The sequence below is a fragment of the Ischnura elegans genome, chromosome 7, assembly GCF_921293095.1.
Source record: "Ischnura elegans chromosome 7, ioIscEleg1.1, whole genome shotgun sequence".
Lineage (NCBI taxonomy): Eukaryota > Metazoa > Arthropoda > Insecta > Odonata > Coenagrionidae > Ischnura > Ischnura elegans.
The window spans coordinates 74,492,608-74,564,696 of NC_060252.1; the positions used below are offsets into that span (position 1 = coordinate 74,492,608).

The 72,089-nt window shown below is 36.9% G+C and overlaps 2 protein-coding genes across 3 annotated transcripts; both read left to right on the plus strand.

The window, feature by feature from the left end:
* The first annotated feature begins 511 nt into the window (after positions 1 to 511).
* Positions 512 to 20,024, plus strand: LOC124162805. 2 transcript variants are annotated; one of them, XM_046539462.1, is made up of 9 exons: positions 512 to 810; positions 4,206 to 4,709; positions 4,822 to 4,937; positions 5,015 to 5,168; positions 7,500 to 7,726; positions 11,716 to 11,932; positions 14,943 to 15,070; positions 16,241 to 16,428; positions 19,102 to 20,024. In XM_046539462.1, exons 1-9 carry the CDS (start codon positions 691 to 693, stop codon positions 19,146 to 19,148), a joined length of 1,701 nt encoding a protein of 566 aa, XP_046395418.1. In that variant the 5' UTR covers positions 512 to 690; the 3' UTR covers positions 19,149 to 20,024. The 2 variants fall into 2 exon arrangements, with proteins under 2 accessions (XP_046395418.1, XP_046395419.1); XM_046539463.1 differs by having other exon boundaries at positions 513 to 810; positions 7,503 to 7,726.
* A 4,946-nt stretch (positions 20,025 to 24,970) lies between these two features.
* Positions 24,971 to 41,312, plus strand: LOC124162489 (mitochondrial enolase superfamily member 1-like). Its single transcript, XM_046539043.1, has 10 exons — positions 24,971 to 25,433; positions 25,640 to 25,742; positions 25,868 to 25,983; positions 29,122 to 29,276; positions 29,735 to 29,853; positions 31,003 to 31,160; positions 33,126 to 33,260; positions 33,707 to 33,878; positions 38,042 to 38,223; positions 40,955 to 41,312. Exons 1-10 carry the CDS (start codon positions 25,359 to 25,361, stop codon positions 41,081 to 41,083), a joined length of 1,344 nt encoding a protein of 447 aa, XP_046394999.1. The 5' UTR covers positions 24,971 to 25,358; the 3' UTR covers positions 41,084 to 41,312.
* Positions 41,313 to 72,089: the final 30,777 nt, after the last annotated feature.

Here is a 72,089-nt window from a genome sequence, read left to right on the forward strand (position 1 = left end):
AATATTTCATTAAAATTTAGTTAAGGAACCCCGGCAGAGTTCAGGGTTTAAGGTTACTCTGTCTTCTAGTGAATAATCAATGCTATTGTCTCCCTTTCATTCTTTATGAAGGTATTGGCAGAATTCGCAATTTCTCAAATAGGAGATGAGGAGGAAATGTTTCTGTAAGAACTAAGCAACAATTTTTCAATATTTACAAAGTTTTTAACACCATAAATTTTTATGAAGAAACGATACACACTTATAAAATGTTACTTCTGAGTTGAATACTTAAAAAACTACTTGCGGTAAAAGTATCAGTAAAGAGGAGTGAGGATAGATTATTTTTTTGCAGGGCATTACCAGAATTTGCACGAAGGCACTCCATTTTTTACAAAAATATTCAGGATTCTTTTCATAATTTCCAAGTCCATGAATGTCACAATATGACTGATACACGAATTTCTATCATCACGGTTCTAAGGTTCTAATCAATTAAGTATTCCGTTTTCCCGCCTTCTTCGAAATAAATGAGCGTGTGTGGCGTAGTGAGGTTGTCGCGTGGTGTTCGGTGTCTGTTGTATTCGTTATGGTTGTGGATTCCGTGGTTCTAATAAGAATTGAATTGAGTGTGAAAAAGAAGCTGTGTGGGAGGAACAGCTGTAGTTGTTAAGAACATTGGTTGTTCATGAAAAAAGCTAAGTTTTCATCATGGCGTTTCACTATGCCAGATACTGTTTCGTACCTGGATGCAGGTCTGGCACTAGGTCCCTACGTACATACAACAGGAAAAATAAAATAAAGAATCCCTCGCTGTTTAGCGCTCCTAAGGTAATACATTTGTTTTTCTCTTAGGCATTTGATGAAATCACAACACATTTGGTATTCGTCCATGAACCTGCTATTAAACGACCTCGAACGTTGAGATTTGTGGTGCAGACTTAACGAAGCTGTGTTATAATTTTTTAGGAGCGCGATTACACTTTTCGCGCAGTGAGGTATTGAAAATGGGTTTTTCCTGCTGTGTTAAATGCAGAAGGTCCTCGAAAGGGTTTAACAAATTGTCATCTTAAAAGCTACTACTAGGGGAAGGATTATACATAGTTAACGTCCTTGAAATGACTGTTTTGAAGCTTCCTTGTTGGTCTGTCGAAAATTTTTGTACCAAGGCTGTTTTCAAGCCCGCCTTCAAAATTATTTTCATATTGTAAAGAGATGTCAAGCTGAAAAATTACGGGTCATTCCATGTCAAAACGACACTTATTAGACTAATTTTAAATCTCCATTTTATATTTTGATAAAATTTGGTATGCTAATAGTGAGTGCTGAGGCAGATAAATGCCTAATTTCAATTTTTTATCAAACTATTTAGGAAATATAGCTAGAAGAGTAAAATTGTCAAAAACAGGTCAAATAAAGGTGAATAGAACTTTTTCAAATCGCTCTCAGAGCTGTTCTGTTTGAGCTAGAGAGCTGAATAGAGGGTAACAGTGTACTTATCGAAATACCACGAGGATAATTGGCGTTTTGATGAAAGTATGTAGTGTCATCGAATAGGGTGCCTTTTTTGTGCTCTTTCCATTGATATATAACACCCCCTATGAAGGGGACAGCATAGATTTTAAATTGTTTTTGCAAAAAAAAAATTTTGAATATATATTTTTACAAAAATTATATAATTTAAAATGTGAAAAATCCATAAATACTTAGTACTGTTGTAAATCACATGGAAAAACATAATTGTGGGATGAAGATGTTTTCATCGATAAAACAAAAAAAAATTTCTGCTGCATGTTTTTCACTTTTAACCTTGTTTTGACCACATCTATGTTTTCAAAATCGGAATCCGAATATTCTACCAGTTGGTTAAAAAATATAGGAATAAACAATAACTCATATTTTATTTCTTCTTAAAATTTCTATTTGCTTTCTTCCCTGCATTGTCTCTCATTCGTAATTTCCAAATTTCTCACTTTCTTTCCTATATCTCTCTTCCCCTACTGAATTGTTCCAGTCTTCTACGACTGCTGGGTTTTTCCTCGCAGGCATTTCTTTAACTGTTTCCTTGAGCTGTCCATATGCCCTTTTTATTCCTCCATCTTGTGGTTGCTTGAGGGTACACCTGGGCCACCACCTGGTTGATGGTGTATGCCTCATTTTCAACCTCCAGAATCCTATCACCTAACTGCTGTAGGTATTTCACTCTCTTATTCACCTTTTTGTTAAATACCAAGGCTACCCCCATTGGCTTTACTCCCCGCAACTTTAACTACCCTGTTACTCATCACTCCAGTAGTCCCCACTATTCTTCCATGTAACTTCACTTAAGTAGGTCAAACATACCTTTTCTCCATTTCTATTTTCTATTTTACCTGCTCTCATCATTGTCATTACATTAATGTTCCTTCATTCATTACTGCCCTTGCGTTCTTCATCTTCTTGGTATTACCTTTATTTTTTTGTGTGAAGTGGCACAGAGTATGGTTTTCATGTGATAATGACCTGAAGGATCAAGCTGCTCTGAACCACACTTACCCTTAAGAGCCATGTCACCTTTTTCTGAAAATTGATTAAAGCATATATAAGAGCGTTAAAAAGATTAAATATTGAGTATGTACCCTAGTATGAAATTAACTTAAGGAGATTCACGATTTTATATTTCATCAACTCAACATTGGCACTACGTCATTATTGACTGTACACAGCTACACTACAGACTAGCAGCATACCTAAAGTGATCTTATGAGGAATGAGGTTGCAAATTTCATCTTTCTCTATCCTATATCTCATTCTTTTTTGCCAATTGGGTAGTCTCCTTCATCAAAGAAAAGGAAAGGTATTGATTGCGATACGTTACCCACCATTATTATATTCATGATATACAAATTATTTGGTTTTAAAGTTTCCAGTTTAGACGAGTGTTAATGGTCAATTTTAGCCTCATTTGAAAAAGGCCAGATTGGCGGCCATGCGATGCCACCCCATTTGACGTCACAGGGACCTAGATGCTAAAAGAGTAGTCAGGAGTTTTACATCATCTGAGATTATAAATGCATGCATGAGGCACAGAGGTCAGGGAAACATCTCTTAATAATCACTTATCAAAATTCCCTATGGCCAGAAAGTTTTCTTTGTTTGATAGGGTAATAATAATCCCTATTTAAGCCAAGCGCAACCTGCTAGCAGTCTGAATTGTAGCGGAGCTCACAGCCTTGCACCAAGGTGGCCTCACATGGTGGCAGCCAGAACCAAAATGGCGTCACACGGGCCTTTCCCAGCATTCATTCTTAGCTGTTGCGTTTTCGCACGCTTGAAATTTTTCACTTTTCATTTAATCGCAAAGATAGATATCGTCATTTAAAAATCTAAAAGTACTCCAGGAGTAATAATCTTTTGATTCAGGAAATAAAAAAAATAGGAAACCACCCTATTATGGTTAACTTGAAAAAATATTTTCCTAGTCATGACAGCATTTCCCCACAGTCACAGTTGAAAAAAAATAATGGAAATCCCTCTGAAAATTTGCCTTGACATAAATTCAAGTGAGAATCCCAAGAATGGACACCAAATATTTATTGGTTTATATGAAGTGAGTGACCTCTATGGCCTCAAGGTCAACTGGTAAGAGACAACAACAAGGAGTTTTTCCCATGGAGTAAGTGTTGGTTGTGTGTGTGAATACTCAATGGAAGCAGTCTTAGCTAGGCCCCTTACAATCTTTGCTAAGGTTCCTTCAGAGTTGAGTGAGCGATTGACTAGGGTTTCTGGTTGAGAGGTAGGGGTTGGTCACTGCTGAGAATCTTCCTGTTCCAGCATACCAACACAGCTGTGTTGGTACCTGCGACGTGGTTCCTACATAACTACCATTGGAGTTGTTCTCTCTTACGAGTATTTATCGGTTGTTCTAACGTTTACCTCAAATTTGAAAATCTTCATTGATCTCTCTTGGTTCCAGATTGAGGCCAATAATTTTAATGCACATTTTGGTGACTCAAACTTCTTCCAATGATAGCAACTACATTGCTGTAGAGGAAGAGTTCTCTGGTTTCCAGCCGGGTCTAAGGGTTTTTCAGCACCAACGTTTTGAAGGCTAAGTCTGCCATCATCTTCGATCTGGAAACCCGAGAACTCTTCCTCCAGTCTGTTCGCCGGAAAACCTTAGATCCTTCATTACATTACTGTATATTATTTACCCTTTATATTATAATGTCGTCTTTCATTTTTAGGACCCCAAACTTAAGCAGTTGTGGGACCTTGCCATTTGTAGAAAAGACCGTACTTTAAGCAGGAAAGATGTTGTGTGTGAAATACATTTTAAAGAGGATGAAATACAGAGGTATTATGAGACTTTACTTGCTAATGGTGAGATTCACAGGCTTGAAAGGACTCACCCTACATTGAAGAAGAATGCAATTCCATCAATTTTTCCATCACTAGAAAATCAGAGTGACAAGAGAAAGAGGGGTTGTCCTGTTGAAAGACTATCAGTTGTACTTGGCACCCAGGATTGTGATGTTGGTGTTATGGAGCCAAGACCTGAAAGTGAGGTGAAGACTGAGCTCTTTGACTTTCAAGTGCTCAAGGAAGAAGCCCCTAATATTGTACTCCCATCAGACATGTGGACTGTTGGTGTTCTGAAAGGGAATCAAGTGATATTTGCCAGTTGGAGTGAAGGTGAAACTTTTGAAGCGAGAAAAAGGGTTTTGGTCAATGCAGAATTACAAGTCAAGGTCAGTTATGGGTAAATTAACTGTATTTTCAGTGTCATTACCCAATTACAGTTTTTCTGATCAGTATTTGATGAAATGAATGTAGGAATTAATGGGATACTTTTGGTGCTAGATATTTTTTGGAAACGTTAATGCAGCACTGGACAACATGAAGGAAGTCCACAGCCTTGCAGAAGTGTCTGCATTTTTGATTGTGATTGACCAGTTAAAAATCTGTTCGAATAAGAGGTGGGTCTTGATCTCTCTTAATTTGCTTGTATGTTGTAAATATGAGTTATGTACTTACAACCATAATTTCTTTTTAGAACTTCAAATTGTTTGGGATACGCTATTCCAAGTGATGTGACTGAAGAAGAAACAGCTGCTGCCTTTTGTCGCTATTGCCAAAAAGCAGAGGTATATTCATTCGGTCTGAATAATGGTAACGAAGATTTTGACCCAGATGAAGTGCAGAACAAGGTACAGTGCAACCTCGATATAACGACACCCCACGGTGCTCCAATAAACACTCGTTATATCGAATTGTCGCTTTACCGGAGGTGGAGCAAATAATAGCCAATATGTATACCTGTTGCGAACACTTATACAGGAACAGGAGTGGTGCGGCGAGAGATTAATTTCTATCCGATAAACGTAAGCATAAATCCAGACAAAAGGCGATGTTTTTTTGAATCACTTAATTTCCTTACTCAAACTACGACTAACTATTCAAACAATTTATAAGCGCTACACTGAATAAAAATCATGCAAAGCATTGTTTTGTCAATCATTATGCCAATGCACAACCGAAGAAGCCATTTTTCTATGCACTTAATTAGCGCATTTATGTAATCATTCTAAAATTTTGGTATTTTCCATTGAAAATTCAAAAATTAACTGATAAAACTGTATCGCGGTTATTTAATGCCTCAAATGTTTCCATTGGTGTATGTTTATTGTTCCTGTCGGTTAAGCGACAATGGGTGAAATAACGTATCGCATTTGTTTCTGCAGTTTACCACATGAATATGAGCACTCCATTAACTTCATTTCTAACAGATCGCTAGCAATACAGAGATTAAGAAATCTTGGTTTAAGTTTTTTCCGGCGGTGAAACCCTCGCTATGGCGAGAGCCAACACCAAAAGGGCCTCGTTAAAACGAATTTTTTAACATGCTCATTATAGGATCGATTGACGGTGCATCGGCTATCTCTCGTAATAGCGGGGGTCTCGCTATAGCCCGTACTCGCTTTAACGAGGTTCCACTGTATTAAAAAAACTCCTAATTCCATTTAACTCTGTAATCATTTAACCAAGAAGGTACATTAGAAAATCTAGTAGTTGCATGTATTTAATTATTTGAGTTGTGATAATGTCAGGTGAACTATAATCTTAGTTATGGCTTCAGAAAAATTACTGCCGAGATATATTGTTTTTAAGAGAGATTACATTTATAGTTATATTCAACTTAACCCATTTACTGCCAGCCAATTTTGGGTGGTGCGTGCGAAGACTGCCAAGGCTTTTTTCTGGGATTTGCAAGATTTTAGATCTTAAATTATTTCAGCTACTAAATTTTATTATTTACCGTGAAACCATCTTTGTAAGCAGCAGAGATAAAGCAAACGTGTATAATTGAGACGGCAGCTGTTGAAAAGGCCACAATCACGAAATTAAATAAATCAAATAAGTTGGGCTGATAAATTGGCCTGACTTTGTAAGTGGCAGTTACTTTTACTTTAAACAGTAACATTTACTTTAAATAAGTGGCAGTTTTCACACAACAAGCGAGGGCCGATATATTGGCCCGATGGCAGTAAAAAGGTTAATCAAGAGTCATCAATCCTAACAATGGTTTCACACACCTCTACACTCAGGTCTCCCATCAGCCTGTCAACACCTACATAATTTTTCTGCTTAACAACATTCACGGCCTGCTCCATGAATTTTTTTCCTAGTCCACCTCTGTCATTCTTCTCACCCACCAATCCTTCAGTATTAATTTTCATTAGACCCTCAGGATGTGGTTGATTAAATCTTTCCATCTTCTTCCCAAGGTTTTCAAAAGACTTTTTTCTTACTTTTCTTAGAAATTCCGTATTACTCACATAATTTATCCATTCGACCTTCAGCGTTCTTCTGTGAAACCACATTTCGAAAGCATCCAACCTAGATTTATCTGATGCTGCCATCGTCCATGCCTCAGTACAATAAAGAAGCATGCTCCAAATGTAAGTCCCAATAAATTGCCTCCTGACTTTTCAGCTGTAACTAGACCCTCTTTTTGAGGAATGCCCTCTTGGGTTGTGCTACTTTAAGTATAGTACTATTAGTAGTACTAGTACTATTTCCTTCTTGCTTTATCTGTCGCTGATTCCTCATCTACCCAAGTGGCAGAACTCCTTTGTCTCCTCAAGTTTAATGTTTCCTAGTTTCAGGTTGGCCTTCACCTCTACTTATACTTTTGTTTTCTTGGCATTGATTTTCAGATTAAATATTTATATCATTCAATAAGTACATTTCCTTAAATGAATCCTGGTGTTGTGCATTTACTTTTTGGTGTCCCATTTACTTTCAAGTTAACTAGCCTACTGAAAAAAAAACACCTCGTTAAATCAAGCGTAGACCATTCACAGAGATCTCTTGGCCTTACTATATCCATATTTTTTTACATGCAAATCATGGTACATTGCTAGGTACTTCTTCCAATGTGATTTTCATCATATATCATTCTCACAATAATCAGCTTGTACATGAGATATTAAGTGAACTTCTAAAATGTTACTGTTTGGTTTCTATCTCATTTTGAGAAGAAGAGTATGGTGTTGGCGGATAAAGGAGTCTCTCCTGAAGGGAAGCCTCCTCCCAAGAGAGGAGTCAAGAAGAGGCTATGCGGGGAGACACATGCTGTGGACAGTTGTGAGATGGTTTTGGGGGAGGAGGAAGGCATGATGGAAGAGTTGTCTCCACCTCCGAAGATGTATTCCCTGACTTTGCCACTGCACCTCCTCAGTCACCCACCCGTGGACTTCATCAGGTGTGAATGCATCATTGGTTGGTACTCATACAAGCATCGACTCTTGGGCAAAATTTTCACTTCTGCACATCGATTTCAGGAGTTGAATCGGACAATGGTTGTGTAAAACTCCAGCTGGTTTTTTTTTCGTAACTCAGAAGTGCATTTTCAATGGTGGGTTACTTGTATAAATCCTCCCTTGTAGCAACTTCTTCATATCCCTAGTACGTTTGTCCCTTCCCTCAATGGCAATCTGTTTATAGGAAACATGACCTCTCATTGTTGGTGGCAAACAATGAGACAAGAGGTATCTGCAAGCAAGGTTAGAATTTTTAACCAATTGGCTTGTTCACCAATTTAATTTTTCTGAAAGTTGTAATAGATATTGAAAAATGAATAGTCCATTATTTTCCAGTTTTTCGATCCATTGCTTACTTCCCAAGCTATTTTCAACAAACAAATTTCTGGTATACCCTTTTGCGGATAAGTTAATGACATCATGTCTTACAGATCACTGCTTCAGGGCTACTTCTCCACAATGTAATAATAATAATAATAATTTATTCTCCGCAGACCATACAAATGTAGGTATCAGATTCGTCAGTATCACAGTATACATGGGTCATAAAGAAAATGATTCAATTTAACATTGTTTGTGATCATCACTAAAGAATTCATTTACAGTATAATAACATTTCATTATCAGATACTCTTTTAAGAGTTTTTTAAATACTTTTGTCGATTTTGTACACTTCACACTGTCAGGTAGTAAGTTATAGATTTTAGTACCCATAATCATTGGATTATTTGAAGATATCTTCTTTTTGTGAAAAGTTACATGAATATTGTATGCATTTCTTGTGCCATAGGGGTGAATTTCTTCATTAATATTAAATTTATGAATATTTTCTTTCACCAAAATTGCTACACAATATATATTCATAGATGCAATAGTTAAAAGTCTTAGTTCTCTCATTAGTGGTTTACATGAAGTCCTTTGTGAAACACCCATTATACATCTAATAACTTTTTTTTTAACTAAAAAAATTTTTGGAGTAGGCTAGAGGAGGACCCCTATGGACTATTCCATAAGAAGCTGTAGTGTAAAAATTTGAGAAATAAACAGTTTTCAAAACATCTTGAGATACAGTGTTATAAAGAAACCTAATTTGATAGAGAACAGAATTTAGAGTAGAGCACAACTCTGAAACATGTATTCTCCAGCTTCCATTATTTTGCACATACAAGCCTAGAAATTTCACTTCCCTGGCAAGTGAGATAATGTTATCTTTAAGAGTTAATTCTGGCATATTATTTATACCAATATGGTTGATCAGCAGAACTTGTGTTTTACTGGCATTAAGTTTTAGTTTATTGTTTTGACACCATTTGCAAATCCTCTCTAGCAGCTGCTGAGTCTCTTTAAATAGCCCCTCAATAGATTTACCAGCGACTACAAAGCTATGTAGTGTCATCTGCAAATATGTAACACTGTTTTCACATTACATGAATTTGTTATTTTGGGCAAATCATTTACATAGAGTAAGAAGAGGATGGGCCCTAAAATAGATCCCTGAGGAACGCCTGCAATAATTTCATAAGGATCAGACAAGCATTTCCCAGTTTTTGTAGTTATTTCAACTTTTTGTACTCTATCAGACAAGTATGAGGATATGATGTAGTGGGCTTTGAGTGGTTCATTCTTGTTTACATCCTTGTGAGTGAAACCTCACATCAGTGATAAATTCTCTCGGAATGAATAAATTAATCAGAAATCTCATGATGTCACTGATTCATGAATATTCAAGGGCAACTTTTGAGTTTTTTTATTTTAAATTTGCGAGCTAGTGTCTGAATGGAGAAAATAGTTTTTCTGTGGTAACCTATCTTTCCCTTCCGTCTGCGGAATTCTTTTGATGCATTGTGATTTCGGATCTTAATGAATGATCACTTTACAGTGTGAGGTTTACTGTTTTTCCATTGATTCAAGTGTAATGGTGGAGTAGAAATTGTGATCACTGACATTCTTCGTTCATGTTTCTTTCGCTTTCTTCACTTTTCAGCTTATTTTGCTCTTTAACCTTCTGTAATGAAGTTGGCTGTCATCATTTTTCCCAGTTTTATGTCTGTATCTCTTTTCATATCAATAATCGATGCCTTCTCTGCATAAGCGCTCAACATTCACCCACCTAATCAAATCCACTCCTCTAGGAGCCCACAATACAAATGCGCTCATAAATGCTCACTTCCAATTCTACAAGCTTCGTAGGTGAGTATTTGTGCTTCGGCTATAGGGTAGTTTCCTTCATCAAAGAAAACGAAAGGCATTGATTGCGATTCATTACCCACCATTAGTGTATTCATAATATACAAATTATTTCGTTTTAGAAATACCGGTTTAGACGAATGGCAATGGTCCATTTTTATCCTCATTTGAAAAGGGCCAGATTGGCGCCCATGCGATGCCACTCCACGTGACGTCACAGGGACCTAGTTTCTATAGGAGAAGATAGGAGTTATACATTGTCAGAGGTTACCAATGCATGCATGAGGCGCAGAGCTTAGGAAATCATGTCTCAATAATCACTTATTAAAACTGGCTAAGGTCGGAAAGTTTTCTTCGTTTGATAAGGTATTAATAATCCTTATCTAAGCCAAGCGCTACCAGCCAGCAGGGTACTCAGCTACCCGCTAGCAGCCTGCATCGTATCAGCGCTAAGCCTCGTCTCAAGATCACCTCACAGGGCGGCAGCGGGAATCAGAAATACGTCGTACGGAGAGATTTCCCGGCATTCATACTTACGCGTCGCGTTTTCGTGCGCTTGAAAATGTTCACTTTTCATTTAATCGCGAAAAATAGATATCGTCATTTAAAAATCTAAAAGCATGAAATACGTACTCCAGGAGTAATAATCTTCCGATATAGGCAATAAAAAATAATAGGAAACCACCCAATTGCCAGCTGAGCATATGCATATTGTTGGGCTCCTTGAAGAACGGATTTAATATTGTGTCTGATTGTTGAGCACTTGTGCAGTGGAGGTATCGTAGTGTCTAAATGTTCCATCTCAATCCATTTCCTCTTCCTGTAGTCCATTTATAATATTTTGCCTGTTCTCTTCCACTGATGTCTTCGTTGCATCATCTCATATTTAGTTCTCCGCTGGTTCTTGATATGTCAATTGATGATGGGTCTCTTTGTTGCTTTCTTTAGATTTTAAAATTTTAGGTGGCATTTCATTTTCACTCAATTTTAGCTTTTGTCTCAGGGTAGCTTTTGCAGTCTTTTATTTGGTTTCTGAAATTTGATTTACTGGAATGGAGTGAATTTGCTAATACAGCGATGTGAGGGGCAAGGGGAAATCACCAAATTAATAACACAAGGGTCGCAGCTACTTCACTCTTCTTCAGATGCCATCACTTTTAGACGTCAAAGTAGTGCTATTTTGAGCAATCAACTTGCTACATGGTGGTTCATTTTGAAAACAAAATCCGTGAACTAAGTACAAATGACAAACAAGTCTTTCAGTAATTGGCTATTTTATAGGAAATAATGATTTGATTCATGGCTCAACAAATAGCTTAAAACTTTAGCTAAAAATGCACTTAGAAGACCCTTAAGTGCTAAAACAGTCAGGGTTTACCAAATAAAAATTGTGTGAAGTTTTGCAATCTTTAGATGCTCTAGTATAAACCATATTTGAGTGTATGGAATGAAATTTGAATGCTAAACTTTTCATTCCTCCTCCTGACGGCATTCCCTTTCGGAGAAATGAAGAATTCGAAGTTCATTCCATGCTGCAGCACTCCCGGAAATTGTTTATACTAGTGCAAAAATTGTGTGGAATTCACAAAATGTAATCCACTTATTTATGGCTAAAATTAAGGTTCTTCATGATTAGCTCTTCAGTAGTTAGTTAGCATTGTTGAAGATACATGAATTAATTGTTGATGGAATGACTCTTAAGTGGCTGTGTTTCAATATTGGGGCTTTTTTTCTACCGGCCTAGTTCTACTCCATCTGAGGAAAATGAAGGATCGGAGGATACTGCCTTACCATTGAATATTAAGGAGCTGTTGAACGTTGCACATCATATCCCAATGCCAAGTGATGCGTGGACACGGGGTGTTGTGAAGGGCAAGCGATTAATATTTGCCAGCTGGAAAGAAGGAAAAGTGATGGAGGCTGAGAAAAGAGTGGTTGTGGATGAGGACATGAGTGTCAAGGTGGGTATATCCCTAAATGGTTTGTTTTTTATTAATTTGTTCTGGCATTTGTTGTGTATATTCATCATTAGTGAAATGAAAGCTTATTATGAATCGTGGAATTTTTATTGCTATCCTTAATTCATTACTTTCAAGGAATTCTTGATGAAATTGCAGATGTACATAAGTTTGAGCAGATCAGGGTAGATCTATGTATGCATTAAAAACTTTTCTAAATGAAAGGGATTTGTTCTGAAAAACTGATTCAAAATGAGGCCCAAATAATTTTAGACCTATAGGTGGAGGTCAGTGAAAGTGGTTTTATTTTTTGCTAAAATTCATTTTAAAACCATGTGATTTTGGTTTTATAGAAAATCTTGGCGGTGTTATTACAATGCTACAATTTTCACACGTTTATAGGCGTTTTATAATTTTATGGTACACCTTTCATGAATACTTATACTTTTAATAATCATTTTACATAACATTTAACACAATTTCGATTGTACAACATTTATGATAAAACTAAATGAAAGAATTGTTTCAACTTATAGTGGTTCAAGTATGTAGTCTTGGTGAATATAAACGGCAAATTCCCACTACCTCATATGTGTATACTTCAAGAGCCATTCCATAATTTTTGGATTGTCAAGTTTCTCTACACTAAATAAAGCCTTTGAAAATGCTTCTGTAGTAGCAACAACAAGCTCCTCTTTTGCTTTCTTTGACTGAGTGACTGTTTGTTCAAATGATAACTGTCGTTTTGCAGGTCCCCTTTCTTTCACACATTTATGTGTATCGCTACTGATGTGCTTTAACAAAGTGTCACATCTTTCGAATTAAAATCTTTTATCGCAAACTTTGCACAGTAATACTCTGTATTTCACATAAAATCCTTCTCTGCTGAATTCTCTTGCCCTGGTGTGAACAGTATCACTAGCTTTTGGCATTTTTAAATTCCTATCCTTCGTTTTATATTTAAAGCTGGAACTATGGTAAAAAACAGTCCAACTGCAAAACACAACCTATCACGATTTTCAAACTTAGTGCTGGGTAGCTACGGTATAACCATAGTACTGTAAAACTTACAAATTGGACGAAATGTTTCATGTCGTGGGTTCCCTTTCGATACCCCTCACCCAGGTGTTGAGGGATGGTAGGACAGCAGCTAGGTACAACAAAATTGCTTAGTTTTGATTGCAGCTGTTGCCAATCGGTCAGGAAAGGCAGTGAAAGAAGCACACATAACAAAACATAATCGGGTTCATAGAAACTTGAATAATTATTTCCCATTTATTGATCCTGAAACATCTAGAATGAGACACTTTCTCACCTGAAGAATTAGATTTGGCCAATGTCGAAATGATTTTTTTTTGCATTTAGCTCGGTGGTGAGCCGAATATCCGATGATCCGTCCCCTGATAAGGAGAACCCCCTCTCCTCCTATCCTTTCTGTTCCTTCCTTCCATAATATCTAATCCTCATTTTAAATATTTCAGGATTGATACTTGGGAATTGAAGAGAGAGGCTGTGATACATTTAACGGCAAATTCTGACGGAGAAATCACTAGAATGGGCGATATTACGCGGATGCGTTATGTGTGAGACTAAAGGAGCCAATTGACCTTGGAATCGTAATGAGATAGAGCAAATGAACGTTGGCAGTGTTAAACATTGAAGGCTTGGGCTTTAATAGATTATGACTCATTAGATGTGATTTTTTTGCTAATCCATCTAAAATCGCAAAAAACGTGAAATTTCGTTTTTATTTACCGATTTCGCGATATTTTGTGTTATTTCATGATGTTGTGTCTTGCGAAATGCACGGACCTCTACCTATAGGTCAGCTTCAGACTCTCAAGTGTGACATTTTATCATAAGGAGGATGAAATCACAAAAATGCATTGGCTTTAGAGTCTTTCTTATTAGATTTAGCCAAGTTGTAATCTATTTGGATAAAATTTTTGTTCACATTGTATCTGAGTTTATTAAGCCACAATTTCACTTTTTTGTGCGGCTCTATGGAACATGTGGGCATAGAATGGTGGAGGGGACTGACAAAATTCATACTGCACAAATCTTTCATTGAAGACTGTAATAATGGATGATAAGTAAACAGGAATGATAGATACGGAGGATTTACTTGAATTCAAAGGTATATGGGGTAAATTGTAGGAAGCAGAGTAAAAATATGTGATTAAGTAGGGTTACCATATTTTTGTTAATTCTCTCGCCACAATGGAAAACAATCTGGGAATATTTACTATAGCTCATTGCATGGTAGTGTACAAGCCAGATTACTTCCCTGGTACCCTCCTACTCTTTATTTAAATTGAGAATCATGTAAGAATGTGCGAATGGAAGGGCATACATGAAGCTAATGTGTTACTGGAACAAAGTGTTGGAGTAGGCTCTCATCAATACGAACAACATTATGTATTTCGAATTTCTTGTTTTTATCAAGTAAATCATTGGTCCTGATGAGAAGGCTAGTCCAATCCATTGTACATACAAGAAAAGTTAACACGAAATTACGAATGTTAGTCCCTGTCCTGGCAGTTATAAAATGAACTTTATTGCGAAGTTCCACAGGTTAGCAATGGCGTTTAGGTGGATATACACAACGGTATGTCATAATCATTGTGCTACGTTTAAGTTCTCCTCGTGCACTGTGTGCAAGAATGTCAATTATGGTTCTGTCTTCAGTAGAAGATACTGAAGTAAAATATACTCTAGTAACCACACAGCAGTACATAATAACTTTCATTCCTGCGGAATCATGGTGACCCACTCATTACTGACCGTAAACGTGTGATAAGTCCTCTTCTGATGAACATCTATTACTATTTCTTTTTTGGAAAAGAAAGGTTCACCTATTATTGTGTAATTGATGTTTAGTCACTTATATGAAATAAATGTTAGGATTCTTCCATTTGAAGTAAAATGTTATACTTTGAGTAAATAATTTATGTATTATTCTTATGTTTTTTTTACTTCATCCTGTAGTAATACATTGAATTTTATTTTCTAGGTTGTAATTGGCAACATAACTTTAGCCCTAAATGAAATCAGAAATGTAAAGAAATTTGAAGATGTTGGTCGTTATCTGTATATTGTTGATAAAATGGCCAAATGTAATGGTGTTGGAACTGGAAGGAGGTAAGATTCAAATAGATATACATATTAAATGAATTTATGTGCCTGGTGTGATGTCTGACCTTAGAAGACTTAAATTGCATATTTGTTCAATTTTGCCAATCATATGCTTTCTTGCTGAAAAGAATTTGTGGGACACTCCAATGCCTCTCCCCCTGCTGGAAGTACATTTATTTCATTTGAAAATTTTCAGTTGGTTAGTACATAATGTTTTTGGTTGTTGACATAGTGATATTTGTTGGAGATTGGATATCAAATGGCGAAGAAGTGGATGCGTGAAGTATGGAATAGCGATACGAGCATTTTCTTATCACTCAAGTGAGAGTTGAAGGGAAATGAGTCATCATGAGAATAGAAAAATGTAACTAATGTTGTATTTCTTTATTATCAAGCACTACTATAGCCTTTGTTTTGCTCTTAGATGCATCATATCTCTTTATGAACAAATTATTGATGAACATGAAAATCGGATGCCTCTGTTTCAGCAGAGTTCTACAATTCCAACCACTTTCCTCGTAACACCTGCTTTGATCCCATTTTATCTCGCTCAATAAATTAGGTATCGATTATAATTAAGCATAGGAATTGCAACATGCTTAATAAATTTGTGGGATAAAATTTTAATTTTGCTTTTCAATGGAAAAAGGTTGAGGTAATTGTGATCAAACATTAAAAATAAATGATAAGTCAGGTAGAACTGGTTGGAAAAGCATTCTATCATGAAAGAGAATTTTTAAGAGAGATAGGACTTTGAGGGAGTGGTAGATGATGACATAATGTTATGCGAATGTGTAAGTGATTATTTGGATTGCATAGAAATTGGGTGAAAATCGTTTTTAAATTTAAAATGCACATTTAGTGGAAGGTTAGTGCTTAGTAACAGGTACTCCCTGACTTACAACTGTCTATATGGAGTTAGTACCAAAATTATTTTTAAAAACAAGGTTTGAAAAATCCCCCAAATTTCTTCTTGAAAATTCCATGAGAATTGCACATGTTTTGTGGCAATGTATTTCTATCAGGACGTTATTCTCAATTTTTATTCATACCTTTACACCTCTTAAAGGATCTTGCCAAAAAAGCATGTGAAATTCACAGAGCAAATTCACATCAATCAATCAACCTGTGGATTGGCTCTTTTGAAATGGTATCATGTTCTTCTTTCCTTTGCAGAGCTGCATCATGTCCTGGCTATTTCATACCTGGTCAAGTATGTGTGATGGGTTTTTGCCTCTCGCGGTGTGCCTTTTGCCAAGGGGCATCCGAAGAATTGATGAGGATCCGGCGAATGAAGCGAGGGCATGAACAGGTGCGGGCTGAAGTCCAAGAGAAAGCATGGAAGAACCTCAAGAAGCTATCTGGTATGTTGTCATTGTACTTCTCATTTTGGTGTAAGACTTTTGAAATTATCAGTGTGTTGCATGAAACACCAAGTGCACATCCTTTTCCGGGAAAAAATCAATATCTAACATTCAAACTAATTCTAGATGACTGCTTTGAGATCAGTGGGCTCATATACTGTATTTATGTCGCTTTTACTGACATTTCCCCTCTTTTGCTGGTGGCTTCTTCAGGGTTCACTGTTAAAAGAAGTTTATTTGTAATCCATGGTCCACAAAAGCTTCAATCGGTTTCCAATAAAAAAAAATAATGGGAATAGAGTTTGGAAAATAAATAGACTTCTCCATTTTTTTTCTGTTGCATAATTCTAGAATTGATTGCAATTATTAATCAACAGCTATAACCATTTTGCCCGTAAGTTAACGAAGTTACCAACTCTTGCAAAGCAGGTTACCATTTCTCAGCCATTCCTCATCCTTGTGCATTGGCTTCTTGTGGTTTGTTGTTTACACTCTTGAGAGTGATTTCATCCTTCAGTCAGCATTTTTCTCTGAACAAGTTAATGAGACAAAACTCTATAAAGATGTATTTAAGTATACCAGGACTAGCCACCGTGATAACTTTACGGGAGTCACCCGCAATGCACAAATTGTGTGAAAAATCCACAGAGAAAAAATCATTCGCCTTGACTGGGATTCGAACCCGGATCCCTCGATTTCCGGCTGAGTGCTTTAGCCAGTTAAGCTACCAAGGCGTCATTCTTCCCTGTGGAAATTTGTTGACTATACCGGACATGGAGTCCATACCACCATGTCCGGTATAGTCAACAAATTTCCACAGGGAAGAATGACGCCTCGGTAGCTTAACTGGCTAAAGCACTCGGCCGGAAATCGAGGGATCCGGGTTCGAATTCCGGTCAAGGCGAATGATTTTTTTCTCTGTGGATTTTTTGCCCAATCTATAAAGATGTCACCAAATCACAAAAGGTGAGTGGCAACTGCCATCCACTTTGTTGTTTTGGTATTTGGGGAGAATGGCAGAATTTTTTTGTAACTAGTTTTTACCTTCCATCCTCTGAATTCTTTTGTTGAATTGCAATTTGAGGTGTTATTGAACAAGACCATAGTCACTTGTGCAACTGGTTTGCAGCTTTGGCTGCAAACAACTTTCCCTCCATGCAATAAGCCTTAAACCAAAAAATGGTGGGAATTTTATATTACCAATATCTTCATTATCCAGAGTATTCACTTGGTCCTTCTCTTGTGTACAGGCAGTCCCTGACTTTTGCACACAATGTGTTCCTGAAAACGTGTATGAAATTCGAATGTACAAATGTCGAACCATTGAGTTCCATACTAATTAGGGGTTATGTACCGCAAGAGTGAAATACACATACACACTAACACCGTATTTTTTGCTCAGATTTTATTTATATTAGCTAATGTTTAATAATAGGTTAATAAAATTCCTCAATTATATAATGTCTTTCGAAAATATGCGGGAAATGTAAATAAAAGTTAAAAAAAAACAAGAATTCCGTTGTGGGTTCCCAGTGAAACTTTCTCTCGATGTTTAAGTGGACATTCCACTTAAAATGTCAATTATAAATAAAAAGACATATCAAGAAGTATAACAAAATGCAATTGCTGAATCCTCACTCTTGATACCTTTAAATTTATATACCAAAATTCCTCGGCGGGTGACATCTCGTCACAGCGTATTTCGGGACAGAAACTAAAAGACTAAAGACATACAGAATTTGGATGTTATTTCTCACAATATCGTTGCTTAAGGTGTAAATCTCAGTCATGAATTAAACAGCACTCAAACGGAAAAAACACTATTAGGAAGAAGCACTTTTATTTATTAATTTTATTGAAAGCTGTGTGATGGCGTTTAGTCAACTTTTTTGAAAAATTTCTCTAATGAAGGCTGCCTTACAGCTTTTTTCTTCTCTCGACAAAAGAGCCTGTAGTAATCAGTGTCTTTCTCAAAAAAATCACCTTGATTAAAGTCAACGCTACCCTTGATCATATACGCTCATATTATCCGCATTTAATGCCATATGAAAAAGTTGAGTGTTAGGATGCGCAGTAAACATTGCGGGAATTTCAAAATTTTACAGATAGATGTTCAAAAGCACAAAAGGCATAAGGACTTTCACCCAAATTTTGTTAGGACTACTATTGCAAAGCATGGACCAATGTCCATGGGGTTAAATATTTACAGTCATTTACCCCTGGACCTCAAAATTAAGATAGGTACCGAAGTATTTAGGAAAAAGGCGTTGAACTTTTTCCTCTCCAAAATGTTTTACTCTTTAAAAGAATTCTTTGATTCAAATTTTTTAAAGGAGTGGAATGAGTGATTAATTTTAGTTATATATACCATTTTTTAAGAATGTATTTTATATTATCTTGTACATGCACTTTGTGTAATTCATTGACGTGCTTTATATTGATGCACAATGCTGTTATCAATCTCTGGGCAAATAAATACTATTATTATTATTAAATTTAGTGTACGAAATTCGAGTAAAATGTGTCAGTTATGAACGTACAAAAGTATGAATTGTACTAAAGTCTAGGACCGCCTGTATAATGCCCCACAGTCTACTTAAAAATGGGACAATTTTGTTGTTATGTGACTTGACATGACTCGATTAAATTGGATACATTATGATTTCTCCACAGATCTCTATCCAACAATGAAGAAGGGGGCAAAAGCCTCTGCTCCATAAAGTTTTATGAATTTCTTATGGATAGCATCGTGGTGAAGAACTTGTTTGAGAATGTTTGCGGGCTCAGTAAACACTCTTTGAATCCTATGTAATGTATACTTTGTAATATTCATATGTTGTGAGTAATTGGTATCTTACATAGTGTGAATACGCAATTTTGATTTAATGATGCTGAAAATTAGATATTGCTGAGACATGCCTTCTTGTCTTGTTGGAATAATGCTTAAAACTGTAATTAATTTTTGTACTATATGATGTATATAGGTATAATGAGCTAAGAATTGTTCTTGATCTCGGTTTTAGCCAATCAAATATGGGAACAAAGTACAAAATATTTTTTCTATGTCAAGAAAATTTTAAATTTTATAACTGATAGTTATTAAAAATCCATATTTCATAAACTATCTACACAACCTGTGTCAATGCTTTTACTTGGTTATATACGCTAAAACATTGTATACATGTATGTCAGTACACCTACTACTCTATGTTATTTATTCTGTCGTTAGCAAATAGGTATTTCAATACCTAATATGTGGCAGTTTGCTGTTTTAGTTCTGCAGGAGAATGGTAGATGGTGTCCAGTCCATGCAAATTTATAAAATGAACTTTCTAATGAAGAGAAGCTATTTTTTTGTTAATCCTAATTTATATTTATTGCTAATTTTTTATTGTAAATTAGCCGTAATTATCGTGATCTTTATCACTCAATCTTTAATGGATCCTCATGTCTGCAGGTGAAAGAGTGTATTTTGTGATAAAATTTACCAGTCCAAGGCATGTAATTTAAGAAAGTGAAAACAAATGAGAATCAGGCGCATACACAAGCAAGTGAAATATGTGACCTGTAATAATAATAAAAATGCTTATTATCCAGGGGACAGAGCATATGTCATAGGAGTTGTCAGGTTTAAAATAAATTGCAAAAATTGTTATCAATCAAACAAAATTAGGCTTTCATAATAACTGCTTACATACAGGGATGCCGACTTACAAAAAAATATATTTGGGGGGCCCAAACCGGGGATCATGCCCTGGGAAATTTTATAAGTAGTGAGTTTTAAGTTTTTAAGCATTTTAGAAGAGTCATATGATCAACATTAGAACCCTGATAATTCGAATCTCGATATCTGGACACTCCAGGGAAAATTGGCAAGCCTGACACATTTTTTCCTCTCACCTATTACGAATTTTGGAGGGGGCTTGGGCCCCCTCAGGCCCCATGGAGTCGGCGCCACTGCTTGCATAACCATAGTAAGTGCATGTCAATATGTCAGTTTGATAATGTCAGTACATATTTCTGTATACATACCTTTCAAGTGAGCAGCCTGGTTTTTCATAGAGAAACTACTTCACTCTAAATTTAAAATCATTAATACTATTGATACCTCCAATCCCATAGGTATTGTGCTTTTGAAATGAGCCCCAAGGTTTTTGGTCCATGGTAGAGTTACTAAATGCCAGTATGATTATGGCATAGAGCATAAGGGTTCTGGTGAAGTGATTGTAGAAATCAGAGTTTTTGAGATATTAATAACAATAATATTTATTGTTCTTGGACAAATTGTCCATTAAGAACATAAGATGAATATTACATACAAAAGAGATCACAAAATAAACTTGTACTAAATATATCAAATATTTCCTAATGGAATTCAGCACAACTAACACATCAGGGCATAAAAATGAAATCTTGAAGTTAACTCAATCAATAATAAGAACATGAAAAAATACCGTATTCCTCCGAATATAGTCCCCCTCTGAATATAGTCCCCCCCCCCTAATTTTGAGGCTTGAGTTTTGGGAAAAAATTTAAAAAATTGGTTTGAATATACATATAGTCCCCCCCTTAACTTTTATCATGGGCATTTTTGGGAAAAAAAGGGGGGACTATATTCAGACTTATACGGTAATTAAATAACTAAATAAGTAGAACATGAATAATGATAAATCATTTACTCCAACAATATATGGCATTCGATTTCAAACAGACCTGAGGTTAATGTTATAAAACATTAATTATGAATAGTTGAAATCTCAATGACGAATAAATAAATGCATAATTAACAAGTTTGAAAACCAGTAAGTACTTTCCATTAGCATGGACATAAATTTTTAAACATGCTAATGTAATTGCGACTGCGATATATTATGTATTTCACATTATTCAAGAGTTTGCAGGTGTTTTTTTTAGCACCATCACTTATTGCTACCAAACCCACATCTGTACAAACTAAAAATATTTATAAATGGTAACCACAGAAGTAGGCACACACATTACAATGAAAAACAATACAAGAGCACAAAACGAGGTCATACATTTTCGAGGTTTTTAATGAATTGAAGAAATCTTTGCTTGGAAGAAGACCGAGACATAGAATTTTTTACATTCTTTCGAATGCTATTCCACAGGCGTGCTCCGACTACAGAAAATGATTTTTCATAGGTGGTGGTTCTGTGTCGGGGGGGTTATGAGAAAATCTGGAGCCATTCTTGTCAAGATTTGAGATTTTTTTATCTCTTACAGAAAAAAATAGCTTTAGGTAGCTTGGCTGATCAGTATTGAAAAGAGAGAAGAGGTATATACCAAGCAGGTACTTTCTCTTGGCTTTTGCTTTCAACCAACCAAGAAGGTTGAAGTAGGGGGTAATGTGATCATCCTTTTTTATATTAAAGATAAACCTAACGCACATATTTAATGAGCGTTGAATCTTAGCATTGTGCTCTTCAGTTAGATCCTGATAGACCAAACAGCAATAATCGATATGAGGCAATATTAGCGAGGACACTAGCTGCTTGCGAGTGTGAGGTGGCAGAAGGTCTTTTTGGGTTTTAAGCTGGTAGAGGATCACATTAACCCTATTGCACACGGCATGCACATGATTCTGCCAAGACAAGTTACACATCAACGTGACACCCAGGTTTTTAACACAATTTGAATATGGTATTTCGGTATCACCAACTGTTATCTTCGGTATAGCGTTTACATCCAAGTTTCTGAGTAGATTTTTGGTACCAAGTATAATTGATTTGGTTTTGTTACAGTTAAGAACAAAGTTGTTACCAACAGCCCATGAGCTGATGGCTGTAACATCTTGATTTACTTTTGCAATTGCATCAATCAACTCATTCTTATGACAATGGTAGTAGATCTGCAAATCGTCTGCATATAGCATGTATTTACAGTGTTCAATACCGCTCGGGAGGTCACGGATGTAGAGAGAAAATAAAAGAGGGCCAAGAACTGAGCCCTGAGGTACTCCACAGTGAAGATTAGCCCAATCCGATGTATTGCCAGTAGGGTCCTTGACTGCTGGTTTTCGTCCATTTAGGTATGAGTGGAACCAATTTAGTGTTGCGCAGGAAAAATTAAGGTTTTTCATTTTTTGGAGAAGTCGGGCATGATTCACAAGACCGAAATCATTTGTAAAGTCAAATAGAACAAAAATAGTGATCATTTGTTGATCAATATAGTAATCGATAAATTGAGATAGTCCCTTAACATTTATTTAAATGAAAACCAGACAATAAGTATGTATGTATAAACAGAAGGAAGAAGGACATTCAAAATTTTGAATTAGTAAGTATCGACTTGGTCCATTTTAGATTGCAGGTGCCATGAGTTAGACCACTTTCGTCTGCAGATTGAAATATTTACGTTTCGTTATTTAAAATTTGTTGACCCTTAATTTCCATGCAGTATGCAGACGTGGGAGTATGGCTGCCAAATGACCAAATTGTGCATGCTCAAACGCCTACATATATGACACTATGTGCTCTAAGGCCCGACTCATGATACTTGAAAGCCAGGACTATTTTCTTAAATGCTTTTGAGTCCCAGCGAATGATCCAGGGAGGCCGAGATGAGGTGGAGAAATTAATGGAGGCTCATTCAGGACACACAGAAACGTATCACAGATCGGGAACTGATTAAAGAGTACATATATAAAGAATTTCATTGCAATTGTGGGATTTTTATTTTTCTCATATCTTTATCATGGACGTGGGTTGTAATGGCTAAAATAACCTCTTATTAGATTCCTTAAACTTAGCCACTGATGAGTACCCTCTTCCCACCATTTCTAAAAGTTGGCTAGATGTAAATTTATTGTAGATTGGATGTGCTCCTATTTTTACTGTTATAGTGAATGCCGAGACTACTCGTATGTTGAATGTAAGTATCCATGAGGAAAGATCTCTTCCGGGTGGCTTTGTTAATTGAAGGTCTGTGCTCAGTCCCTAGATTTTTTCAATGCACAATGAAGTGTTCCTAGTGAGATTTGATGGAACATCAGAATATCTGGATGTATTGGTATATGTCCCCTTCCTGTTTTGTCTTGCCATTTCAGTTTATGCTTAATTACCATTCTTTCCTATGAAAAGCATGGTGGTGAGATGTTGTGTCGTAGGGGGTATGATTATTTTTGCATAAAAGGCATATCACTTGTGTTTGTGATCGAGGGCAATAAAACTAGCATCTGTTTCATACTGAATTTTAAGAGTGGACATCGGATTATGACGAGGAGGGGCAAGGTTAAAGGGAACTAGGTAAGCTAAACTTGCTCAAGGCACCCAAGGTAAGCCTTCTATTAATAAACATGGTTATTGATTGAACTTGAACGTGGGCACTATGTTGACACTAGAAAACCATGTGGTAGTTCAAAATAGCTAAGATATTCGTTGATTGTAATTAATGAATCTTATTGTTTCCTATTGAGTTAAAATTCCTCTCGTTAAAAACTGCAAAATCAAATTGGGAAAGGCAGTTGAACCCCCTTGTGATAAGTGCAACTGTGGCAATTTCAGTAAAAGAATGGGGACAGCTGCTAGTTAGAATCTGCCTGCCCAGTGTGTCTGTTTTGATTTTGACCTTGGAATTTTAGTTTTTTGACATCATTCACTCATATTGAACACTTAGTTGGATTGCATTTCAATAGGATAGACCTAATCGATATATATCACAAGAATTTTAATCTTTTGCTTGGTAGGTTATTTTAGTTGAGCTACTGGGGTTATAAAGGTATTTAAGTAAATGAAAGATCGTAGCACTTTTCCACAAGAATTTTTAATGCGTACAACGCGTTTCGGCTCACTGAGCCATCATCTGGTACAAGACACTTCAACACATGTGAAGATCCCTATTATACCCTTGAGAACGGAGGGGGGTAGGAGAGGATTTGACATCTTTCAGGATGTGGGGGGGGGGAGGGTGGGAACGGGTGTACAGAGTAGAGACAATGGGGAAAGATACAACTACGGGATGTGGAGAACCCACGTTGGAGGGAGGGTTCTAGTCATAACTGTAAAGTGACGACAGGTGGGGAAGAACCATAGCAAAACGGGAGGATGGGGTGTTGAGAAGAGTGAAAAAAGGTTGATAAAGGTATTTTAACCGTGGTATAGACGGTTAGAGGAATGAGGTATTGAGATAAAATTTTGTAGTATCGGACAATTTTTTTTACAAATTAAACGGAAGTTAGGGAAAATATATGAGAGCAGGGGGTAATTTTCGATTACATATCTTTGTACTTTAATACTAATAGGGTTAGGATTATCTCTTAATGGAGGATATGATAAATAAGTATTTTTTTCTTCTTCCCGTAATATCGCTGCCTTATACGGTAAATGATTTAGTGTTCAGATAAGATATTTGGATGGAAGTTCTTCGAAACTTCGGTAAAGTTTACTCTGTACACCTCTCGTTCATTCTGACCTTGATTCTGACGATCCATAACCCGCGGGCAGCAAAACCTACCGTAAAATAGCTGAAGGAAATAATCCGGAGCATCGTAGATGTCGGGCGGGAATATAAAATTCACTGAAACATTTTAATTTTCAACTTAGGTTTTTTATTAACTGGCAGTTTGAGTGGTACATAACTGAAATTTAGTTAAGTTGAAGTTTTATTCACTAATACTATTTGTTTTCATTGAATGAATTAATTATAATTTTTTCCGGGTGGCAACACTGCTGATATCAGTTTTCAAAACAACCGCAAAACATCTTGTCTGATCTTGGCATGTCACACGGTGATGCCTCTTATCTGAGTGGTACTCCTTTTATGTAATCTTTGCTGCTGTTTTTGCTTATTTATCCCGTCTTTTCTTCGCTGTTGAGATCACTTCTCGTTTCTGTCGTAGTTTTTAGTTCCCGTTGCTCGTGAGGGAAGTGTTTTTATATTCGTATCTGTGGAGAAGGGTTGAAGAAATAATGAAGATTTCTAATTTGACCGTGAAGGATATACGCTTCCCAACATCTTTAGAAGCTCATGGATCAGACGCAATGGTGAGCGTTACATATTTGCCCAAAAGCGTTCTCGAGTTCTTGAAGTATGAGGAATCAAGAAAAGAACCCCTCCTGTTCCGTTTTGCTAATTAAATTGGATGAGAGTTTTTATCGATCATCATTAACCGACTGGTCTACAATTGCATTAATGAAAGCCTTCATGGTTACTGTTATGAAGTAATACTAATGGGCACCTTTCATTTCAGCATTCCGATCCCGATTACTCCTGTGCCTACGTGGTGCTTCGTTGCGATGAAGGCACTCAAGGATATGGGCTAACATTCACAATTGGTCGTGGGACTGAAATAGGTCCGGTGATGTATCTTGTACAATATGTTTCAGATCCCATACTATATAGCTAGTAACTCATAGAATTATCATTTCTTTTTGTTTATATTCAGACATTTTATGGTGTAAAATCGTATTATTTTTAGTGGTCCAAGCTGTGAAATCATTGGCGCACTTGGTGATTGGAAAGGATACCACTGAAATTTTTTCTAATTTTGCTGCATTTTGGCGGAGCCTAACAAGTGAATCGCAGCTGAGATGGGTAATCATTCTTATAATATCTATAACTTGGCTACTAAGCTATTAAAATGAATTATATTATGCATATGTTATTTGTAGCTTTCACGCCAGGATATGGGCGAATAGTTATTATTGGTTGTGCATCTGAAATAGTGACTAAAAACAGAGGCTACGAATGAAGGGCTCCACAGGAGACAATCTTGCAGTACTTTTTGAATGTGTCTTTCTTCCAATGACATCGTGACCAGATTATCAGAGCAATGGTACACAAGGAAACTAAAGAACAGTTATATAGACATATGGACATACTATTCAAAAATGCTTGCAGACACTATACTGCTCAACTCCTTCCCTTGTTCACTAATTTTCAGAACAATTGCATAAACAGAGAACAAATGCTCAAAAAAATTATGTTCCAAAACGTCCAAGATTTTTCAGAATCTTTTCAATATACTAATACCAGACAAAGGATTAGTAAACATATCAGCAATATTCAGACACATTGAAAAGCAACATCACCGTCATATACAGACTTGCACAAAAAATGATAATCTTGGTGAAAATGCTTTATGGTGCATTCTGACCCTTAGTGAATACTTGCAGAGGCCATTGCCCCTTGATTATCTGCCCTTGATTATGTTGGGACTAGTTATAAAATGACTCGCACCACTCTCTGGCACAAGATTTCTAAGCTGCATCACTTCCTTTGTACTAATGATATTGTCTCATACTCAGCTTCCACGATGAAGAGTGATACTCTACTGTTTGCTAATCATTCCAACCAATAGCCCCCCTGCAAGTTTAATGACATAACCACTGAAGGATTTTCTGTCACTTGTATTATTAGCTTAATCTCTCACTGCAAAAACCCCCATGTATTACATGTTGCTCCCTCCCTTATTATCATTGGTGTGCAGATTATCCATCAGTTTCAGTCTCCTTTGATGTTGTCTGCAATCTTAATGAAAAATAAAATCTATAGTAAAAACACTCGGATTATTGTACTTAAGTGAAAGGACGCATAAGGCTTATTATTTCTATCAGAATTCCCTTCGTAAAACAAAATCATATTTTTTACTTGATGTGTGATGTGTTAAGTTTACTTGGATTGCTCTGGTATTGTAGAAGACAATGAGTGGCACAAATAACTCTTGATTATTTTTTAAGGTTTCTTCAATGGATAAGCATCATAAATTAATAAAATGTTGTCTTCTATTGTTAATCATATTTTTCGTACAGCAAATGCACAATTATTGTCACAGCCTGGCATATGGTTGAATAGAGCCCAAGAGAACCAGATACTTATGTCACCCTCTGAATATTTTTCATGTAACAACCAGGAAAGCTTAAACAGTAGTGGAATGTAGTTGTGGAAGTGAAGGCAGTAGCGGAACTGGAAGCAGAGACAAAGGGAATTGCGATTCCATTAGTCACAGCCATGTGTTCTCCCAGTTCCTAAAGGAACTGAACTATTTTGGTGTGTGATTTAATAGGTACCTTAAAGCAATTCCTTAGAAATATGTATCAAGTGTAAAAATTGTAAATAATTGAATAATTTTCTGGTGGAAACCATGAAAAACATCATAGACTACGATGGTATTACTAGCTCCTGATTCAAAGAATACTTAATATATTTTAATTTGCCTATCACCGATCAAATGTTGTTACATTGCTTACTTCTTATATTTGGAAATCTCTGACCAAGAATGTATTAAGTTAAATGCCATTGAAAGCATCTGCAGGGTATAACAGTTAGCCCAGCCAGTTTTCCAAGATGTCCTGTGTGGTAGATGAAGGACATCGTAAAAAATAGGAACTCTACTGGAAAGATCCAGCTTAGCTGATGAGGAGGTTGTAGTTGGCACATCTCTGTTAAAATGATAACTATTAGAACACATGGGTGAATGGAGCCTTGTCATTCAAATTAGGATTTGTGGCCATATGAGCTGGGCTATAACCTCTTGGAGTCTTATTAAGGCTGCTATGAACTGTGAATGATCATGCTGAATGATCACGTGATCATTCACAGGATCATGTGAGCAAAATAGAATATGTTCTAATTTTCACTGAATGATCATGGGCATGATATTTCATTCGCATGATCATCCACTCTGTACTAGTGGCCTTTAGAGGTCGGTAGCTGTAGGTATCTTCTTGTGCTGTGTAAAGTGTAGTATTGTGGGTAAGCTAAAGTTATGAAAGCGGGTATTCTAACCTGTTGGCATTGTGATCCTATTCACTGAAATATTAAGTTGGTTGATTTCTGTTACTAGCATCATTCTGTAATCATCGGGATGTATGTAATTTTCACTATTATATTGTCTTACTTCTCTACTAGTTCCTCTTTTAACCAGTATTCCATTGTGGTGATAATTCTTAACTGGACAGACTTGGTTTTTAATCTGACTTTTGCCCTTTCAAAGAGTTTTCCAAATTCTGTTAGGGGTTAATTGGATCTGTAGACTTTTGAGTCATTTGTTACTTTATATTTTGATCTTCTCCTTGGTCCCTTTTCTCACATCTCCCTGCTACTTTGCACATGTTAGTGCCTGGAAATTTTAAAAGTGCTGTACTATTCAGCTTAACCATTGAAGGCGTAGTTTATTTTGAGTATCTCTAGTTAGTTTAGTTTAATATGAATGAAGTTAATTACTTGTAAACATAATGGGGTAATTCATATTAGGGCAACCATTAGTTTTGCTATTTCCTATCCTTATCTCATGTAAAACTTGAAAGTAACCCCTGTTTCATTTTGTCTCATAAGCAGTGGTGGATAAAGAAAAAACTCAAGCGAGTGGTTAGGTGCAAAATAAATGTTGGTCTACCTTTACTTTTATCGTAATAAAAAAAAAAGATCAAGTCACATGCAAAGTTTAAGAAAGTTTTATATAACTGATTATACACATACACTAGACGATGCCATATTATGATATAAAAAAGTTAGGATTGTGGTTCCACAATGTTCAGCAATGCGGGTGGTCCCACAAGGGGGGCATGCAACCCCTGTACCCCACATATCTATTTGCCACCACTCATTAGTTACTCTTGTCGGCCTTCATTTATGATTGTAATCTTGAAGAATGAGGATGTATATGTAAGTTCAGGTAAAAATTGGCTGCTTATTTGCATTGTGTATGAGAAGGAAATTGCATGCTTTCAGGTTGGACCTGAGAAGGGTGTGCTTCACTTGGCCACTGCTGCAATTGTCAATGCCTTGTGGGATATGTGGGCTCGCATGGAAGGCAAACCAGTTTGGAAGCTGTTGGCTGATATGGACCCGGAAACCCTTGTGTCAACAATTGATTTTCGCTACATGTGAGTGCAGCTGCTTGGCTGTTGTCCCATTTTTATTTTCTCTCTTTAAATCATTTAAGGAATATTTCACTCTCCTCAAATTTCAGTTATGTCCTCTTTTTGAATGCATCTTTCTTTTAGCATTTTAAAGCCTTTCTCTGTGAGGATGTGCTGCTCTATTCTCTGTTAGTAGTCGATGTATGTGACAACTTGTTGACAGCTTTCACAATCATAACAGGAATATCCACTGGGTGTCAAGGCGATACCACATTTGGATAAATATCCATTTTCATGTTGGTACTGTTGTTGCAACCTAGCAGGAAGCTTTCTGTAAAATAATCAGATTCACCTCAGTTCCTGATAAATTATTATGGTCCTGTTTCAGATTTTTCCTGACATCTGTACCCTACTAAAGGCAATTCTGGGAAAAAATTGAAATAAATGATTTCCTCATTGTTTGCCTTTGGTTTTTATTGTAGTACTGATGTTGTGACTAAGGAGGAAGCTTTGCAGTTCCTGCGAGAAATGCAAGATGGTAAAGCAGAGAGGGAAGCAAAATTAATCAGTGATGGATATCCTGCATATACTACCCAAGTTGGTGAGTTGTGTTTTGGATAGTTGAATTTCATCATATAGTGTTAAAAATGAACCCATTATTTATTACTCTGGCCTTTTAGCAATCACCTTCGATGCAGTAGCAATTGTCACCTTCAGACTTATAATGTTTTGTCGTGCGAACTTCAGTAAAACTCTGCTCTCAAGTATTGATAGCCAATCGGCAGGTAGCTACCGCCTCTTGCTGTGAAGCAAAAATTTTCAAAGCACATTTTATCTAGTTTATTAATCACTTTAAAGCTCTAAGGCCCTATTCTTGTCTTATTTACGCAAGAACTACATAATGCTTATTACTACATGAAGGCAAATAATGGCAAAATACATTGGGTATTAGAGCTGGATAAATTTCCTTCACCTTGCTGTGATTTGCTTCAGAACCTATCATCATATAATCATAATTTCATTGGTAGGAACGATCATCAGGTCAAAATCAAATGCCGGGCGCAGAGGACCAATGTTAAAAAATTTTCATACCTGAATAAAACAATTGAAGATTGGAACAGATTGCCTGCAGAGTTATTTGAGCCCTTTCCTAATAATGTAAAAATATTTAAGAAAAAGCTGAAAAAGTATTTAATTTTTTAGAAATTTTAATTAAATTTTAAAATTTGTACAACTGTCTAGTTGATGTGTGACTTTGTGGGGATGTTGTGTTTTTCTTTTTTGTATATACATGTTACCACCTGGCCAGTTGCCAAATTGTAACTTATGCAATAATAATAATAATAATCATCAGTCAATAATCCTAAGATTGGTTTGACACAGCTCTCAATTCTTCTCTCCTATCTGCTAGCCTTTTTATAGGGACATTTTTCTTCTCTTTCACATCCTTAATAACCTTTTCCATGTAACTCATTCGGGGCCATCCCTTGCCCTTCTTCCCTTCCACTTGCCCTTTTATAATTATTTTCTTAAGGCCGTTATCCCTCATGAGTCACGATACATCTACTCAAAATACTTGGAACTTAGAAATACATAATTGGAAATTTTTTCTGAATTCTGGGCAAACTAAAATTGTTGCATAAAAAAAAATAGTAGTGTGTTCAATTTTTAAAGCCATATATACCATTTATATGCCTTAAAAACTTCTTTTGTGTGTGCAATTTGAATTTTTTTATTCATTTACCAATAGGTTGGTCAGGATATCCCATGGAGAAGGTGAAGAGCTTATGTGAAAAGTACATAGCTTCTGGATTTGATAGCTTCAAGATTAAAGTTGGCCAAACTTTGGATGAGGATATTAGAAGGTGCAGAATGGTTCGGAATCTCATTGGATGGGACAATAAGCTGGTAGATATATTTTTCTAGTTTCATGCTCGTGCATAGATTGCATTTTGTAGTTGCTTTTTCCCTTGGGTGTCTTCTTCTTGTAACGGTTCGAACAGCGAGAGCCGCCCGCTTGACAACCGTTCGATCTCTCCCCGGACGTGTGATAATAAATTCCCCAATTCCCAAAATATAAAAATGCCCCTACTTAGACTTACCTTTTCAGGGCCCCAAATCAAGTCCCCCAATTGAATGCGCCCACACGCACACTCACTTACCAAAGGATTGAAGGCACTTGTGGCAATGGCAAATAATAGCAAATTCAATAAAATCCTTTTCACCACTGATTTTAATAAATTAAATGACATTGATCCAAAGATTCACACATAAACCAAAATATACCCCAATCACAAATGATAAATCTTCTTCAATAATACAACGGCGTCACCTCCAACATGAAATTTAACCACACGTCTTCTCCTTCAAATACTAATATCACTTCACCAATGATTATTATCCAAAGACTCTTGATGACAATGATCTCTTCCAATAGCAAATACATTAATGCACCTTGGTCCATGAACAATGTGAATGGTGTGAAATAAGACTCACAAAAGTTACATTCAAGGCAATTATGAAATCATAAATAAGTCAGTTCAAATGGCCACCCGTCTTAAATCAGGGCTCAATGATACGCCAAGTAACTACTAAGATTCATAATTATTGCTCAATCTTCTCAACGTGAGCACTCAAGTCTTGCAGGGCCGTGACGAAAGACCAGTCAACTGCGAATTCACTAAGGCCTTTAATGGAGAGTTCACTAGGGACTTTCGGAGGGGGGGACAATCTGGATTGCAAAGGACTTTTAGGGCGTTGGGAAATTCCAAGCTTACGTCCTTCTTTGATGTCCACGCCACCCTTTGCCAGCTGTCCACGTGCGTGCAACTTCATCCAACTGCCCAAGTCGTGCTACCACTGCTAGTCACTGCACTCACAATTCAACTTGCTTCGTGCCAGAGCGTAGGAGAGAGAGAGAGAGAGAGAGAGAGAGAGAGAGAGAGCGAGAGGCCTCGCGTCTCTGCCTTTTATCACCTCTCCTTTTACCCATAAACACCTCCGATTCACACTAACGCCCTCTTTTACTCAATTTAGAGGCGGGTTTTCAAATACCTTCCGGGAGAGAACCACAACGTCGCCTCTCCCGGAAATCCAATTCCACACTATTTCACTGCATTTCACTTACACATAAACAAATATTATACATTTGAAACATAAAATTAACCCTTCACACAGATATTTAGTGCCGCCCTTTGTTCCCCACTGCCAAAAATGTGAGCGTGCGTGCAGACGTAACCCCAGCCGCGATATATTTTACTTTACGCATCGGGCCGACTCCGGTCCGCACCGTTACATTCTGTAATCCTTGAATATCCAAAGTTCATTAGGTAAACCTGAGCTTTGTCCCATGATGCGTAGTTTTAGTGGGTTATTTGGATCTCCTTAGAAGCTTTCATGGGCCTCTGAGCCTGTTTGAAGAGATAGAACTAGGAATCAGTTGAAATCTGTCAAAAATACTGGCTCTTGAAGTTTCCATGTTCCATAAATATCATTTCAAATATTATGGAACATGGTTACTATATCTTATTTGATGTACCTATCTAGTTGTATTAAATATTTTGCTTTGAGTACAAGTTTTTAGCTCCAAGACCAGTGGTGTAGGGAGGGTGGGACTACATTTTGTGGGGGGAGGGGACCCCCTCTCCACAAAATGTAAAAACACTATTAATTTGCTTCAATACAGAAAACAAAATATGTATTGAAAAATCATAGATTTACAAAAGATTTCTCTGAAAAATGAAGTTTTTTTGATTATGAAAAGTTTTAAAATTAGTTTAAAACCGTCTGCATAGTACCCTGTTTTCTATGATTTTCCGTTGTGTGTTATGGTTTTTGCTTTGTGGTAAAACTTCCTTTTTTTCCTCTATGCAGATGGTTGATGCAAACCAGGTTTGGGATGTAGAAGAGGCAATTGAGCGTATGAAAGCTCTTGCAGAGTTCAAGCCCTTATGGATAGAGGAACCAACTTCTCCTGATGACGTTCTTGGACATCTTGCCATATCCAAGGTATGATTTATTTTTCCGAGTATGCTGAGTAGGATCGTAAGCCATCTTATGAAATAAGCATTTCTAGCTTCAGGCTGCATAAACCACTGTAATGCATCAGGATGGATATTTTAGACCCGTGTTTAAAATGGAATTAAGTCAAAAGAAATATGTATGGCAGGGTGAATTTCTCTGGTCGTCAATTTAATTTTTTTATATAAATTCTGAAATATGAAGTGCAAAATTTTTCTCTGTGAAGCCCAAAAATATTTTTCACTCTGATATTTAGCTTTATTTACTTATGTTTTATTTCTTGAGCTAATTGTCCAACATTGGATTGGATTCAGGTTGTATTTTGGTTTTAAGCTCAAGTACCCATAGAACTGAGACCCAAAGATCCATGCCAACCAATCCCTAGTATTCATCAATGGCTGTATAATAGTCAGAAATTTTTTTTCATGAATCAGGCCTTGAAACCATTAGGCATTGGAGTGGCAACAGGAGAAATGTGCTGCAATCGTGTGCTGTTTAAGCAGTTTCTGCAAGCAGGAGCTATGCAGTATTGCCAGATTGACTCCTGTCGGATTGGTGGGGTGAATGAGGTGCTGGCTGTTTATTTCATGGCTAAGAAGTTTAGAGGTTAGCTTTTGGTTTACATACATTTAAAAGGAAACAGAATTGAAGCCACTAATTCCAAAACAGCAGAAATCGATTCGGCAGGGACTCAGAACGAGGTTGTCCCCCAGAGAGTGGGGAATAAGGAAAATCTATTATTATTTTATTTGCCCAGTGATCTAGTACATTAAATAATCGCCCAGATATAAGGCACGTCATATCATACAATATATACATATACATAAATACCAACATAATAAACAGTATATTTCCCTGTATACATAGTTACATTTAAGTGTTAAAGAGATCAAAGATCTCTTAATATATATATATATATAAAGATATAAAGAGATCTGGATATTTATCAACTAAATAATACATTTTTCTCAGTAAAAGTTTTTCTACTTATTTTTGAACAAAATATCATCATTCACAATTTTAAGATCAGCAGGCAAATTATTAAAAAGTTTTATGCCCATTTCTCTGGGCCCCCTTTTAGCAACATTTGTTCGTACAACATTATGATGTATATCACTATGAGATTTTGTATAATGACTATGTGCATAATTATGCAAAGTATAATTTTTTAGGTTGTTCTTAACATATATAATAGTTAACAATATACATGTAAAGAAAGTGGTAAAAAAAACAAGGAGGAAAAATGATATAGATGTATGTACATTTAATAGAAATTTTCATCCATTGACATATACTTTTCAAAAATGATTGCAACAATCAGAAGGAGAGAGTTAAAAAGTCAGGGGAAATGAAGTTGTTTGGCCAGGGAAAAGTCAGGAATTTTCAACTGTGGAATCTTGTAACAACCCTAAGAAATGCTTATTTAAGGTACATACACATTTGGGAAAACTGGAACTTTAGTTTATGTTTTTTGTATGGGTGGCTGCTGTTTATTCATGTTGAAAAGTTAAAGTGGTGGCCTTGGCTCTGACTGCTTTGAAGGTCAATAGAAAAAGTGGATTGTATTTACAATTTTCTGAATGGTCAAGTGCCATTCTGAAATTCATGGATATGTTTAAAATTAATAATTGCACTTGTAATTGAGTGGTCTTAACCCTTTGTCAAGCATCTTCCATTTTCGGATGCCATTAGTTGCGTGGCATCTTACAGGAGCCATTCAAGTATGGCTAAATGAAGTATTTAAATGGTATTAACTTTTTAACTCTCTCCTTCTGATCATTGCAATCATTTTTGAAAAGTATGTGTCAATGGATGAAAATTTCTATTAAATATACATCTATATCATTTTTACTCCTTGTTTTTTACCACTTTCTTTACATGTATATTGTTAACTATTATATATGTTAAGAACAACCTAAAAAATTAGGTTTGTCTAAATGAAGTATTTAAATGTGGAAATAATTATTTTAAATGCAAAAAACGAATTCATGAGAGAGTCAAATTGTGTAAATGTATGAAGTGTCAGTTTGTGAATGATATCTATCGGGAGGTTCATATCAATGAAAAACTCAATGCACCTTTTTTCAACATTTTGTTGGTTTTCGTTGCATGTACGTCTTCACAGCATGGTTTATGTGTACAGTAGATACAAATATTTTTTGACTTCTTCATGACAATATAACTTTCACATTTGCCATATTTTAATTTCATTGTTAGATTGTTTTTTATCCGACAAATGTGTCACTTCTTCCGAGCTGCTGAATGATCTTGCATTTTCCTCCTTCTCACCTCCTTGAGGAAAAATGTTGTTGTATCGTTACAAAAATAATAGCCATCTTATTTATTATTCTCGTCTTAATTTAATCATGTCGTCCTTTTCCTCAACTTTGATGGTACGACAGTAATTTGAGATGTCCTCATCTGGCATGGTGAGTGTAGTTCTCACCCAGAACTAAGGGACAGGTGTGTGATTTGCACGCAGTCAGGGTAGGGGTGCCAGTTTCTTTCCCTTGTCACCTCGAGGATTTATATTTAGGGATGTCGGAGGGCTTGACCTAAGATTTGAACCAGGGATCCCTTGCACAGCAGAAAAATGCTCTACCCGTTAGGCTAACGCGCTCCCCTAGTCACATTTATGTGAAAATAAATAATTAGAGGACGAAATAGGGCTATGTACTTAACCAGGGTTCCCACTCGACCATGAAAACCTTAAAACCGTGAAAAAGCCGTGAATTTCGTCTACGGTGAAAAAACCTGGAAATAGCCGTGAATTTCGTCATAAAACCTTAGAAATCTCTCAAACTTGATTGTAGAACTACGATAGACAGATTAAAAGAAAAATCGATGCTTCGATCATGTTTCAAAGCCGAGTCACGTGATGTCCACGCATTATTCTGCACACGTGTATTCGAAGCACAGTTGTTAATTGATCCGTGTGCCATGACAGCACATTGACCTTAAGCCTGCGATTGGAAGACATTAACCCTGGAAAAAAATCATGCACTTCTTCAATTCCCTGCCACCCTGCTCTCTCAATTTTCCCACTCACGCCCTTTTAGCCGGACCTGAATTTTGCTAACTATAGGTGATGTCATAAGAGATACTTTCATTGCTGCATTTGCATTCAAGGCATCTGTTGCGTTTGTTACATTTTTAGTTAACGTGCAGCCGATGATTGTTACGTGATCAATATTTCTGCCTAAAATGCCTTATCTACAAACCGTGAATTTGATGACATTTAGACCATGAAAACCTGGAAAAAACCGTGAATTTTATAATGTAGTTAGAGTGGGAACCCTGTTAACAGTCATTAAAATATTGTTTTCTTTTTCTTTTACATCACGTGAAAAAAAATATTATTCTTGCGGTGTCATTAAGGTTAACAATTTATTTATTTAACTCCAAAAACAGCAATAAGGCCTTTACATTGGATTATATAAGCAGCAATAAATTATGTAAAAGTGATAAATTATGATAAAAACAAGTAATAAAAAATTTTAAATTACAATAATGTTTAACTCATACAATACAAGCCAAAAGGTGGGTATCAGAATGAAAACCTTTGCATTAGACTTTAGAAATTGGTCTAGGAGACAAAGAGGTCAAGGGAAGAAGAAGTGTTTGTGAGGGCTTTGTAAAGAGAGGGTAAAAAAATAATGTAGTTAGTATTTTAGTCATCAAATGAGAAAATTTGAGGGAAAGATTATCTAGCAGCCAAGTTAGCTCTCGAGTGATGATTTCCATGGGGTCATTCTCAACTGCTGTGGAAGGCTGTACAAGTTTTGATTTTAAAGTGATTGCAGCTCAACAGCCCATGCAGACCCTGATTCAAGAAGTTTAAAACTTTACCCTTACCCTGTGTGTACATAATGCTAACCATTCTTCACACCAAAAAAATATAAATACATAATTATTACCTCAACACAGATGTTCACCCATACTCCACCAGAAAGCAAAAACTGCACCAACCATTTGTGTGAGCTAGGAAATCAGCTAAAGGGCCTAAGCATATTGTTCTGCAACTTTATCTTAAACTTCCCTTACAATTAGAAACTTTCACTACTGACAAGGTTTTAATAGACAAAGAGGAGGTATTTCTTCTCTCGAAATTGTAATATGCACTCAATTAATAAAATTCTATGTGAGGAGAACTTGTAAAGGGTCTAGCAGGTTAAGATGGTGAAAAGTGCTCCCTGATATTTTGAGAAATAAAAAAAATATAAACTTAAAGTGCATCAAAAATTATGTGTTTACCCAAACTTTCAGGCCTCAACAATGGAAAATAACCCCAGAAATTATTGAAACACGATTTTCAGTTTTTTAACCATATCTCCAGTTTTTATTTTTGTAAAATCGTTTTCTTGATTTTAAATTGTGCATACAATTATGGTCTACCATTCTGATTTTTTTTCAAAATTTTGAACTGAAAACTAAACTTTTACATAAGTTTGGAATTTTCAAAATTAAATTAAAAATTTTAGGAAACAATAGACACACCGAAAAAAATATATGTTGTTACCCCTATCTTGAATTATAATCCTAATTTTTTTCAGATTTTTAAAATTGGTGGAACAGGGTCAAAAACACGAATAATTCCTAGACCCTTTATGACAGTCTTTCTGTATTTATTTTGAATTCTTTTGTCCATTTCCATTTGTGATGTTCTACTATTTTCTATTGACGTGCCATGTATCTTAATCAATGTACGCATTGCTTTTTGATCCATTGACAAATTAAGTATTATTATTATTGCTTTGATTGTATTTTAGTTCCTGTTTGCCCGCATGCTGGTGGGGTTGGCTTGAGTGAAATGGTGCAGCACCTTCAGATGTTTGACTACGTTTGCCTCTCTGGCACAATGGAGGGCAGGGTGATTGAGAGTGTGGACCAACAACAGGAGCACTTTGAGCACCCAGCCATTGTGAAGAAATCGCGGTACATGGCGCCAATAGTGAGATGCCTTTTCTATACTATTTTCTTACCAGTTTCAAAATATTTTGAAGCATTCAGTCATATGTTAGGGTCTTGAAATTTTCAACTGACATTCTTTTAGGAAAGGAAAATTCATGTATGATTAGGCACGATGTGGTGGAAGTTCTTATAATTAGTAAAATTGGAAATTGCAATATTTCCACTGTTTTATTTTGACACTACGAACTTTGTGACAACTAACAACAAAACACGTAATGTCAAAATAAAACCCAGTGGAAATATTGCAATGTCCAATTTTACTAAAAGAAAATTCACTTTGTACTTCCCATACTGCTTCTTTATTCTGGGTGTCTGGTGAGAGGGAGAATCAGGAATTATGCATGAATTTTTAGTTCCTGTGGTTATGCATGAATTTTTGCTCCGACCTGGAATTTCAAAATTTTTTATTTCAAATTCATTTCACGTAACATTTTCCAGTTCAACACCCATTTTCTTCAAATTATGATGAATGGTGCCAAGTAAGGCATTCATAAATTAAGTGTAAAATTTCTATTCTTAATTGTAAATCTTTATATCAGTTATCAGTGGAGTAGCCAAGAGGGGGGGGGGGGGTCGGTTCAGGGGTTCTGGACCCCCAAAATATAAAAACACAATTATTTTCCTTTATATATGAAAACAAAATATTGAAAAAATCATGAATTTACAAAATATTTCTTCAGCAAATGAAGATTTTTTGACTAGGAAAAGTGTTAAAATTACTTTAAAACCCATTAGTTAAAAAAATCTTTACTAAAAAAAACGTTACTTCAAATGATTACTTACTTAAAAACAATACTTCAAAAATTTCCCCCCACCCCCTGGTTTTGGACCCCCCCGAATGAAATTCCTGGCTACGCCACTGGCAGTAATCACATAAGATTAACCTGGAATTTTGTTAAATTTCCTGAAAAACTTGGTATCATGCATGAATTTTTCTGCTTTGATTGGCTGAATACCCTGTTATTATTAATGATGGAAAAATTAATTTCAATTAAAATTGAATGCCAAAGATTAAGGAAATCAAGATGGAGCCTTGATCTTCGAGTTTCTATCCAAACTTGAATTTTTCAACGATGCATTTGTGCGGTCTCATCCATTTTGAGATCACTTGTTTCAGATAATTATGATCGCACATTTTCGTCCAATATTAATAATTGAATGTCGTTAAAACTCCAGAGCATTAAATAAAATGTCAAGAAGGCTGGATACCTATGAAAAATCATTTTCATAGTAACTGCCAAGTGCGTAAAAAATGTTTGCATGGCAATAGCTCAGTAACTAAGGAGTTTTGACCCAATGTTTAAGGACAAAAAGTGCTTAAAATTGTCTCCATTACCACCTCCTTGAGTATTGCAGGTTCCTCCTGAAACACCCTGTATAAAATGTCTACTGGTCTGTCTAAACTTAGTGTATTCAGCTACCTTTGGAGCCCAAAGTGGCATCTCTTTTTTTTTTAATGTGAAAATTTTAAAAAGGTAAAAATGTGCAAAAAGGGTCAATGATGAACTTAAAAAGTATGTGACACTGCTTGACAATATTAAGTGACAACCAATTCATACCCAACAGTTTTCCTACTGGTGTGAATTCTTTGTACGGCATTTGAATAATATTCTCATGAATTTATTTTAAGATCTGAAACTGTGGACGATTACTTCCTAAGAAGTTTACCAGTTACGTTATTCTTGTTGAATGATTGGCTATCACATTCATGAGAAACTGCTGTGGTGGTATGGAGTAACTTGAATTGTGTTCTAAATTGTAAAGTTCATTGGAAAGCTATTTGCCATGCAAAGCAAGATTGTACGAGGGCGGTTTTTTTTCATCCTCCAATCGCTCGGCAAAAACACCATTCAAGCGACAGGCGGGATCTATGCCGATGCGCATCCTTAGCACCACACGTTCAATTAATTTCTGAGCGTGTTAGTTTGACAATGGTGGTAATCTCATTAACTACACTGCCTCAATTGACTCTCCTGCCAAGTGAGCACCGCAGAGCGACAGGGCTTCTGGCTCCAGAAAACTCACGGAATGGCTTCAGCATTGACATGTCTTCACTTTTATGCTGATAAAAGAGAATTTTTGCTTAGATGCAGCTGTTCAGTGTGAAACATTACTCCCATTCAAAACAAAAGAAGATATATGTTTGCTTCAGGAAGTGTTCTGATCCATGACAACGCCCATCATCTCAGCTCTGATGCAGCCCAACTGCTCCTTGAGCAATTTCAATGGACATTTTCGATCATCCGCCGAGCAATGTTGACCTAGAGCCGAGTGAATTCCATCTTTACGCTGAAATGAAGATTTGGCAGGAAGGGAAGCATTTTGAAATGGGCAATGAGCTTCAGGACAAAGGCAAAATTCATTGGTAGTCATGGGCAGCAACGTTCAATGAAGACGGTATAGTAAAGCTTGTCCACTGGCACGACAATTCCTCAATCGCTGAGGCAATTGTGTCAAAATTATACCATAAGTGTGCTCAATATTTAGCAGTGAAATAATTTTTAATCAATCACTTCGTATTCTGTTCATGAGCCATTGGAGCTTGAAAACAAACGGCCCTTGTTAACATGGAAACTTTCTAAATTTTTATGCATGCATTTATTTCCATTTACTTACTTCATTGCTTCATGATGTCTTCAATGGTTAAACCTGTTAATGTATCCTTTATCTGGATTGTGTGGTGAAAGTTTAAATTTTGTTTTGATTGACAGAATCCTGGATACAGTACATACCTCAAACAGAAGACTGTGGAGGAGCATGAATATCCATGTGGAAGAGTATGGAAGGAGTTAATTCAGTCAGGAAGATGGAAGAGCCCTGCTGATAATGTTAGAGTGTGACCCATTATGCTTTTATTTTTATTAATCTTTATATAATTGAATATGTATTTGCCTTTTGAAAGAATAATTTTATCCTCCTAGCTAGTCTAATTGTGGAGATGAAGTTAATTATGGGAGCTGCTTGGGTGTGTGATTGCTTGTTTAATATTAGTGGCTGGGAAGTATATCCACGATTGCAGATTTTTCAATTATTCTGTGTCATTCAAGTAAAATGTGGTAATATATTTTTTTTAACTAAGGGGTATGTATTAAATTTTTGCATCAACATGTGATGGCGATGGCATTCAGACATACATAGTTATGTCGCATGTGGCACATTCCAGTGTCCATGGCTATGGTCTCTTTAGTGCAAATCTGGCACTAATTGATAAAAACTGCATCTAAGTTGTAAGAAGTGCAAAAATTAAGGTTTGATATCCAGTGTGCATTCTAATGTTGGATATTTTGTGGAAGATTCACTGTCGTACGTTCAGCAGATCATAGAGTGTATGTATTACTTTTTGATGTTGGCAGTATGGCAGCTCCCACCTTCCACTTACTGCCATAGAATTTTTGAATGCAGTTAAATGATAATTATGAGTTAGGTCACTATGGTGATATTTCAAGGTGACCAGGGATTGATTTGACCTTCTTAATTTACTGTTGGAGATAATTGTGTGATAAAATGGGTGGTTTTGCTCATACCTGGAAGCAGGGGTGGATTCAGGATTTTTTTCTGGGGGAGGGTGCAAGGAACTGACAGGTAAACGATCTTCTCATACTCGAGATTAAAAAAAAGATAAAACAATTAATGTATGAAATATTGTTTTTATTTTAATAATACATTTGTAAAAACGGAATTAAATGATTGAGGCTTGGTAATAATCAAAACAAAACGAACATAATGATGACCATGTAAAAAATGTTGTCTATTTTATAAGCGTCTGGCTTTACCGATATTTTACCGGCCGTCCAAAATTGGTGTTTGTGCAAGGGGCCTTAGGATCAGCTGAAATTTACTGTAGTTTTGGTGGCTAATGTGGCTTTTTACATCTAAACATCTTGTTCACATTTCAGGGAAGTCTCCATTCATTGCTCTGCTCATGGCATCTTTTTTTCTGGCCGTTTAATCCAGGTCTGGGGGAGGAGTTTTTATATGTTTATTAGGGTGGTGGTCCTATGCTAAAGGTGCTATAAAAGTGTGATTATCCCTTAGACCATATAAGCAAGTAGACCTGCCATGCTCCACCCCTACCATTGGCTTGCCGTGCGGCCAACATCTCCCCTCCACCCCCTTCCCTTTCCTCCCACTTTTGAGGCGGCGTGATGTCATGGTTGGGAAGTGCATCGTTGTAGTGCATGGCTACGAATGGGGATTCACTGTATCACTGCGGTATTTTGACCATTTTCTTCACAATTTTTCAATTAAAGTACTAATATTTATTGCGTTATGCACGAGAAGTATTCTTTCAACCATGTTTGTATTGGTGAACTTACAATTAATGAACAGTGACATTTTTCGGCATTGGCAGCGACGAAAACATATTGTGGCAGTAAAATGAAGAGGAAGCCCTTTGTACACTTCCGCAAATTTTTTTCTTATCTCGTTAGCAATCTAGCATCATTCGGAACATCGTTATCAAAGTATGAAATCTAACAAAAAAATTGGAAACGGGGGAATTTTAGAGAGGAAAAGGGTCATGGTGTAAAGAATTTGCCGGTCACCCACGAAGTAACGCGGCAACGCCTTCGCATATAGTATTTTTTTTAACGGTCACTTATGCGATCCAAATTGAACTGCGTGCTAGTGCTATTAAACTAGGGAGTCAACAAATCAGCATTCAGATGATTTAGGTAAGAAATTAAGTTCTTTCATAAATGCATATTTTTTTATTTAGCAGACAGCTCTCGTGTTATTTATATTTTGTGATGGTGGAAAAAGGTCTGGCGCTGGCCTTGCAAGTGACACCTACGACTTACGTACGCTATGGAAAATTCTGGGAATACATTATACCTGTTAATGCATTAATAATTTAGAAAGAAATAGAGGATTGGATAAAAAAAAAAATAAATTTGCTTTATAGCTATCAATTTTATTTAATTTATTTACTTACTTATTAAATATTTCAATGTAATTACGTATGTATTCACAGAGTTTTCAATTAAATTTTTTGTAAATTATTTACGACTTAATTTAATTTTTTAGATTTTTGTCATAAGGCATAAGAAAAGAGGATGCAAATTCAAAGATCATCTAAGAAGTGAATCTCCTTTTATTAAAAAAATTCATAAGCGATCACTTTGTCAAATGTGTGAAATGCAATGGATAATTTTCTATTTTTCACGTCAGTAGGAATGATATTTCTAAGCACTTGGAGATGAAGCACCTAAGAACATGAAAGGTATTTAAATACTGCTGCATCTTCCTCCAAAATGCAGAAATTTTTAGTAATAACAACTTATGGAGACGAATAAAAGAAACTAGCATTAACAGAAGGATGTTTTTCTATGCTATTTTTCATAATCATTCCTTCATATCCCAAGGCCTGTTGTCAAAGTTATCAAAACGGTTTTGCATCGCACATGATACATAGCACAGTTAAGGCCGTTTTACACGGGGCACGCAATTGTGCAGGTTAGAACTGCATTAATTTCTAAAATGGCGTGGCATTGTGCGAATGCATGAATGAAATTAGAACAGGGGCTATTTTGCCGTCTCGCATCCACGCATTCTCGCATGTGTTCTAGCAATTCACCGCTTTACACGATGCAATTTTGATTGTGCCTTCGCACGTACGTCAGATTTCGCAATTCCGTGTACCGTGCAAACCGGCCTTTAAAACAGCTGCTGATTTGTTGCCCGCAGATGTGGAAAATATTGTTATAAAAATATATTTTTATTTCTTCATTACACTATGCGTGTTCAAATGCTGAAAGAATTTTGTGAAACTGCGGAAGTCGAATATAAGAAAATACTTTGTTACTGTAAAACGTGCTAGTTAGCTCTTTCGTCAACTGTAGATAGAATTTTGAAAATATTAAAAAAATTAATTAAAATAAATACCACATTTTTAATCAAGAACTCACTCCCCCTCGGTCAATGGTGTCCCACTCTATGATTGTTAAAATTTGGTCACCTTAGGTAAATATCTTGTAATGGTTAATGCTCTTGTATTACGTGTTAACATACAAGGGCGTACCCAGGATCATAAATAGGGGGGGCAAGCCATGGTCTAGGGGGGGAAGCCAAGTTGTGACATTTTAGCATGGAAAAGATGAATGAAAGCAGCATTTAAGAAAATTATAGCAGCACTTTATTAGTTTATGAGATTATTTCCTTGAAAAAATAGTTTTATTTTAGTTACTTATCTTATACTAATACATATCATTTTTTGTTGGTTTGAAGGAAATTGTTGAATACTTTCAATTCAATTCAGTACTGATTTTGCTTAAAGACTTTTGCGATTTTTGCTTCTAGTAGGGGCAGCTGCCCCCCACCTGTCCCTCGCTGGGTACGCCCATGTTTACATATGACATTCTTAATCAATGTATTTAATACGATCGCTTCTTGCTTAATCATGGCTTATGTAACTTTTTGCACACAGTCAAGGATATAAGATGCCTTAGTTCATCACAAAAATATATCTTTTAAGTCTATAATCATTTTGCGTGCCCAATATCTTCACTTTTCAGCGACTTTGCAGTGGATGAGCGTTAAAATATCTCAAGCGCTTTTACGGTATATCATCTGCATTCCCAACCGTGATGTCACGCTCCCTCTCTTCCCCGCTGTGCAATGTTGGCCACAGCGTTCCGCCTGAACGGCGGGTCTACTTGCTTATGTATTTGGTCTAAGGATTATCCCATCAATCGTTATGATTTGTCTGCTTTTCATGATAACTGTACAAATAACCAGGCATTCATATGTATCATTATATATAGAAATTCATAACATAATGTGAATGAATTATTAATGGAATTACTCTGATAGTCATGTATTTAGTGCCCATGGTGATTTATTATTTAGCCATATGCTAATTCTTTCTACAAATTTGCACCAGTAAATTATAGCTGTTGCGAATAAAATTGGATTTTTTGTTGTGGAAGATAGGAATTCTAATTTTGGCAAAAATTATGGCGTAGGTTTTATTTTAATGGAGAAGAGAATATATTTATAATAAAAATCACATTATTACACTTGCAAATTTTGTGTTTGTGACTTAACCACATTTATATCATATCATCATCAATTTAGATTAATATTTGGTAAGGAAAATGCTTTGAAAAATGGATTAATGAATTTATCTCCAATACATACATGAATATAACATTAATACAAATTAGATATTAGCTCACCATGTTTTGCGATAGGTTGGTGAGTCTACAGCAATTAGAAAAATTTACAAAAAAGAGAAAACATCATTGAGCAACGATGAGTCAAATTGTGAATATTCAACTGCATTGTGAATATAATTTGAAAAGTCTGGAAAATTGGGAAACAGTCAGCAAAAATAATTTTTAGCACTATAATGTCTGTAAGGCAAGAGAATATTGATTTGGGTAATACGGTAGAGTAAGTCTGGGTCCGCTGGTCTCTCAAAAATGCTTCTTCATTAGGAGGAACTTTATGGTCCTCCTTGCACTTAAACAAATGTTGCATAATTTCAAAGTTTCCTTTAAAAATGTATCAATTTTGTTCATTATGTAACCTTTCTTTTGGCCTATTTGCATTTTTCCGTAAGTTTTAGTACTTCCTATGATATTGAAAAATCGCACCGATCTTGTTATCCATGTTATACTTCCTCCGCTTTCTCTAGGGGTGGATTCAGCATCAAAGTTGGGGGAAGTCATTAGGTCATGCATGAGCTGGGTCCGGGGAGAAATGGAATACTCCCGGTAGAGACGGGCCTTTTTTTTGGTTAAAATAGTTTTAAAATACCCATTTTTAACACATTTTAGAGACTGAAATTTCATTTTTACTCTTAACAACAGGTCAATGATGTCATAGCAAAATTAGCAGTGCTGGAATGCACTTTCTTTAACTTTTTTAGAAGTGTTTTTTTTTACTAGGTACTAGTTATTATTTATGCTTTTATACATGTTTTTAAATTTTGGTTACAAATGTACATATGTAGTAGAAATTTTATGTCACCAAAATTGATAAAAGTGTTATTTGAGTATTTTGCCTTTTGTTAATGCGCTCTGGTACCATGAAACCTCTGCAACAGATGAAATTGAACAATTCAAGAAATTTAAAGATAGAAAAACATTTTTACTAATAAAAAACCATATTTTTTGGTAAAATTTGGGTAGTGGGGGTTATGACCCCAATATTCCTTCCCCCCTAAATGCACCCTGGCTTTCGCCCACCCTTTTACTAATCACGGCGTTGATACAGTGGCAGATTCACGACCTGCGTGCCTCTTGGCTCAACCCATGGTTCAGACCGGGGCAGCAATGTGGTCTCAGATGGGATCAGCGATTAGTCTTGACGTCACGTAGCTGTTTGCATGCATTCGAGACCTTTTGAAAAGAATCATTAATTGTAAATGTCTGTTTGATTATTTATCACGTTTCAGAACAATTATTAAGGTAATTCTCATCAGTATACAGGGTAGACTGGGTACGGTAGCAACAGTCATCGTACAAGCAAAACTATAGGGAATAGCGGAGTGTGCTAAGGGAGAGAGGAATAGCTTGCATGTCTGAACCTGTGTCACAATATTGCGTCAGCCGCTGCACGCTGTGAACGCTAGCAGAGACCCATATTGGTATTCAACAGTTAAAAGTAAGTATTTTTATTCGATTCATTTTGTTGATTGTTATTACATGAATGAAGGTAGAATGTTGAATGTTTTTTCTCGAAATAAGATAGAGATTATTGGTTTGACAGCAGCGATTACTTTGTCAGTAAGTTATTTTGTATCGACTTGGTGCTTGATTTTTTTGCGAAAGAGTGCGTTGGGTACGGTTGTGACATTTTTTCCTGAGTACGGATGTGACACAAGTAAAAGTTTTTATCTAACCGCGAGTTTGATAGCCTAGTGGGGAGAGTGATTGGCTATTAATCAAGGAGTCCTGGGTTCACATCTCCTGGGTGAAGTTTTCGGACACCCCAAAAAACAAAATCGTTGAACCTACTCTGTAATGAGCCTAAATCCAACATTTCAATTATTACTTTATGCGATGGCATTGGATGGCAATTAAAATGCTGGTTTGAATGTTAGTTCTCCCTATTTGATGAAATATTGACAGCGAATGCATATGTACAGGAACAGAATTAAAAGTAATTTTATTCTTAATTGTAATCCTACAGATTAATTTTTCAAACTAATTTTTAATCGTAATTAATGAAAAATTTGACAGTGTAATTTTACCTGAGCCAGATTACATTTTTTCAATACGTTTCCCATCATTGTTCAAATCCCTTCCCGCTCAGTACTCGCTCCATCGTATTGCCGTTACTCGTGAAATTTGAATATCAATTATCATGTGGTGTCCGAGAGCGTACCCAGGATCAAAACTAGAGGGGGGGCAAGCCGTGGTCGTTCAAGTTGTAAAACAGAAAATGTTTTGAAACGGAAATTTCAAGAAAATTAATACAGCACTTCATTGGTTTTTTCAACTTATTTGCTCGGAAATAATATTTTAATTTTAATTACATGTTTAATACCAATATCACTTTTCTAGGATATAAAGAAAATTTGTTCAAAAATTGCGTTTTGAACTAAATTTACTATTAGATCTTGGGGGGGGGGGAGGGGGGGCAGGTGCCCCCTCCTGCCCCCCGCTGGGTACGCCCATGGTGGTGTCCACCATGAGGATGCCTTAACCTGACATTTAGAGATTATTCCTAGGGAGGGAGACCGTCCCATACCCTTTAAAAATGAAGATTCATATACGCGACTATTACCTTTGCTCTCCAAAATTCCAGCTTAAATGATGGGCGTAGCAACGAACTCTCTCGCCCAACAAGCATTTGCATTGAGTCGGAGCATTTGACCTTTGTGGCTGGGAGCTAGGGGACTGCATAGAGGAGGCTCAATTCCATCCCATAGAAGGCTGATTTCTGTTGTCACTTCGGCCACAATTTGATCGGATTTCAAAAATGTCCGCGGCGCTTTGATGAGTACAATGCGATATGCTTTTTTCCAATAATTTACAGTCTGGTCTTTTCAATTGCGACGAATAGCATGAAAGAGAAAGAATTTGATAAATCACATCATCATGAATGTAGATTTCGGTTGACACTCCTAATCACACCTTAATCTCCGTGAAACTCGGATCAATTCGTCCGTCAGCGACGCGAGTGGCGACTTCTGTAAACCCATTTAAATGCGCGGTGGTTGACAACGCATATAGAGACCGACTTGAGGATCCTCTTTTGTGATATTCATGGCTGGGAGTGTGGTTCTCGGTTGCCCAAGGGTGTGGAGAGAAACCCAGGGGGGTGGGGGGGGGTTAAAGACCAGGGGGTTGGAATCGAAACGAGGACGGCGTAGAGGGTGACCAGGGATGGGGAGCAAAACATGTTTACTTTACGTGCGTGTTGCTGGGAAGGGAATTGGGACAACTCGAGGGTGGCACTAATGAACCCGACGCGTTTCCATGTGTCTGTTGTGAGTGGGGGAAGTGTAATTGGCTCCTCATGGAGGAAACTGCTGTCTAGGACTTCCTGCATTAAAGTGCAGCTATAAACACTATGGGCTCGTACAAAATTTTACTATGATTTTCTATTGTGATAGTCAAATTACTAAAACTATCCCGCTCGATATTAGTGTTTTTTTTTTAATTTTATTAATATTAGTAGTAGTATGAAAATTTAGTGTACGTCGACGGCTAGGTCATTTCGCACCACTACTAATTCTTATACATCACTTATATAATTTAATTCCAATACTACGACGGAAATAGAATAAAAATAAAGCCACAGCACATGTTCAATTCGCAAAATCATTGAGCATACTTAAATTTTATTAGCATTAATAAAATTAAAATTATTATAAATATTTTTAAAATTTTATTTTACTAAAATTTATCAATATTAATGGATTTTTGGGAGTTACCCGCGTCAAGACTTTAAAATGGCCTATGTTTCCTCTCCTATGCCGGAGACCTCATCAGGGCTAATGACCGTGTCGCCTTTATTAAGCATCAATTTATAGGTGGTGGTTGCTGGCGGAGAATTTTCTCGACAACGGATAGAGGATTAGCGAAATTTGGCTTCCAGTCATTTTTTTTTAGAAAGAAAGTAGTCCAGGAACTTCTCTGTCAGCACCCATCACCTTTAAATTGATGCTCAAAACAGACGACACGGTCATTAGCCCTGATGATATTTACGGTATAGGAGAGGAAACGTTGATCATTTTAAAGACTTGGTGCAAGTTACCCCCAAAAACCATTAATATTGGCCAAAAAACCATTTTTACGAAGAGGATATCAAACGAACATCCATTGGATTGAGATAAAAGCTTTGCTATGAAAAGAATCGTAATTATAAAATATTTAAAATGCTAAAAGATACTCGAGCTAGCAAAAGTGGGAAAAACCTAATGATATCGACTTTCATCCATATTCATTTCAGACTCATTAATTTATCCAGAATAATACACAGCAGAAAAGTGCCCACACAAGAGGGGGAAGCGAAAAACCTGCGAAAACCAATTGAGGAAGAGCTAATATAAACATGAATATATAAAAATACAAGAAAATTTCAGCCTTGCAATGGACCTTGTGTGGTTCGTTGTTGTTTACACTCTTTTGAGCGACTCCTTCCCTCACAGTCAGTGGAAAGCCCTCTCTTAATAATCAAACGAACCAGAACTCTAATTACATCACCAACTCATGAAAAGTGGGCGGCAACTTCGGCGTTTTTCTCATTGTAAGCTTCCCTAGCGAATGAAAGAATAGGGTGGATTTTTTTGTCGTAACCTATCTTTCCGTTCTATTTAACAAATTATTTTAATTAATTGCGATATTAGGACTGACGGAACGACCCGCTTTGTTCGACGTGGTTTTGTATTGACGATACGCATCTTGATTTTCATAAAAAGTATTCGTGCCACATAAAGAGAGAACATTAGTGAGAGCTAATTTATTTAATCATTTAAATTATATCTTAATTAAATAACTCGGTAATTGTTCTTTGGATAGGCTATGGTCGATAGCATATGGATTTTCCATTGAATTTGTGCGAAGTTATAACTGCATTGTCAGCCATTTGTTTGACAAAAATGCATTTTTAATTATGTATATTTTTTTATAGAAATAAGTGGTGCCTATTCCACTTCTTCATATTAAACTGAGAGGTAAATTATTTAAGTAGAAAAGCGGGCAGCACATACTGGGTAACACAATGCATAACTAAGTAAAACATCTACTAAAACTGTGAAGAACAGAACACCGCTACAAGTCAATTGCATTACATGCCATGGGAACCTATGGGAAGACTTATATCGGCGAAACTGTCTGATCAGTTAAGGCCGTTTTGTGTCATCTTCAGTCATCTTCTTCCCCATCTCTTTCCTTCATCCACTGTTCCCTCGACTGCTGTATTTTAAATACCCTTCCCTCTTAAAAATTCCCGATCCGATTCCCCTTTCTATATTGCATATTTCTCAATAATATTACGTTTCCCTTCATCTCAGCTACAAATCTTTAAGTTTGTTGCAAAAAAATCATCGCGTTCATTGCAACGCGCTATATAAACCTCAGTTTTGGGTTAGGAAGGCTTCAAATTGCGGAAGCACTATGAATGATAAAGTTAATTTAAGATGCTTTGTTTTACTCTCAAAATAAGGTATGGTTAATCTATCAAGTTTGCGCAATGTACTCTCTTATAAGAGAGTTTACGGAACTATTTATTGGCAGTGTTATCAAAAGGACAGAAATATATTAAAGAAATGCTTCCTCCACGTACCCAGGGAGGAATCATATGAAGCTATTCATAACTCGTAAATGATCGCAGAAATTAAACCATGTTCCGGAGATTGAAAGGACAGGAATACCGTAGTAGGGCAGTATGAGTGCTAAAAATAGCTGATATGAGAATCGCCTATGTAGCGGTAATTAGACAGCCTTCCTTTTTCTTCTATTGCCTCGTAAACTAGGACTTATACCAGTGGCGTAGCCGGGGGGAGGGGGGGGGGGTCCGGCCCCCCGAAGTATAAAAACACAAATTATTTTCCTTCATAAAAGAAAAAATATCGAAAATTATTTTGCATTAAAAATATTTCTTTAACAAATGAAGTTTTTTCGATTATGAAAAGTGTTCAAATTAGTTCGAAACCCATTACTTAGTACCCTGTTTTTCAAAAATTTCCCCCCCTGGTTTTGAACCCCCCCGAACGAAATTCCTGGATACGCCACTGACTTATACCATTGCTTTCTCCGCCAATAGGGAGGCATTTTGCTTATGGTCTGCATGATGTGAATTTTTCGAAGCACATCTGTACTTTCCTGAAAAGATTCCTACGAAATTTCAAGGACCGCATTAAAGGGAAAACTTGGAGAATGTACCGCCACGGTCAGCTGTTTGGCTATACGTTCCCTTTGCGATTTTCGTTGTAAGAGCGAAGGAAAATTTACCGTACGTAATGATGGCAAACTGTGAATTTTTCGTAAAAAATGACTGCCCAAAAATATATAATTTACTCACGTGCATTTTAAAGGAAAGCTCATTTATAAATTTCCCAATAAAATAAATGCTCAAAATTGGGTATTTTAAAATGGAAATTTACTTGAAAGCATTAACTGCTCACTGAGAAACTGCCTTTGTTTCATTCAGTCATAATAAAGAAATCTCTTGTTAGCAGCTGTAACTAAAATTGCAATGCGTGCAATGGGGTCTTTTATGCCGGCTAAGCCAATTATAATCTATCTAATGCCAAGCTACGATTAGGGTGTGCGAAAAATCCACGGAGAAAAAATCATTCGCCTTGACCAGGATTCAAACCCGGGTCTCCCGATTTCCGGTCGAGTGCTTTAGCCAGTTAAGCGAAAATTGTGCAGTTAACTGGCTAAAGCACTAACACTGGCTAAAGCATAAATACACAATTTTCGCTTAACTGGCTAAAGTACTCGACCAGAAATCGGGAGATCCGAGTTCGAATCCTGGTCAAGGCGAATGATTTTTTCTCTGCGGATTTTTCGCACAATTTGCGCATTGCGGGTGACTTCCGTAAAAGTTAACACCGTGGTTAGTCCCGGTATATTTAAAATGATGATCAAGGTGTTATTTTACTTGGAAAAAAATCCCAGAGTGAGAGTTATTCATTCAAACTGCATTTACCAAAGAGAAATGAATGAATTGACCAAGGAGGAATAACTTTTAGCTCTATTTTACCATTTGAAAGAGGTATTTTTTTTTGAAGAACGTGCCCCTTTACATAATTGACTCGCACTGTATCATGTAGGAAAAATTGATATTGCCTTCCATTAAATTCCGTCGTAGCGCAGTCCTCTGCGGGTGGCCGACATGGCGTCCGCGCGTGTGACTCATTGCCCTGCTGAGTTCCCCTTTCTCACTATTCTCGTAAGTGGAATCGTGGGGGTTGACGATACGTCGCCATTTGACCGCAATCAGCGTAGGATTCAAAGGTGGCCGCGGGTGGTCGAGATACGATGGGAGGAGAAAGACTGATTTATACAATTCAACGAAACTAGTGATCGTAAGAAAAGAGAGGTCATGTCCAGCATCGCCTCTCATCCAGGGGAGTCTCTCCTTTAACAAAACACTGTCGATGGGCGGTCGCTTTGAGTACAGCCTACACGACATTACCGCCGTAATATTCCGACCAATTGATTTGATGCTGTTGTTGCCACAACTCAGCGTAGCTGGTGGCAAAATGCTTCATCGTTTGGAAAATGGACACAAAAAGACTGGACTCCGCAATCGAATTATCATTATGGTTCACTTGTCACTGGTAAGAATGAAAACTCCAGAACTGGAACTGAGATGAGACCAACAAATTCCTGGGTGTATTGGTGAAATGATGATACTATGAAGGCAAGTGGCTAGGGGAGGGGGGATATGGGGTATTAGCCACCCGCACCACAATCAAAGGGTCTTGTACTCCGTCGCTAGTAGGATGAAGAGCAGTGCCGGTGTATCGTTGTGATGTGGGCAGGGATGGCAAGTGAAACGAAATGAAAATTTTTCGTTTCGACTCGGAGCGAAACGAAAATACGAGGACTGGGTTTAGTTTGGTTCCCGCACGAAATTAAAATCACCAAGGAGTTTAGTTTCGACCCGGAACAAAACTGTACTCCCAGGAACGAAACTAAATTGATCGAAACTCCGCTGCTGATAGTTAATTATCGATCCCAGAAGTTGAGTTGAGGGGGAAAAGAGGGAATAGTTACGACCCATTTCATGACAGACCCTTGCATGCGATTTTGCGATCACAGTTTTCCTGTTTGCCAAAATACGAATGCCCCAGACATCTAGTGACGGTAGGCCGAACCTCTACTTCATTCAACCGTACTTCGTAATGGGTGTGTGGGTCGAAACTAAACCGTCTGAACCGAGGAAGAGTTCTCGGGTTTCCAGCCGGGTCCAAGAGTTTTTCAGCACCGACTTTTCGAGGGCGAAGTCTGCCATCGACTTCAGGGTGAACATTCACCCTGTTCCACACCCACACCATAGGGTCAACATTCACCCTGAAGACGATGGCAGACTTCGCCCTCTTACCGTCGGTGCTGAAAAACCCTTGGACCCGGCTGAAAAACCCGAGAACTCTTACTCCAGTCTATTCGCCAGGAAAACCTTAGATCCTTCATAAACCGTTTGAAGGTGAAGCTAGTGGTCTCTCCGGTGCGAAGCATTATCTGTTTCGTTTCGTCCCAGAGGTTTAGTTTAGTTTCGACCCGAAGTAGTTTTGGCTCCGATTTCGTTTCGACCCTGAGTTTAGATCCTCGGGTTTAAATACATTTCGTTTCATTTCTACATTTCGCTCCGGGGAACGAAACTATTAAAATTTTATTGGTTTTGACTTTCGATTAGTTTCACTTGCCACCCCTGGATGTGGGTCGCATAAATTTAGGAGTTTTTCGATTACTTACCTTCGCTAATACCTCGAAAAGTATTGAGCGTTGGCGGATGAAGCATAAACTACACCTAATGGGTATTCATTTTCTATTATCTGGCAAAATTTGAACGATATCTGGTGGTTATACTTGAGAGACTTCCCTTGTTAATTTATGAAGTGTTTGAACTTAGGTAAAATGAATTGGGGTATTCAAAAAGTCCTTCTGGGTAACGGCTGGTGTAAAATGACTGGGGTAAGGAAATCAAAGTTAAAATTGCCACAGTAACAAAGTAAAGCATGTAGATGACGTATACATAGAGCCTATCGAAGCCCTTTCAATTAAGGACCTTTTCTCGTCTTCTCCTTAGCCCTATTTAATGTCTTATAAGCTCCATAAAAGAAATATGCCATTTGAACGGCTTTGAGGTGTTGTCTACTGAATGTTTGTGGTGTTTTGCTGTCGAATTGTTTCCACATTAGTCGTTTCAAATGTGAAATATTCCTTAAAAGAATTTGCTGAAGCCGTGGAGTGACCTGTTGCTTTCACGTAGTTTAAAATTAGAGTAATGGGTGTCTTTTTGTCGTGGCTCAATATCGGAAGAGGCTGGAGTACCTGAAGTGTATAATGTAGGAGGAAATGTTTGAAGAAAACGGTATAATTTAACATATTGTTTAATATTAAAAAAAATGGTTGCAAAAGGTAGTGAGAAAATTTTCCAAGGAAAATCCGAAAACCTGTGATAAATATCAACTTACTAGTATGTAAACCAAATCGGTTCACAATGGCAGAGTTTTGATTCATATCATATTAAGCAGTTTATCAATTTACCTTATGGTAAAGAAATGAATATATATAGTGCTGTATATGATAATTTTTTCCATCACTAGCTACTTTCACTCGTTAAAATATCCTAATGAAAAAATAAAGGCTTAAGCAGTGGCAATCTCCAAATTTAAGCCACTCATATTTTTAACGGAACATAGATATTAAATGCGTGAAGCGGAATTTCCATCACAATTAAGCAATTCATTCCCTTCCAAAAATGTGAGTAAAAGTGGGAATGTGGAATTCACGCCACTGGAACAACGCCACGCACCTCAGGCTTTTAGAGAATGGAATGGAAAATTAAAAAAAAAAAAACGAGAAAAAAATGAATCCGTGGAGCATATGCAATGTTTTTATCACTTAGCCACCTCAAGGAAAATAAACGACGTGATAATTATTTAACAACGGAAAAGAGATACGACTTTGGATTTTACCCCGTCATTATCCCACTTGTGGCTCTTCCCGTCGCCGGAGAGGAAATTCCAAGTCCCGTGGTATTCACGCCCACTTCAAAAGGATCCAGGCACGTGGTTCGTGGAAGTCTGGCGAATAGACGGGGAAGAATGGAAGGGTTTCTGAGTGGAATGGATGTGACGCCCATAAGCAAGGAAAAAGTCACACCCCATGCCACACGCTAACCTACACCCTCATAACTAGAAATATGCGACATGAAGGGTACGCGGTTGACGTCATGGTGGAGGCATCCAGAGTCGCGCGGTGGGTGGAGCGGAGCGGGGAATTTATTGACGCAACACAAACAGCATTCCACCAGAGCTTCGGGCTGGAAAAGGGTAGTTGTTGTCATATGAGTTCCTGGAGAGGGCGTGCTTGCCATTTACAGGTGAAGCCCTCCTACCGTTTGCAGGTTAAGCAATTAAGGGAGCACAGAATCTCAGTCCATCCGCCATGTTGGTCTACCGCGGGTGAAACAAAACTAAAAGGAATTTTATGAAAAATATGCTCACGAAAACTGAAAGCGTCGCTTCGTCAGCCTCGAATTACAGAAATAAACTGACGATTTATTCAATACCCGCGCAAACACAAATAACGCGAATCAAAGGCGACAAAAATCGTTGATCAATATGGCGAATTAAGAGATGCATACCGGCAAATAGGCTAGTGCTAACTTATCGAGAAAACACTTAAATCTCTATTTTCTTGTTGATTAGGGTCAGAGTAAAGGTGTGTGAAATAGTAGTCACTGGTCTCCTAGAGGCTATATTAATCATTAAGTCCATAAAATACTTGGTCCATGTTACATGGAAGCCTTGTCTTACGTTAGCCTCGCATTTCAGAAAAAAGCTGACGATTTATTCAACACGCACGCTTACGAGCAATTAAAAAAAAGCGGTTGATCAATATGACGTATTTAGAGATGCACACCAGTAAACAGGCTAGGGCTAACTTGACTGAAAACACTGACACCCTTCAGGAACCTGCTGCTTCAGAAACTTCTACGTTTTTGTTGGTGGGAGCCTGAGTGAAGGTGTCTGAATTAGCAGTCTCCGAGAACCCTTACTATAACCATTCAGTCCATAAATACTTGATCCATGTTACATGCAAGGGCCAATAATCAGATTTCTGGGACTCACTTATATCAGAGCAATGGAAACCACGATATAATGTTCTCTCACGTGTTTGTTTTTTTTTTTAAATATGGTTGCCTTACCACTGGTCCTTGGCGTCAGAAAAATTATGAAAAACATGTTTTGCCAACACATTGAAGAAGTAAGGTTCCTCGAAGGAAGCGAATAGGTAAGGCTTTGAAAAGAAAATGTAAAAGATTTACGTCAGCGAAGGAGGAATTCATGAAATCGAAAGAGTGGATGAGAGGGTCGTTTTGCAAGAGTGTAAAGTGAAGGGTAGTGAAGAGTTCTGTTTGTTAGAACTACCGTGAACTAGGTGAAAACTCTGTACGGGATTATAAAAATCGCCATTACTCCACATGCTTACAAGAAGTGCTACATCTTTTTATTTCAGAGTCAGCAGCACAATAAGGAGAAAAAAAATACTCGCTGGAGGTACGGGGTTCACTTAAGAGGGTGAATGAGAAAATTCTGGAGGTATTAGAGACGTAGGTGTGTAGGATAATAGAAAATCTTAAGTGAACGAAGAGGAAAAGGAACGACAAAGTGCTGAACGGGATGAGAGAGGAAAGAAAACTACTGAAGGACGCAGAGGGTTTGTATGGAGCGAGGACTGGGTGGGAAGGGGATGTTGAAATCTGTGCTATTGGGAAGAATGGTAGCTAAGCGAAGGAGGGTCAGGAAGAGAATAGGATTTGTGGATAGAACGAGAGAGATTAGGCCTTATTTCAGAAGAAGGCGGAGTACTTGATGAATTTTAATATATAAAACAGAGGAGGAAATGTGTGAAGCAAACGGTATAGTTTTACCTATTGTTTAATATTTTTAAGTAGGATTATACAAGGATGGGAAATACTCCTATGTTATAAGGTATTCAGGGCTGCCGACTTCTAAAAAGTATTGGGGGGGCCCATACTGGGGTCTTGCCCCGGGAAATATTATAAATAGTGAGTTTTAAAATTATTTTGAGCACTTTATAAGAGCCGCATGATCAACATAACAACCCTGAAAACTCCACTATCGATAATACGACACACCTGGGAAAATCGACAAGCCTGAAGCATAATTTCTTCACCCCCATAACGAATTTTTGATGGTGCTCGAGCCCCCTCAGGCCCCATGGAGTCGGCGCCACTGAAGGTATTTCCCTGGAAAAATCCCAAAACATGTTTTAAGTCAAATTACTCGTTCGTAAACTGTATCGGAATAAGCATTCATAAATTGAAGGCGTGAGTCCAATTTGGCTTTCCTCTTCCCTTAAGTGGGGAAGACTGGAAGGGGCAATTTTGGAAATACATCACGTTAACCAATCTGATCTGGTAAATATTTCAATATACCGTTTGCAAATTTGGAAACAGTCTTTTCACACGTGTAGAACTCGAAAATTGCTCCTGATAAATTTTACTCTGAGTTTGGCGTAAGTTGCGGTGTGAGGAAGGAAATGGCAGGACCAAACATGGAACCGGGGACAGTTTTATTTTACGGAAACTCTCAACAATCGCAAAAAGCTCCTCGACGGATTTTTTTTTAACCGGAGTACAGATTTCCTCCGCCGAACGGGAGGCTCTACAGTCGCGTCGTCTCCTCATGATTCGCATGAGTGACTTTGAAGCTCACGCTGGGAAAAAGGTGTGAAGGAAAAGCTTATTTTGAAAAGTAATACGTACATTCCTCATCGCATGGATAAGCTCATTCAACCACATACTATATGACTTCTCAGTCAACTTTCTCGCCATTGTTGTGTTGAATTTTCATAGCACAGATTGATGTGAAAAGCTTTTTTTTGGAGGAGCTCTCAACAAAATAGTCAACGAGAGGGGAAGTTGTAATAAACTCACTCATATCCTCCCTCCACTGATTATGTCCGGAATAGCTATCTCATCTTTTACTGTTATAGAACTAAATTAATTTTCATTGGCTCTTCAAAACTTGTTTATTCGATACACCATGTTTCCATACGAATTTTTATATGAGAAGTAGTATAAATTTCCATATTCAGTGAACTTTTTGTATATTACACAGAATAATCTCTCCTGACTACGTAGTATGATTTGTGAAGAAAAACATTATGGAAATACTTTCAGAAAAAAACATACCTATCAAAGGCAGGAAAATACTTATAGATGTGTAACACACCTCTACTTTTTCGCATTATGATGCCTATTTGATGATAATATTTCTTATATGTACACTTCCATAACCTATGATTTGATATATTCCAGTATTTGATTTATTTTCAAAGTGCGGACGGATACAGGTTTTTTACTTTGTAGAACCCTATTGAACAACTGACCACAAAAAATACTGGCATTTTAAAAATAATTTTCAATGACTGCATATTACATTTTAAAAACCCGGCATATTTCACTGCCTTTCAAAAAGTATTCCCAAAAACTACCGAAATTGCGACAAGAGTAATTAAGATTTCGGTCAGCTATTCGGAAAAGACCATTTTTCTTGGGTATAATTTTCCTGGAAGTTATTGAGCTTAGTTATGAATTGCATGCAAACCCATAACTAAAGCTTGAAAGTAAATTACACGAGTAAAAACGCTTCTCATAAGAGACCACAATGCAAGCGCTCTAATTGAAGATTATGTTCTCCGAATAAATCATTGCGGAGCTTTCGAGGAAATTGGGGATGCGACGGGAAGATTGAATCAAATCCTCGGGAGGAACAGATTTCATCCTAAATTAATTTCTAAAGGACCATGAAACATAATTCCTCCCGCAAACATGGCGGTAAACATTATACTAGTATAATAATAAAGCTAATAGAAAAGAGACGCAAGAAAAGAAGCTATCCATATGTTAATTAAAAAGGTTAACTCTATCCTGCCGTCATGGTTTCAGGTCATTGATGCTATTCTTTTCTGAATAGATATTCATAGATAGATAGATAGATAGACAGATCTTGGTAAAAACTGCAGTTTTACAAATATACCATTGATTACGACAGGGAGTATGGAGTAACTGACATATTTTCCTTCGACTCAGTTGCAAAATTATGCACAAAAATAGCATGGTGACTGGAAAGGTTCTATATGACAGCAAACCATATATAAATGCTCAAAAAATTTAAAACAAGAATTCAAGGCTTTCGTGGGGAAACGAGCCTATTTTTACGAGAACAGGGGTGTATACAACGGGTACTCTCATACTCTCTCCCCCGGAATGAGTAAAAATAAGGAAAAAAATAAAGAGGTCACCGTAGTCTGAATTTGTTTAATGAATCATGCACTTGGACATAGTAGCCGAATGCTGTGTTACTCCTTTAAGTACATTAATATTCGTGAATATTGAAACAATATATTATGGGATGTCTTATAGATCCATCATGTTAAGCTACTCTTAAGCTCTACTGATATGCTAGAGGCAGAGAAAGGTATTCCTCAGCTCAAAATCGTTTAACTTTGGCAATCGTTACCAAGGTTATGCTCCGCGATGGACAGAGCCAATATTAAGAGTTGAATGATATCCCTCATGTATAAATTTAAGGGATAGATCCGTCACTCCGTAAATATGCTCTTCATACGCCATTGCATGAAAATATGGGTAAATATGTCTAAAAACATAAGTTTTTGTCATATTCCCATCCAGGAGGAGACAAGCTCAATTTTGATACATTAAATGAGCTCAAGAAAGACATTTTTTCTCAAAAGAGGGATCTCATGGAAAGAAAAGGATTTATCTTAGCGGATACTGAGATATATGACCTTAAAGAAACATTATACGACTCAGAGACAAGCAGGGTAATGTTATTCGTGGATTTTTTTGATTCCGTGCGCTCTTGATGACAATATACACAAAAATGAAACCACTAAATTTTCTTATCGTAGCATATAAAAATTGAAATAAAATAAAAACAGGCTGCATGGTGAAGATGTTTTTTTTTCACGGAGGGGAAAGGAATACAATATTCCTTGAGAAATTATTTATTTTGTCGAGAGTCAGTATTGACAGTTATACGCAATTTCTGTTCATATATTACTAGAAGAATAAAGTATAAAAGGCAATAATTTATCAATCCCATCATTAAAGAAATAAGGTAGATCTAATGTGTGTCTTAAAAGCCGTTAGTGCAACCTGTAATCTTGTTTTTCTATATGTGGCCAGCTAAAATTATGGAAGAATAACAATTCAGATTCCCAGACAGAAGTTGTAGGAAATTGTGGATTTCAAAATTAACCATATTACACTGCATTTTAATACCCATGCTATTTGGGAAACATTTCTCCTTTCTATACAGGAGAAAACTGACATCAATGGCCTATTCCGTTCTAAGGAGAGCACCATATCCCCACCCACTTCCTATCGGCTTAGATGCATGTGTCATTCCCCTCCGTCTGCTCTTGAATCGAGGCAGATTTAATGTCGTGGGATTTCAATTTATTGCCTCATGCTGTCTTTGCGGACATTTAAATTCGATTTGGTGCTTTTTGGCTGTAAAATTTTTCAATTTGCTGCTACATTGCAGATATTTCGAGATAAATTCTAGCAGTCAACGTTATTGCTCCTACAGCTCGTAAAGATTTTATGGGGATAATTTCGGGGTTCCATAACTCATCGAAGGTTTGCGGTTTTTGGCAGCGGAAAAACCTCGTGCATTTAAAGATACTGAGCAATATAGGAGTACTGGTACCCAAATAAGAGCAGTGCTATTTATCTCCTCGCGTATCATGTTGAATGGCAGCAACATTTTTTCGTATACATTTGAACACCAACCTCAGAAATAGTAGCTTATTTGAAAAATAAATGAATTATTATTGGGGGATGTTTTTATACTACATTTTTTGGAAGGCCATAATTTTTGCAACTGTCAACTGCTTCATTTTTTTGTTTTAACAGGATAATTGTTTTAGTATCTTGCATGAGACTTGAATTTTTTCGAAAGTGGACGGTATTTTTGCAGATAAAGTCATGTTACACGTGTACTATGACGTTCATTTACTTTATATTAGTGTCAATTCTAAAATTAAAGTAAGTGTAAGTAATAGATTGTGGGAAACTATATTACTTACCTTACTTGGTAGTAATGTGACTAAAAACTATCGTATTTTGCATGGCTACGCTACAGATAGAAAATAACTTTGCTTTGATCATAAGATTTGTTTATATTCAATTTCATCTCTAAGCTGGCAGAATTTAAGGAGCTCAACTTTTGCTTAAAATTAATTAATAATGATAAATAGGTTATTTTTATTAGATACTATCAGGAGAGCTATTGAGTGATTAAACGAGAAGAAAATTTTTGTTTTTCCCCTCAAAGTAAAAATAATTTGCAATAATAATTTATTCTCTGAGAAGAAATTTCTGGTTATGGGTTAATTTAATTGAAGAAGTTATTATAATTTAAGTTAATTTATTATTTGAAATCATTCAGAACTACTTTGAATCTATCGCCTTTAATAACGATTTAGAACTTGAAAAATTGATTCTATTGCCCTGCGTCAAAGACCGGGTCAACGGTTAACAAAATTCAATATTCCCCTCACGAGAAATAAGTATCTTGTAGTTGAATACACTTCTCACAACACGATGCTGATCAAAGCAAATTTCTAGCCCTTAAATAATAATTGTCCAATTCCTTCGCGAGAAATCTTTTAGTTTCTCTACTAATGAAGTCTCTCTAATACACTTCTCACAACGCGAAGCTGATTCAAAGGAGCGTTATGGCCCTCAAATAATAATGCTCCAAAATTATTTTGGGAAATCAATGGCGTGGAGAATGTATAGACGAATTTGAATCCCCAGTGTGACTCAACATATGTTGAAAATTCGAAGAATCAAGCGAGATGGAGTGGAATTGATTCATAATGAAACACTGACTTGCAATTTCCCACAAAAATAAAATTTAATTCGACTCGAGTTTCGATGTTACTACATCATTTTCAAGGTACAACTGAGAGAGGAAAAATGGGATGGAAGGTCCTCAAGGAGGTGGCTGGAATGGGTAGAAGTGCAAAGCGTGGGGGGGGGGGGGGGGGGAGAGTGGAAAAACCAGAGGAGGTAAAAAGGTTGGAAGTTGAAGGGTTTTTTCCAGGGATGTAGTAACATCGAAACTCGAGTCGAATTAAATTTTATTTTTGTGGAAAATTGCAAGTCAGTGTTTCATTATATGTCGAAAAGTTTTGTAAAAGAAATGCACCAATAATTTAGTAGAAAGGTAGGACATTTATTTTCTGCATTTTATGGGAATATATGTATTCACAGAGGTGAATATTTCGGCCATGTAGAATTTTTCTCGGTTACTGAGTCCTCTTATATTTTATTCAGATGACTTATTTTCATAATGAAACACTGACTTATTTTAGATTTTTTTCAGTATTTCATCGGGTTAGATGCTCCTTTGCATCTCTGCAGTATTTTTTCCCCTAGTTTTTGGGCTTTCTCAGACATTTCTCGGGCAATGAAACAATACTTGAGCTATTGTAGATTCTTATTTTGGAAATTAAGATGTCATTTCGATGCGCTATGTGCTTTTTCACTTTGTTTACTCACTAATAGTTTCGACAATGATGCAATATAGTTAGCGGCAAAATCTCCCACAAAGAGCATATCTAAGAGGATGAAGTAAATTCGAGAAGAAATAAGCCAAGCCATTTTCCATCCATTAACATACTCTTTCGTCATGAAAAAAACAATTTAGTTACGCAACGTCTAAGCGCTGTTATCGGCTGTAGGTGTTCTAATACAATACAAGTTACTCGAGTGACTCCCTTAAGTTACCATATGTTACTTCAAGTTACCATGTGTTAGAGGACTCATAAGGGTAATTATAAGTTAAGTCTGACTATAGAGAATTATTTCAGGCTTAATGTCGTGGAATTGTAATATATTAATAAAATATAAGTTACTGGCAATTTTCCACAATTACTTATATTTCACGACAGGTTTTAATGTATTATGTGTTATATGCAGGTGGGTACCTCTCCAAACATTTTGTTTGAGCTTCCTACAAATTAAGTAATTGAAATAAAATAGTAAAATTCCCAAAATATTTCATTAAAAAACCCAGTTTGTGGGGTATTTTCAGCGAAATATTTTGAGAAGATGTTACCTTAAGATGATACAAAATGTATTGTAATCCGTTGTAAATTTTTTTGCGGAAAATGTCCTGTAACTGTTAATTTGTTAATCAAGCGTAAATCACACTATCCTTGGCCATGCATAAATCAGACGATGCTAGCGATAAAGTAGGAAGCTTAGGATTTCCAGGATCCTTTGAATCAGAACTGTCGTACAGGAAATCCTACATATTCACTATTATTCTCGCCAGTATGCTTGTTTTAACAATTGGCGCCGGCAGAATTCTCATTCCAGCCTTTATATCAACTCACCAACCTGTCTGTTTGTTTGTCTGTTTGTCTGGTACAAATCTTGTAACTCAAATTTGACTCACTTCCTGTGAAGCAAAAACGCTGAAATTTTGCACACTTCTTCATTTCCGATGACAATACATGAAAATATAACTTTTTCTCTCCAACCCCCCTTTAACCACCCCCCAGTCAACCTATAGCCCCCCAAAACATGTTTTTGATCTAAGAAGTTCCAAATGGTCGATTTTCGTGTTTTGCGACCACAGTAAAAGTTATCCACTTTAGGCATATCCACATAGTAGGCATTTAAAAGCATAGGGGTGGCATTTTGAAACATAGGGGGCTTACCATTCACTGAAAATTTAATAAATATAGTGACTTTTTTAATACGTCACTTTTGGTTTTTCGGGGTCACTGAGTTTTTTTGCTTTGTGTCATATATAAACGTTGCTCATCCCCTGTAATCTAAATATAAAGGCTGGTTAAAAAAAAAAAAATTTTATTTTATAAAAAAAAAAATTTTATAAGAGCTTATTTTTTCTATCAGATGGAGCTAATAAGCCGTCCGCCAACCATGTTTGTTCGTCGTAGCGTTTGCATTGCGATCGCCAGTTGTTTATATCTTAGAATTTATACAGAGTAAGTCAATGTATTGATACGGTCGAAGTCTAAGAAATAAGGTAAAGTGGATCAAGTTTTCTCTGCTTTCACGCTAGGAGAGCGAATCAATCTGATCTAATGCTTCGAAATATATAACGTTTTTCGTCCTCTGGGAATCATTGCTCGTAGGGATTACTCTACTGCAGCGATTCACGACATATATTCCTCTCATACCCCTCTATATGTATATAACTAATATTGTACCCGCAAAAATATAACGTGCACATTTTATTACATAATGTCACTGCGGGCAGGTGACACTTTTAGCTATAAATAATGGGGAACATGCATGGAATTTGTTCATCATCCTAGTTAGTATCATTGAATAGAAAATTTTCTCACGAGTCCAAATATATATGCCAAAACTCTCCTGGTACTCCACAAACGTCAATAAATGCTAATTAAAAATGCTCGAATATCGCTTGAAGTCACGTGACCTGAAACGCCTTCTGACGTCATCGCACGGAACACCATTCACTTCGCTTAGAGAGTAGAGTATTAGAGGCTTGAATGCAAGATATTTAAAGTAGAAATTGCCATTATTATCGCCAAATTTGCATTTGAGCCCTCGTTCATCGGTTTTCTATCCACTTCCTCAGTCTGTCATCAGTGGATGCTGTTCCGTGACGTCACGCTCCGATGACGTCGTGTTTTCAATCAGCCGATGAAGATCAATTTTTAAAGACTCATAACTCAGCTAAAAAGCATTATTCATACGCGAAATTTTCGACGAGTACATTTGAGGTAGAGGCCTTCTTATTCCAGTACTTTCAAAAAATTGTGCATGTTCCCCATTGGTAGGGTACTTGAAGGAGGCGACCGGCAGCTTAGATCATTTGCGCCATGAGGGAAGGGTGGGTAAGGAAGTGTGGAGAGAAACACGGCATCGGCATTATCCTGCTCTAAAGGAAAGGCGCCAAGGGGACCTCGGCTTAACCCTTAACCGGTGACGTGCGGTCTGAGAGACCGCTGCGTTTCTAAAATTATGAATATCTTCAAAATTGCTATTTCAAAATATCCCTCCTCGCGAGCGTCATAATGCTGTATAATAAGGACATATCACTCTTAAAATTTATCGTACTTATTATTTATTTCCGAAAATTTGCCGCTGAATTAGATAAGCGGTCTGTGAGACCTCACGTCACTAAATTGGAAAAAACCAATAAACGTAATGATGTATGATCTTAGGGTTTCCCGGCGTATCAGTTGCAGAAAAGTTTCTCGGGTTTTCCACCGGTTGATGTCGTCCATGTCTCCCGACGTTTCGATCCGAGACTTGCTGATCATCCTCAGGGGATCTTCCGAATGATCCGAATGATGGGGAATTCGGAAGATCCCCTGAGGATGATCAGCAAGTCTCGGATCGAAACGTCGGGAGACATGGACGACATCAACCGGTGGAAAACCCGAGAAACTTTTCTGCAAACGTAATGACGGTAGGAATGATTCAAAAAGCTGTTAAATACAATTCCTAGCGATTTTTCAAGAATAATAATATCTAATAATTTGCAAGGAAGCATTTTTAGTGGCATTACGTGGATAATTTTGTACTATATTAAAAAGGTACGATAATAACAACAACTCAAGTGTTTTTTATATCAATTTTTTATCCTGTTTCAAATATCAATTTTTACTGAAACATTGGTTCGTATTGGGAATGCATAATATTAAATATAAGTTTTAGAATAGTTAAGCAGTCAAAGAAACATTAAACTAAGCAATAAAATGAATTTGCAACGTTTTATGAATTTTTGTTATATTGAGGTCTCCCGGAGCGCACGTCACTGGTAGTGTAACGATAATGGCACGTCACTGGTTGAGGGTTAACGTCCCATCAGACGGACGGAGTGTTGCGCTTGAAATGTCCTCCACACAACATTCAAGCAGGGATCGGGCTGTCACTGAAATTATCTGCCACCGCCGGGATTCGAACCCGAGCCCACGGGGTAGGAAGCCAACACTCTAGCCACCACGCCAATCAGATCCCCAAATAAATAGAAACCTTGTTTTAAATGTCCCATATAATATGTATACATATTTCCTCGTTAAGAGATACAATAGTTCCTGGCGTCCGCCTTTACCGATTATTTTCGGTGTACCCCCGACTGGTTCGTCGCGTACCCCCAAGTACCAACACGTGCCACCGGTTGGTAACCGCTGCTCTAGTGCGTAGAGATGCCAGAAGTGGTCGAGGAACACGAAAACAGGGGTTGTGGAATTGGGAAATGAAAATAAAATGCCGTCCATTTACGGAAGATTCCAGGGTAGACGAAAACCTTCATCCTGGACCCCTTCATGTGGCACATATTAAAACCCATGCCACTGCCCTCTAAATCCAATCTCGTCCAAGAATTCGAGGATGGAGGGTTAGAAGGAGAGGTGGGAGGGGGAAAAGAGGTTAAGAAGGAAGGGGAGGGGTTAATATAAGAAGGGTAAGTGACATATTCCATCCGTCCTTTCAGGTTTATCCGAAAAGGAAAGTGGGGCGAAAGTAAACAAATATATATCAACGGCATCAAGTGGGCAGGCACGCAACCATTGTACAAGCTCAGATTCCACGAATGTTATAATAAAGGAATTCTCCAGTCCGCCATTGGATGTGCTGTCACTTATCACGCATGGAAATATATTATATAGGTAATTGTATACCTAGAATTGGGCGGGAAATTTAACTTTTTAGTCACAACAAAAAAGTAAGACTAAAAAAGACATTCCATGTTGGTGTGAATATAAATTATTGTATTAATGCAATAATTAATAGTATATGTATCTCATTCTATACATTTTCATGTAAATTCCAAAGAAACTTCCATAAGGAAATGTTTCGCGGACAAATATCGTCGATGTTAGCGACATTATAGTTTACGTTATACATTAAAGTTTTACAGAATGACGTACGTGACATTCTGCCGGCATTGACTGTTTTGGTGGTTGATTGCAGTAATAGTGTATTCATTTCTTTTTGTATTATGATTGTAATTATGATTTATCGTGAGAATAGTTTACCCTATTATTGTGTTAGCATGCTGTGTGAACTTAAAATTACAAAATAAAAAAATAGGAATTCGATTAGTTATATTATTATAGTTAGTGAAATCTGAGAAACCAGCAATTATTAATTTTATAATCTCTCATGCGCACCGCTATTTTCGTGATATAACATACTATAACATATAGACTACGGCGTTCTAAAGTTAGTTAAATGCACCCATAATGACTGCATTTTGGTGACCATTTTTGGAACTCCAGATTTAATTTTTATTTCTAAACATTTCACGAAATACTGTTCCGAACGTAGTAGAAGAATAACAAAATATGCGTCATCCAGTTCTGACCTATCCTGTAAATTTCAGTGCTTTATTTTATCAGGAAGTGGGCGAAATTTCAATAGCAAGATTTTTCCCGGAACAATGTTGCAACTGAAATCAAGGACAATCAAGAAAGCAAGTATAGTGAAGCGAGGTAAAAAGACAGCGGCTCAACAATACAACCCCGCTTCCTTGGGGGATATGCCAATCGTCGATCGTGAGCCCATGCAGTAGGCAAGTCTTCCTCCAATGTCCTGTGCCGATCCACTACGCGCTGCGTGTACGGATGCATGTACTCTAGGGGACTACATAGAAGACGCCTCAGCCAGTCCCGTAGAAGCAAAATTTATTTGGACCCTTCCTGTATTTTGATTAAGGTGCATTTTAATAGATTTGCAGAAGTGTCCGTTGCGCAGCGATGAGTGCAGTTAGTTCCATTTATTCCCGATATCGCACTATTACTACTAACCATTGGCGCAGTCCTAGATCTTGCTATCAGTAGGAGCTAGTAAGCCGTTCACCAATCAAAATTGTTCGTCGTAGCATTTGCATTGCGATCGTCAATTGTATGCATATTAAAACTTCTTCAATTTAAATCGATGTGTTTTGATTTACATAGTAGAAGATGTGCTAATCGATGAAGAAACTTCAAGTATTTATCCACCAAACATGGGAAATTACAACCAGATTTGTCAAGGGAAAAAAATTTAAAAGAACTCATATTAAATCTCTATACTAATAGCTCTACCTAAATAATTCTCAGAAATCGTCATTGTCGTTCACAAAATCCATTATTCTCCGGTCGTCCACTGTCTTTTCCATTGTCGTTTACGAAATTGTCTTCGTTCGCTCACTGTCTTTTCTGGGCTTCCCAGGAACTGGATGCAATTACTATCCCCACGAATCTCCACGCGCCTCTTCCTTCTTCGCTCTATGCTCGGTAAACACAGGCTCTCTAGATCGGATACACAAACATACGTTCATATATATATCGTCCGCTTCTCCCTCAATCGACCACCTAGCGTTACACAGCCGATCGCCCTAATCCCAGAGGTCTTAAGCACACGCACACCGGATAACCACGCTCCAACCCACGTACCAATTTCCTCCAATCCCATAATGCCCCAGACCTTAATTCATCCCTCCCCCCACTCCTCCTCCCCCACCTCCTGACGTCTCTCCGCTCAACAGTTTGCCGGAATAAATGGGAGCCCATTACCCTCAAACCCCGATATCCGTCAACTCCAAACCTTTTCCCCAGCGCGCATCCCAGGATCGAGTGTGCGTCAGCCGTAAGAAAATTTAGTGTTCTACACCTGAGTGAATCTATGAGGGCAGTGACTTTTACTCAAATCATTTCTCTATGATTACTCTTTAAAACGAGGAATATGCTTTGGGGGAGATGGTTGGACCCCAAGCCAACGGAAGTTTCAGGGCTTGTTCGCGGGAAAACTTTTTGAAAAATGACATGCCTGCAATTACATCATTTCGATCTTTAACTTTAAGCAGATGCAGTCATTACATGCATAAAATAGACAATAGATTAAAATACTGTTTTTATTAATTACCCTAAAAGTTGATAAATACTGAATTCTTCCCTCCCTTACATTTTCGATGGTGATTCCTAATACCAAGAATATGTAACAAAACTCTATGTTCTACACCTGAGTGAAACCATTAGGGCAGTGGCTTTTTCTCAAATACTCTATGATTACTCTTCTCATTTTAAGAAAAGCAGCTAGTAAATGCGCTCATTAATTAAACTATTATTACTTACCATAAAAGTTGATAAATGCTGAATTCTTCCGTTCTTTACTTTTTCGATGGTGTATTCTAAAATCGAGAATATGTGACAAAACTGAATGTTCTACACCTGAGTGAATCTGTGAGAGCAGTGAATTTTACTCAAACCATTCGTCCATGATTCCTATTCTCTTTGTAAGGATAGCAGCTACTAAATGCGCCTAGTAATTAAACCATTATTACTTTCTCTAAAATTCGATAAATACTAAATTTTTCCCTGCCTTACTTTTTCGATGGTGAATTCTAATGTCAAGAATATGTGTGGAGCTGAAAAATCTACGAATTTCTCATGTTGAAATAGAGACGTGTTACTGAGAGTTGTTGACTTTTGATAACCGCAGGTCTAAGCATGAAATTTACCAGGTCGGAGAAAATATACATTAAAAGTTTTTTGGTATCTATCAAGCAATGCACATCTAAAGCATGTTTTGCCGTGATTATATTGGATTTAGTCAAACTTCTCAGAAAAGATAGCACTTAAATGCTTATAAAGTAGACAGAAACTTAACGTATAACAACGATTAAACTCAAGGTAAATATCTCTTGACAATCTGTTTTATTCTTAATCTTTTTTTTTTACATCCACTTCAAGATGGCTCTCCTCTTAACAATCTCTTATTTATCTCTCATCACCATAGCATCGTCTCAAAACAAAGAAATAAAATAAATCAAAATAAAAACAAACATGCTCACAAATAAACAAAACAAACAACAAATGAACTTAAAAACAGAAAATAAACTAAACATATACAAAAGTGATTTTGGTCATAAAGACACATGCATCGAACTAGATATGAGTTTTTATAGGTGTAGTATACACTATACAACCGTACCAAATGAAATAAAAAAATTGAAGCCGATGAAGAACTTTTTCTACCCAGTAACCTTTTCCTTTTAAGATGAATAGTAGTAGCCTTAGTAGCTTTGACGAAAAAAATTGAAAGTTAAATGGGGAATGTTGAGAGCCTCTCTGCTTCATAGCTGATTATCATGCCGCGTTATTACGTCAGCTATCTTTTTTTAATGAATACCAGAGAGGTTTTGAGTTTTAAAATGTGTTTGAAGTCATGTCTTCTGACTTTTTCAGAATTTTACGAGATTGAGTGCTCGCCGACATAAGAGATAACAGCCATCAGAACGCCGTAGCTTGTATCAATGCTTAGGGATTTGAAGGTAAAATAGATAGTAATTTTACGTATTTGATAGTGTTATGAAACATATTAGAGTTATCTCGCCAGGATGAAATTTTACGTATACCTAAATGAAAACTTGAAATAAAAAACACTAAAGTTAATCCTAATTCCGCTTCCATACAAAATTTAATCATATGCATTTGAAATTATTTAAAATCGTAGACAGGCCTGCCAATTATCATAAACTCTGGCAATATGAAGCAAAAAAAAAATTAGCCATAGCACTTCATTCCCCGATCGAGTTAACTTGTTAATGAAAATAAGCTGGATTTGAATGGAAGCTGTTCAAATTAACAGCGATGAAATGAGACAAATAATATTAGTATTGATTCGTTCCACACAAAAAATTGACAAAATTCTAATATTCCTCATGAAAAAATTCGAATTATTCCACATAATAAATTACGATTCTACTCTGAGTTTTGAGCGTTTTCCCCGATCTATTGTTATATTTGGACAAAATAGCTTTTGGATTAATGTTTCGCCAATTAATGAACCTAATATCCATTATTTCGCCTGTATAATAGGGTAGTTTCCTTCATCAAAGAAACGAAATGCATTGCTATTCGTTACCCACCATTAGGGTTTTCATAATATACAAATTATTTGGTTTTAGAAATCCCAGTTTAAACGAATGAAAATGGTCAATTTTAACCTCATTTGAAAAAGGCCAGATTGGCGACCATGCGATTCCACTCCACGTGACGTCACAGGGACCTAGTTTCTACACGAGAGGATAGGAGTTTTACATCGTCTGAGATTACCAATGCATAAATGAGTCACAGAGCTCTGGGAAACCTCTCTTAATAATCACTTATTAAAATTGTCTAAGGTCGGAAAGTTTCCTTCGCTTGATAAGGTAGTAATAATCCATATTTAAGCCAAGCGCTACCTACTAGCAGGGTAATCTGCTACCTGCTAGCAGCCTGCGTCGTATCAGCGCTCAAGCCTCGCCCCAAGGTCACCTCACAGGGCGGCAGCGGGAACCAGAAATACGTCACAGGGACTTTTCCCATCATTCCTACTTAGCCGTCGCGTTTCCGCGCGCTTGAAATTTTTCACTTTTCGTTCAATCGCGAAAAATAGATATCGTCATTCGAAAATCTAAGAGCGTGAAATGCGTACTCCAGGAGTAATAATCTTTCGATTTAGGAAATTAAAAAAATAATAGGGAACCACCATATTCAAGTGTATTAACTTAATCACAAACATTGGGGTTGCAATATACGAGAGTGTACCACTTGAGCCATGCTAGTAGAGTATCTATTGCCGAGAAATGGGAAAATGACCCCATCCGTCTGGTTT

Excerpts from the sequence above, each read along its gene's own strand:
- LOC124162805 (XM_046539462.1), top strand. The coding sequence starts at position 691 with ATGGCGTTTCACTATGCCAGATACTGTTTCGTACCTGGATGCAGGTCT. Across the intron at positions 4,938-5,014 it reads AAAATCTGTTCGAATAAGAG|AACTTCAAATTGTTTGGGAT; the intron begins GTGGGTCTTGAT and ends ATTTCTTTTTAG. Across the intron at positions 15,071-16,240 it reads GGTGTTGGAACTGGAAGGAG|AGCTGCATCATGTCCTGGCT; the intron begins GTAAGATTCAAA and ends TTTCCTTTGCAG.
- LOC124162489 (XM_046539043.1), top strand. The coding sequence starts at position 25,359 with ATGAAGATTTCTAATTTGACCGTGAAGGATATACGCTTCCCAACATCT. Across the intron at positions 25,984-29,121 it reads GTGAATCGCAGCTGAGATGG|GTTGGACCTGAGAAGGGTGT; the intron begins GTAATCATTCTT and ends GCATGCTTTCAG. Across the intron at positions 38,224-40,954 it reads CGCGGTACATGGCGCCAATA|AATCCTGGATACAGTACATA; the intron begins GTGAGATGCCTT and ends TTTGATTGACAG.